The following is a 72,089-nucleotide window of genomic DNA, read 5'->3' as shown; positions in this document are numbered from 1 at the left end:
GGTCGGAGTTATGGGCAGCCCCTGCTGGATTGAAGCCCACTGGAGGAGGAACCCTGCAGATTTTAGTGACCTTGACCCTTCCTCTAGCGCCATGCACCCTTAGACCCTTTGGCCTCTATAGGGGTCAGGGATGACCCTTCCTCTAGCGCCATGCACCCTTAGACCCTTTGGCCTCTATAGGGGTCAGGGATGACCCTTCCTCTAGCGCCATGCACCCTTAGACCCTTTGGCCTCTATAGGGGTCAGGGATGCTAGTGGAGCTTTTAGACACACTTGTGTGTGTGTGCAGAGAGTGTACAAGTCAATCAATCACTTGACTTAACACTAACAACTCAGATTTGAAAAATAAACCAACATCTTTTATTTGTTGAGTAGTGTACAATACATCAGTATACGTTCTAGACAGGTTCATGAATACTTTTTAGCCTCTTTAATCTCTATGTGAATAGTATAAACTGATTATAATGCAAAATGTGTCCATCCTCCTCTTCATATTCATTGATGTCCCATCAGGTTGTGGTTTCCAAAAACCCAACCCAAGCATTCTGATCATCCTTGTTCCTTTGGCCGTTAATGGGGCAGTTGTTCCATTCATAGTCAATGGGACAAATATGCTATATTAAATGTTAAGGGGAGGAAATGAGGAAATTGAAAAGTTAATGGGAAAAGTGTTCCATTCAAAGTTACCGGTGCATGTAAAGTCAATGGGAAAACTGCTATGTTAAGAATTAGTTGCACAAAGATGACCGTACTGCTGGGAGCAATCCCAGCACAACACATGACATCGACACGCTTGAACAGTGTAGTCTGAATAATCTCTGTACCAGAATATTTAGTGTTACGTATCTTATATACAATGTAAACAGGTCGTTTTGCTCAATGATTGAATGTTTGAATCATTGATTGACAGATAGTAACCACATGTGGACATATAGTGCACTGTATTTTCTGGATGTCCTTTGAAGTAATACTGGTTTCTTCTGGAATGTTATGAAGATTATACTTGAGGTATTCACACACTGGCCTTCCTCAGAGAGGCTGTGGAAGAACCGGACCCAGAGAACAAGGGAAGCAAGGAGAGAGAGAGTGAAAATGTTAGAAGGCAGGAAGGAGATACAATAAGTGGTATAGAGAGAGTGACATAAACACATATATGCGTGTGTACGTGTGCGCACGTGCGTGTATACGCTAGCCTACCAGTTTTAGGTTGTTTATGAGATGGTCTACATTGATGTCATCATAACTCTCCTGAAAGGCAATGGGCTCACTCCTGTACTCCTCTGGGTCACTGGCACCAGGCTCTTCTAGGCTGGGGTGGGTAGGGGTGTGGTGGGTCGGTATGGGAATGGTGGGTGGGGAGGGAATAATATAGGTGAAAAGATTGGAGAGATGTGAGTATTGGGTGAAGAAACAGTCGAGCAGAACAGAGTTATTACACAAGTAAGCACTGAAGTGTATATAGATCACACAAATACCCTTTGTTTGCTGCAGGGTGGGTCGTGGGGTAAACAAATTAACCACTTAAACCCACTATACTTTGTAAAACTGATCTGTTTCAACGTTCAAGATTTCTTTATTTGTCACATCAATATATGTCATACATATAGAGGGGTGAAATTCCGTTTCCCTCTCATCCACAGTGCAATAAAATAAATCAAACAAGTAACTGTGTAACAAGTAATCTGAGTTTCAACTGGTCCTCCTCTGTACAAATAGCCGAGCAAGCTTGTAGGTATATATGAGTATGATTATGTCAGTTAGGTAGGCCTAGTGTGCGTGCATTCACACGTACACCCACGTACAGCAATGTGTTGGTCTGTAGGCCTACTGCACAAAATATATATTCATAGAGATACAGACAGACCAATGGGAAATCACGTAGGCGCACATTATGTATCGCACACCTGCCCAAACTTCAACACAGAATTACATGCAACAAAGCACAACTCCTTTACTCTACAAATTGGAGCAATGCACAAACATGAATTAAGATTAAAGAAAGATTGATAAGTGAGACAAAGTGTGCATGAGAGATAGTGAGAGAAAGACAGAGATAGGGAGAGAAATGCACGTCTGTTCAGCAGCTATCTGCAGTACGCAGGTATATATAAGCAAGCATATACAGGCAAAACTGCATGTACAGATAATAGCGATGGACAGAATACAGGCAACAAGCCAACCGAAGGGGAAGAAGGCTCTTCTCTCAACACCCCATCCTCATAGACCTACCTTCTTTTTCCTGTTAGCACTGAGTTGAGATACTTCTTGACTGCCATCTGCTTGCGAAAGCGGCTGTAGTTGTCTGTGAAGATTGCATCTGAGTGGCGCTTCACCGGCTCCCCACTCAGGTCATCACTGCAACAGGATGAAAAAAAGGGTTGTTAAATGTTTCATGTTAAATATGCCATGAACTGATTTCTATTTACAATAATCATGCATTTTAATCTATTTATTGTCACTGCACGCCTTTCCCCTGTCAATAGGTCAATTTCTTTCTTTCTTTCTTGCTTTCTGGAAAAAATAGAATATGTGAACTCCAATTTAATAATATTAATAATAATTCGTTCCATTAACAGATTGCTAAAAAGTTAAAATAAAGATAAATAAAAAAGCTCTATTCAGGACTGTGAACAGAATATGATCTCATGCAGGTGAGATTCAGGGAATACACAGAAAAGCACATTCATTTGTTCAAGGACTGCCATGTTGAATAAGTATATAGGCTACCTAAGTCCTAATCTATTGCAATTTATTCGAAGCCCGCTGTAAAAGAATGCCCACCTGACTCGCTTTCCGATCAAGGATTCCAGATACCTTCGCGCTGACATCTGCCCTAGAAGTTTACTGTATCCGCTAGTAAAGAGTCCATCTGCGTGTCTTGTTGGTCTGCCAGACAGTAAGAACACTTTTTCAATAAACAAACAAGCAATTTGCATGCACTAACAAAACCTATACCACATATAATCAGGCCAACCCAGCTTAAATATTAAACATTTCTGCATAATTGAGTCATGATAAAACATCATTACATAATTACAACACCAATAATAATAATAAGGGATAATCGAACGCCTGCACCATAAAGTGGTCATCGACCATTTGGTGCACAATAGGGTTCGATTGGCCAAAAATGTTTAAATGCACTAATTTACATAAATGCGTTCTGATTTTCCTCTTACATATATAGGCTCCTAACAACTGGCATAAAGTGGCCTGTATGAATTGAAGAGGACATAGCGGTCCATAAGAGTGATGTTGTGATGTCTACCTACCTCATGGATGTATATGGCAGACCGAAGGTCCGGGAATATAAAACACTGCACAGGGCTATTAGAAGAAGAAGTTGGGTGCCGTTCCTCTGTAACATCGCTTTAAATCTGAAAGTATGTACAAGATTGTTATTCTGGACATTTTCGAATACATTTATGGATATGAAATAGAGGGCAATTTATTTATCAGAAGCCCATTGGACACTTATACAAATTACGCACAGGATCCGATATGTCTAAATCACTCAATTATATAGCAATTAAAAGCAAAAATGCAGAGGTAACTAATTAGGCTACGTGTATTGATGTATGACAGTTTGTTAGGGTGTGGGAATTAAACAAGAGAAACAGGACAATATCGGAATTACATGCGTAATTGCGCACAAATATACAAGAAAAACGTGACGTTTCTTTAAAAGATGTAGGCTATATATATGGTGCCAATAATCGACATGTTTTTCCTTCTTTTTATCCTTCTAATAATGCTTTTGTTTGCTGTTATTAAACGTATCGTCCAAATAATTTTGCCGTAATTTAACCCCACGTCCAAGTTTCAAGATGTATCGGTTGCGAGCAAAAACAAAGGACCCCCCCAACACACACACGCTCTCTTTCCCACACACACTCACACACACCCCCAATGAATCGAAAACGAGAAAAGAATAATATCATGGCCATAGTAAAAGCCTTACAAAAAGTGATCCGTTCTAGCTCTCCCTCGCTCTACTTTGCGCTCTCCAAGGTCCTGATATCTCCAAGCACGCTGAAAACTCTGAAGGATGCGCGTCTTCAGCGGGTTAAGGTCTCTTCCTATAACTTCTATCGCTGCTGGTGGTTTTATACATCTGAATTATTTTCGGCGCGAGAGACGTGCGAGACGTGAGACGTCATTCTATCCCATTGGGACAGGCAGGCAGCCTGCATGCCTTTGGGACTGCCCCCGTCATTAGCCTTGCTCAGTTGGACGCACACTCCGATTCTCAGAAGCAAACATCAATCATGCGTATAATAATAATACAATTGTAAGTAACGCCCTTTACATTTGAAAAAAAAACAAAAAACATGGTGCTACACCAATATTTAAAAAGACTAAGTTATAAGAATAAACACAATTATGCATTCCGATCAGTGGTGACCTACACAGCTAAAAGGTTTTAAAAGCACACAATGCCTTGTGATATAGTGGTTAGTGTTTTTATAAGCCATAGATTTTTTTTCAAATCATTTTTGTTGCAAATGTGCCATGAGCGTAGCTTGAACTTGACTCCAGGGGGTGCGATGCATGGCGTTTTTACAATGCCCTAACCCCTAAATAATCATTGACAAAGTGACAAAAATAAAGAAGGGAATACTACTGACTGACTGACTCACTTCCGTCGCAAGTCATTACGAAAATAAAATGTATAATAAAATTAATGTATAGTAAAACAAAACATAATAGAATTCTGATTTGTTTCTCACAATTATTATAATTATTATAAAAATATAAATAATCTTTTTTTTACCAGGGGGTGCAATGCAACCCCTGCGCCCCCCAAACTACGCCCATGAAATGTGCATATACAGGCGTGTTTGTGTGTGTGTATAAATATATATATATATATATGGCAACCTTCATGCTGGGTGTGGTTTCTGAATTGCATATACTTCACAAAATATTGGGTCTCCATCTGTAATTATTAGGCCCTCTGACTTTATCTCATCATCCAAATCCATGTCACTCTCTCACCCCACCTCACTGTCAATTCCTCTGGTCATGCTCCTTCTCTCTCTCTCTCTCTCTCTCTCTCTCTCTCTCTCTCTCTCTCTCTCTCTCTCTCTCTCTCCCTCCCCAGTCATGTTAGGACCAATTAGCCTATATCTTTTCTCATAATATGGGTTACATGGTTGACAAATGGAAGGATGGAGTAAGGCGCTGGATGATGTCACTGTCATTCCCCCATAAAGCATCAAACCACACACAAATCACACAACCGACCACTGAACATACAACACCAGTATCCACTGGTGGATACAAAAACAACAAAATTATTGTGCAGGAAAGTGGAATTTCTTTAGTGGCTTTCCATGTGGGAGACTCAGGTTCAAATCCCGGGTGGTGCATGGTCTGTTAGAAAAGGGCCCTCAAACATATAATGCCTATATAGATTTTATTGTTGTTAATTTAAAAAAATATTAATTTCCCCCTCTTTTTTCACTATTACACACCCGGGTTCATTTGTTTTTGGAGAACAAAAAGTTACTTTTGGTACACTCTCAGAGTTAAATTAATACTCCAGATTGTATGCACTATCATTGTATTGTACACTCAAAACACTGCCCCCGATGCCACCCTTAGATCTCCATATATGGAGTTGACCTGTTCTGACATTCCATATGTTGATCTGACCTCATCAAACCCTTTACACTTAAGACACGCTCCATATATGGCCAGTATACAGAATTCATTCCATATGTTGATCTGATCCCCCCATGCCAAAGCACCAGTGCTTGCCCAGCAGTCTGCTGTCACCCAGGCGGATGTGTGAAGGGCGGGGTCGCTTCTCGCCCTCAGGCGTCTTACTGGTATTGTAGGCTATATATTTTAATAGTATTTTTGTTTTCTTCAATATATCATGCAGGCTATGGTTTAATTCATGTAATCTTTTGCTGGTATCACTTCTCTCAGTGAACATGCCCCTGCAGTCACCCAGTCTTAGTTGTAATGCAATCAACGCAGAGAGAAAGTTGATTAGGGAGCAACAAAATGGCCAAACAAGCTTGTCTAATTGACATTGGTGATTAGAAACAGATTCCGGAAGGAAAACTCACAGGAGGCAACAACAGCAGTGCGCTATTAGTATTATGTTGACCTGAATGTAGAGAACAGTGAGTTCCCATATGAGAAATGGCTCAGTTTTGAACCTATTGACGTATACATTGACGAGAGCAAACAGCTTCGTCATGAAATTAGAAGTTCTTTCACTGGAAGTTTCTTTCGTGTCTGTAATAGTGGAAACTGTTTGAGTCAATTATGGTGGAAACATGGAAAAAGTGTGGAGTTTAGAACATGTTATTATGAGTCACACACTTCAGTAAATATAGACCTATGCAGTATGCACATACATGCACACATGATGCATGCTGCTGCACGCTGCTGCACGCTGCACGCACGCACGCACGCACGCACGCACGCACACACACACACACACACACGCACACACACACACACACACACACACACACACACACACACACACACAATAACATTAAATTATCAGGAAGTTTGCTTGTGATAATAAATGAGGCATTACAAGAATACGACAACTGACTTGACTACTTGATGGAGTTTTTTCCACCAACGCTTGCAGTGAGTGTACAAAATGTTACAACTATAGCTCTTTTCATAAAGAACTGATTGAGTCGATCGGACAGCAAGGTAATATGTCTGGTTTACTGTAATGCAACACAATACTTTCACAAGTCTTTTTAGCCATTAGTAGTTTTTTACCTTTCCAAATTACAATGCAATACCTGTACAAACATGTACAGGTATGCCACAATTTTCTAAGCGAAGGGTTCAAGATCATTATACACAGCAACATATAAACTATAACTATAGGCCAGTGCCGGTTCCCTATACTTGGGATCAATGCAAGTTGGGAATGATGAATGTATGACCCCACCAGATTATTATGCAATGTCCATTGTCAGAGTGCCCCTTGTACCTGTCTCAGTATCTGTCGTTTGTCTGCTGCCTTTGTCCCTTTATTTGGGACGCCAGGATTACTTAAGTGGCATTCAATCCATTTACCTGATGGTGGCTGGCATGATGCAGGGGGATTCCCCCAGCTTGTTAAGTGCTACTCTGGACCACATTATCCAATCATTGACCCACACAGCCGGCTTTGATGGAAGATTACTGCTGGCATGCAGCCTGTGCTGGGGACATTATGTTACAGTCAGGTGGTCTCTGTCATGTGTGTGTGTGTGTGTGTGTGTGTGTGTGTGTGTGTGTGTGTGTGTGTGTTTCTACTTTGGTGATATAGTGACAGTAAGAGAGAAAGATAGACAAAAAGAGAAAGAGAGACAGAGACAGAGGCAAATACCCAACACCTGCGGCTACGCCCCTGTGATGAGTCAGTCCTACATGCCTACAGTATGTTGATGTCGCTTCAAATCGGTGAGAGGTTTTCTTTTGCACTAATGTGTGTGTGTGTGTGTGTGTGTGTGTGTGCGTGCGCACGCGTGTGTGTGTGTGCGTGCGTGCGTGCGTGCGCGCGTGCGTGTGCGCGCGTGCGTGTGTGTGTGTTGATGATATATATAGGATATATAGGATGATATAATTATAATTATAATAATAATTTAAAGAGATCCTTCCCTTGACAAAATCCAGGTATTACGCACGTCCAAAATGTCTTTATAGAAGCTGGGGTAAAATATAAAATCTGTATGGAAGTCCCACATTGAATTCCACCTCCTATGTTTGTGCTTACACATGGCACCGTTTTTGACACAAAATATAGCTGTAACACTACACTTTTCTTTCACCCAAAGCTTGATATTTTCTCAAGTGAGACTTTTGGCAAGTGTCACTGAAAAGAATATCTATGTCTTTTTCAATACACACATGCAACCGTGTCATTTGATTAGTCATGTTCACTGTCTTTGTCTCTCACAAAAGGTCACTCTCTCTCTCACACAGACACACATGTTACACACAGTCACACACACACGCACGCACGCACGCACGCACGCACGCACGCACACACACACACACACACACACACACACACACACACACACACACACACACACACACACACACACACACACACACACACACACACACACACACACACACACACACACACACACACACACACACACACACACAGTGTCCCAAGGGTTTTTCTAATGGAGACCCATGTTTAGACCTGATGCCCCCACCTCAATTAGACAACCGACCAGAGCTCTTCATTGCATCCTTGTTACGGTGTCAAAATGTGTTGAACCCAAAATGCAGAGTCACGACTAACAAACAGCGGAGTAGTGTTCAAACACTAATTTATTAATTAAATGCAGAACAAAGGCAGGCTAACAAAAAGGCAGAGGATAAGCAATCCCAAAAATGCACACACAAAAATAGGTACGAGCAAATTACCAGAGGTATTCAAGGCAGGGTCCAGAGGAACAGAGACACAGGCAAGAGCTCCAGGGTAGACATCATAACAACAATGTATGAACTGACAAAGTCTGAATGCAATGAGTCCAGTTATATATGGGGCAGGCTGATTGTCAAAGTGTTCACAGGTGGGATGACGAGGGGGTTGGAGACAGGTGAGTGAACTGACTGTGTGAGTGGAAGGGAAAGTAGGAGTGGCCAGGGCTGACATGGTCTGTGGAGGGACAGATCCTAACAGTACCCCCCCCTCAAGGGACGGATACCAGACGTCCAACAACCTTGATGAGGGACGAGCAGGGCGGGTGGAGGGGGCCTGGAGGAGGGAAACTGAGGCAGAGCAAAGGGGCTCTTCAGGTGGGCGGCCAGGAAGCTGGGGCGAGGGAGATGAGTAGACATCTGGTGGACGACCCGGGCGCTGAGACGAGGGAGACGCGTCGACATCTGGTGGACGACCCGGGTGCTGAGACGAGGGAGACGTGTCGACATCTGGTGGACGACCCGGGTGCTGAGACGAGGGAGACGTGTCGACATCTGGTGGACGACCCGGGTGCTGAGACGAGGGAGACGTGTCGACATCTGGTGGATGACCCGGGTGCTGAGACGAGGGAGACGTGTCGACATCTGGTGGATGACCCGGGTGTTGAGACGAGGGAGACGTGTCGACATCTGGTGGACGACCCGGGTGCTGAGACGAGGGAGACGTGTCGACATCTGGTGGACGACCCGGGTGCTGAGACGAGGAGACGTCGCCTGCCGGATGGCCAGGAGGCAGAGCGGTGGCGTCGTCAGGAGGGCGGCCTGGAGGCCGAGACAGGCCAGCGGAGGCGCCATCAGGAGGACGGCCTGGAGGCCGAGACGGGGTAGCGGAGGAGTCATCAGGAGGACGGCCTGGAGGCCGAGACGAGGCAGTGGACTGTGTAAGCGGCGCCGGGGATGCTGCAGACATAGCCGAGACCAAGGACGCTGCAGGCTGAGGCGACGCTGCAGGCTGAGGCGAAGCCAGGGATGCTGCAGGCTGAGGCGACACCAGTGACGCTGCAGGCTCGGAAGGTGACGCCGGAGGTACTGCAGGCAGAGTCGAGGCCGGAGGTGCTGCAGTCAGAGGCGAGGCCAGAGCTGCTGCAGGCAGAGGTGACGCCACGGGAGAAGCTGCAGGCTCTGGAGCCGGAGCTGCAGGCGTCAGGGCTGCAGAAGATGCTGCAGGCAGAGGCGAGGCCGGAGGTACTGCAGGTGGGACTGCAGGCGGAGCTGCAGGCGGGACTGCAGGCAAAGCGGCAGGCGGGACTGCAGGCGGAGGAGGCAGAGCTGCAGGTGGAACTGCAGGCGGAGGAGGCAGAGCTGCAGGTGGAACTGCAGGCGGAGGAGGCGGAGCTGCAGGCTGGACTGCACGTGGAGGCGGAGCTGCAGGCAGAGGCGGAGCTGCAGGTGGAACTGCAGGCGGAGCTGCAGGCGGGACTGCAGGCAAAGCGGCAGGCGGGACTGCAGGCGGAGGAGGCAGAGCTGCAGGTGGAACTGCAGGCGGAGGAGGCAGAGCTGCAGGTGGAACTGCAGGCGGAGGAGGCAGAGCTGCAGGCTGGACTGCACGTGGAGGCGGAGCTGCAGGCAGAGGCGGAGCTGCAGGTGGAACTGCAGGCGGAGGCGACGCTGCAGGCTGAGCTGCAGGTACAGGAGGCGAGGCTGCAGGCGGAGCTGCAGGCTCAGGAGGCAGGGCTGCAGGTGGGACTGCAGGCGGAGAACAGGAGGAGGATGCTGCAGACTCTGGAGACGGAACCCCAGGGGACTCTGCACACCCAGGAGACGAGAAGGATGCTGCAGACTCTGGAGACGGAACCCCAGAGGACTCTGCACACCCAGGAGACGAGGAGGATGCTGCAGACTCTGGAGACGGAACCCCAGGGGACTCTGCACACCCAGGAGACGAGAAGGATGCTGCAGACTCTGGAGACGGAACCCCAGAGGACTCTGCACACCCAGGAGACAAGGAGGATGTTGGGACCCCAGAGAACACTGCACACCCAGGGGATGAGGAGGGTGCTGCAGACTCTGGAGATGGAGAGCAGGCAGACAGCAGCTGACGGAAACAGCCGAACAAAAAGCCCAGGGCCAGAGCTCCCACAACCTCGGTCTGAAACCGATCAACATTGGAGATGACCGACAAGGGCTCTGGCAGGTCACTGGCTGATAGGGCTGTCGAGGTTGCAGAGGGCGCAGGCAGGACATCTAGGGAGATGGCTGGCAAGGGCTCTGGCAGGTCGGCAGTAGATATCACCGGTGAGGGTGCAGAGGGCACAGGTGGGTCACCAATGGAGACAGCAGGCTGGACGGGCTGGTGGATGCTGGGCAACACGTTGCTCTGGACGCCGGGCAGCGGGGTGCCGGGCAGGGGAGTGCTGGGCAGGCTGGGCGGCGGAGAGCTGGGCGGCAGAGGTTCCTGGTGGTGTCGGCGGCCACGCCTACTCCTAGCAGGCCCACGGTTCCCCCCCCTGTCAGGGCAGGCGGGCTGGATGGGCTTGGTGGCTGGGAGACCCAGGGAGACACCCCCCCGCCTGTTGACACAACGGGGACCCCCCCGAGCCAGACGGGTGCCATAAAAGGGGCTTTGCGCATGGAGTTGTTCTGAACAGACAGGACTTTCCTCATCGCAGAAAAAATAATCCATATCCTTCTGCCGGTTAGCATCAGGGTTTTGAACATGACGTGGATCAGAAAATGATTCAATTTTTGCCTGTCTGTAAAAATAGGTAGGCAAGTCAACATATTGAACATTCTGCTGATCGGAAACAGGGTTGGTGGGCTGCAGGCTCACCACTCCAAGCCTTACAGACCGGGGTGCTGGCTGGGAAGCAATAGGCAATGAGCTGGTGTCTAAAAAGCCTTTAAGCCTCCTCTGCACTACATCCAGGTGGGGAACAAAATGGCTGACCCAGGGCCTCTCCTTGAACCACTGCTGCTGAATAGATATTTCCACATGGATCTGAGCACGCAGCTTAGGGGCAGAGACCATGAAACGATCAACCAAAATGTCAAAGTCCACCACCCTTTGGTGAAAAAGCCTTAACTCTGCTGGGTTCATTTTGGTCAGTTCATTCTGTTACGGTGTCAAAATGTGTTGAACCCAAAATGCAGAGTCACGACTAACAAACAGCGGAGTAGTGTTCAAACACTAATTTATTAATTAAATGCAGAACAAAGGCAGGCTAACAAAAAGGCAGAGGATAAGCAATCCCAAAAATGCACACACAAAAATAGGTACGAGCAAATTACCAGAGGTATTCAAGGCAGGGTCCAGAGGAACAGAGACACAGGCAAGAGCTCCAGGGTAGACATCATAACAACAATGTATGAACTGACAAAGTCTGAATGCAATGAGTCCAGTTATATATGGGGCAGGCTGATTGTCAAAGTGTTCACAGGTGGGATGACGAGGGGGTTGGAGACAGGTGAGTGAACTGACTGTGTGAGTGGAAGGGAAAGTAGGAGTGGCCAGGGCTGACATGGTCTGTGGAGGGACAGATCCTAACAATCCTAAATTAACTAAACGCATAAATACATTTGGTCTGTATTCTCCTAGCAGACATTACGTACAGTAATGTCATCTCATAAGTTTCATTAGTGGCACACAAGTGGACATGGGCACGCACATGTGCACATAAAACTTACGCACGCACGCACGCACGCACGCACGCACGCACGCACGCACGCACGCACACACGCACACACACACACACACACACACACACACACACACACACACACACACACACACACACAGAGTCTGTACGCAATTTCATCATTAGTGCTTGTTAACCAACGATGCTCTATACCACGGTGCACTTGGGTCCTACTGTCATCATGACCAATCAAATTAGCCTACGGCATTTTTCCTCTCCGGTGATGTCTGCTTTCAGGAGTCATAGCTGACAGATTTCAGCACTAATGACATTAACAGTATACATCACAAGTCTGTTATCTATCTATCTAGGGCCTAGGCTATCTAGGATATCTATCTCTGTCCGTCCGCCTGGTGTTTTTCTTTTAGGTTTTATGACCTCAAATACACCCAAAAAACCTGAACTGTGAACATTCAATGGATTTTCTGTGGTCTCGAGTTTTCTCTGGGGTTTGAAGGCCTTTTGAGCTGCAATGAAAACAGGCAAAACAGTGACATCTGTTGGCAAATCCCATTGACATATATGGGATTAGCAGGCTGTGACATCACAAACAGCAGGAAAATCAGAGCACTTGTTTGAGCCAGAACTTTTTTTATGTCACAATCATGTCTGTTTTTGGTGTATTCTTAATATAACCTATATATATATATATAATGTAATGTGCTCTAAAATCTGTGTTTCAGATCACTTCCATGATCTCCAATTATAATTAAGGCATTTAGCCTATCCCAGGGTCAACTCTAGAGTGACTTTTAAAAGTGCTATGTCAGAGTATAAGCACCATGAACAATTTGGCAAGGAGTGGGATTAGAGAGTGCTATGTGCAATAAGTGTGTGCCAAGTACATTTATACATAAATCCTCCACGTGAATACATCTTGCCAAGTGTCTATATACTAGTAGTCTATGCAAACGCAATTGGCCATATTCGGAGGAGGGAAGCCAGGCAGAAGGGCAATTGTTGTCACTGCATATACTCCTACAGGCATGGGGTGGCACCTGTCAGCAGGGAATGGTGACTTTATTGTCAGATAAGACTTTTTTCAATGTAATAATAATAACACTAATAAACATACTGCTTTTCTCCAGTTATGAACCTTGAAGGTACATCATACAAACTCAATTTGATGCCGAAAGGCCTGGCAGATGGCAGAGCAGAGGAATGAGTCTGAGTCATGGGGAATGTGGTGTTGATATGAAAAATAATAAAGTCCAAATCCCTTTGCACTCACACTGACTCACACACACACACACACACACACACACACACACACACACACACACACACACACACACACACACACACACACACACACACACACACACACACACACACCGTTCCCCCTGGAGAACACACATGATATTGTCTGCTGTATAGGGGTCAGACATTGAGGAAGGGGACACCGTCTCTAACTCACTCAAATCACACCAAATTTCTCTAACTCATCCATCATAGACATCAGCCCACCTCTCTATTGGACTAGGTGGCTTGCAGTAAGCCAGGTTCATTCACTGCTGCCACTTTTCCCTTTTCTCCTTTGTATATATAGTGTTTTGTATTTTTTACATGTATTATTGTGTTAATTTTTATGTTCTGTATAGATTAATTGAATAGTTTACATAGGACCACAATGGAAACAAGTCCCCAGGACTTTTTTGTGTTATCCTTTCAGCACAGTGGATAGAATCGTGAAACCGGGAGAGAGTCAGGGCTCAGGAATGGAACCCGGGACACGCTGTCAGGCATACAGTCCTATATGTGGTACGCCGCCGTCTTCATTGGCCATCCGTGTTGTGACTTAGATTTGAGAAAAGGGGACAATTGCACCAATAATTGCCTCAAGAAGAGATCACTTGTTTAATTCATCAGGGTTTTGTTATTATGTTTTGGTTAATAATAAAGTTTAATAGCAGATGTGAAGAAATGCCAGTGTGACATCCCTTTGCACTCATCACACTCACCCACTCTCTCACGCACGCATGAACTGTGTGCGTGTGTGCGTCCAGTCTATATGGTTACACTTATGGTGAACTCTATGTTGAATCACTGAGGTTCCCTTCTTGGATCCTTGAGGGGGTGAGAGAGGCTTCCACTTCCGAGTCCCCAGCCAAATTGGATATAGCATCAAAATCAGTTTAACTACTTTAAATCTATTTTATACATCAGCTATTTGAAAATAGCCAATCTACAAGCCCACACAACAGTGTTGTGAGCAACATGCTGTGTATGTAGATCTGCTGTTGGGAAAAAGCAAACAAACGCAAAAAAGCAAACATTTTAATTAACAAGACAAGTCCTCTTTCAGAGCCAAATACATTAATTAATTTGGGGCTCCTTGACCCTTGAGAACCACTGACGTAGAAGCATAGAGTTATGTGAGTGAAGCTGGAGTAAAGGCTGTGAACAAGACTATAATATACCGGTAGCCTATATGCTTCTTCTAGCTCAGTGGTTTTCAACACTTTTAAGGCCCATTATTGTCTCCACCAGGCCGAAGGCATGGGGGAGAATGTTTTGCACTCCGTCCGTGTCTGTGTGCTTGTGTTCAATGGTCCATCTGTGAAGTGTGAACCTATGCCCCAAATTTTCCAGAACGGCCTGTTATAGCGCCACCAGGAGACCGACTTTTGAAAAACATTTTCTTTTATATTACTCCTCCAAAATTCCATGCTGTATTGATGGTAGAGATTATTCTACCTACATTCTCTAAGACTTCTTGTAAATTAAGTAATGCAAATGTTTAACAATAATCTAGCCATGGTTCACATGACGCTCGTACTATGACAGTCATGTTTCAGGGCTAACAATAATCCAACTCTTGAGAGCGTAACATATCATTTTACACCCTCAAGAGTTAAAGATCTATACGTGTGCATTTTGTTTGGTTAATACCAACTCTCCATCATTCAGTCATGGGGATTGGGGACCTGGAAGTTACCCTCGTCTCAAGGACCACTGGTGGTCCCCGGACCACTGGTTGAGAGCCACCGTTCTAGCCCTTCGTCGTGCCTCGTGATTGGTTGACACGCACAGGAAGAGACTCTCGGGCCAGAGCAAAGATGTCCGCGCACATTTGAAATCCTGATGCTACTACATTTCACAATTCTGAACTTCACTTGATACGAGTTGTTTTTATGCTGTTGTTGTTGACTACGCGGCGCTCAAGCAAGATTGACACAAAGAGACAACTAGTCCGCGACAAGAGCCTGACTATTCCTTATTATCAGGTTAGGTGTCTCCCAGTCCCTGCATAAAATGCAACACTCGGCTAGCATTAGCTGATATGCTAACACTAGACAGCTAGCCTAGCATGCCATATAAGGGAGCTGTTAGCTAACGCGCTAACATAACTGCATGACAGGTTAGTTAAGTTAACTAGTACTAGCCATGGTTCCCATGACGTTGTCATGAGCATGACAGTCATGTTTTAGGACTAGTTGACTACCGGTAATACTAGCAATACCGACACCCCCTAAAATGTAAATAGACGCTTGGTATCTTACTGAGCAAACGGTGTCTATACAGTCTGAATATCATGTGGATTGTGCAACATTCAGTCACTGTCAAGCGATCGCATAATGTGCACACATGTAAATGAATATAACAAACTAAATTGTACACCGAAATTTGCTTTTATGTTCAACGGTTGTTTATTATCATTGTGTTCTTTGTCATGTGTTTCTATATTAGTTTCTATAGCCATATGGATCACAGGACAGTCAGATAATGATATATCAGGGAGATTTTGGAATGATCTGTCCTCTTTGACAGTGGACAGTAATCTTGCTCTTTACCCAATCCCTCACTTTATAAATCCCCATGGAATAATCGGTTTACTCTTAAAGATGCACCTCTAATTTATTTTTAGATAATTGTTAACTTCTATATGGTAACAGGATATGTGGGCGCCAAGGAAGAGTGGGCAAAACCCCACATTTAGAAAATGTTTTAAAGTAAAGTATACGTGATTAAAACTTGGTTAAACATTTGACAATTAAGGTATAATACAACATTCTACAAAACCTTCATATCCAATTATTTTTGGGGCATAAACAAGTTGAAGGATACAATTAAGTCTGATAATGATGTACCTAGCATGTTCACACCATGTATACTTGACATTACTTTACATTACTTTACTACCAAATATAATGCATAATTAAAAGTTACATTGAGGTGTCCAGTTGTCCCTAATGTCAGTATTTCAATAAAGAACGTCTTTCTTATACCTGTGGTGTGCAGGCTCCATCCAATATCTACAGTTGTCCCTATGCCCACATATTTTGCATCCTTTTATACATTAGCCTATTTCTTGATTTCTCTCTCTCCCTGCCCCTCCTCCAGAAATAATGCTGATATCTGGAACTCATGTCGGACGTCCTGTGTGAAGAGAGAGCCACGATGATCGCCGCAGGGGAATTGCAGTCGTTTGTCCCGTTTGGACGTGAGCACTGCAGGAACCATCCCAACGCCATCAACTTGCAGCTCCGCCAGCTGCAACCCGCCTCTGAGCTCTGGGCCTCGGACGGAGCCGCTGGCCTAGTGGGGTCCCTCCAGGAAGTTACCTTGCAGGAGATAGAGAGGGTAAAAGGCAGGGACCTTTAGAACTCAGTTTAAGTTGTTGGTAAAATTGGAGCTGTATAGTGAGTGAGTGAGTTCATAGTTCACACTGAGGAAAGTGAGTATATGTATACTGTCTGTAGTGTTACTACTGGCTCTGGCTGTATTGTGTTATTCTGGTAAACCAAGTGCTTGGTGGGAATTTAGCAGAAAGAAAAAGTGAAAGATCCAGTCAGCGCTCAGGGCCCTGTGATTGATAGATGCTGATTGGCTCCAACACTTTTTGGTTGGTTTCTTTCTGCTAAACGCACACTCGTGGTTGGAACCAGACCGGTCTGCAGAAGACTGGGATGTAATGGTTTACCAGGCTGGTATTGTGTGTGCACTAGACATGCGCAAAAAATAACCATTTCTCTCTCTTCCTGGAACACTCCTCTCGATTTAAGCCAAAAGCATGCAATTACCGGTAGCTACCATATAAACATATTTAACCTTACTTCAATCAAATAATTACAATGTAATTATTTGATTACAGGATCAATGGTATTTGATCCTTTTTCAAATGTAGTTTTGACACAGTTCCAGCACTGTATGCTTCATCATTTTCTATCACACTTTATGTCTAGTGCATACTGGTAAACCATCCCGGTCTTCTGCAGAGCGGTCTGGCCCCAATCGCTGGGTGGGCGTTTTTCAGAAACCAAAGAGCCACTCGGCGTCTGTGTCAATTTCCAAACATGAACGCTGTAATACGGCGCTGTTCTCTGTCCATTTACAGGAAAGCTGGCAGCTGAGGAAGGGCTGTGTGGGATCTGGACAGGAGAATGCTGGGTTTGAGGAGGAGCTTTACACGGCAGGAAACATGGTGATCTGGAGCCAAGGCAGCCGCTCCCAGGCATCCAGTGTCTATAAGGCATTCACTGTGGACAGCCCAGTGCAACAGGTAGGTAGCAGGGCTGTGCAATTATTCTGTATGTGACGGTTCCCAAACAGTGGGACGGGACCCAATTTTTAAAGATAATACATTTATTAAATTCAGATTCTGATTTTATTTAATTTTATTAAATTAAATCTCCCCCAAAAAACTTAAGAAATTCTGTGAATGTAAAAACGTAACAATTAGTGAAAATAGCAGATCTACAAGAGTGACGTGTTGAGAGCTTGTAGCTAGGCAATTTTCACTAGTTTTGGTGCCGGGAAGACAGCAAGTTTCTCTTTCTCGAGCTAAGAGGTTTGGAAACAAGTGCTGTATATCACCATGTATCCCCATTTTATAATTGACAATCATGGAATAATCATGTCTGCAGTAGTGAGAGATTTGATTGTATTTAGGATGGCTGGTGTAACAGGTTGGCTGCTGCTGCATTGTGCAGTGGTTTGTAGCTGTAGGGGAGTTTAATACTATTATTAGAGCAATGTGATAGTTGTACTGAGTAAAATGGACCATTGACTCATTAAAATGGACGTCTGGGAAGATGGAGTTCTCAGAGATGATGATGGCCCTTTTGGATGATGCTGGCATCTCTGCACCTGCTGCCTAAAATAAAAATGTGAAATATGTTTATTTTAAAGTATAGGGATGGGTAAACATCTTATAAAGTTAAAGAGAATGGCTCCAACATTATCTCTCCACTTCTCTCTGCAGGCTCTTTGGTGTAACTTTGCAGTTCCACAGTCGAAGAAAGATGGTAAGTGGTTTCTTACAGGAGTGTGAAATGAATGAGTACATTGTGGATGAGCGATTTCATCATAAGCAAGCACTGCTCCAATGCTCAAAACGACAAACAAAAATAAAGTTACTAAAAGTAAAAGATGTATTAGTTCTACTATTTCTATTTTCAAAAATGTGTAATGCATACATTTCTTGTACTAGAGTTTGTTACATTAAAACAAATATCTGTAAACTGTCTGAAAAGCATTGATTCCAGAGTTGTATGTGTAGTTGGTTGTTTCCAGTCTCCGACTGATTTGTGATGTGTTGCAGTGGATGAGGACATCGAGCAGACGGTGTGTATTGTTCAAAGCAACTGTGTCAACGTTCACAGTGTCACCGGGAAAGATTTCACCTCACCGCTGCCTTTCCAGGTGAGACACAGTAAATAACCTGCTACACCATAAAATCCATATTGTTAATTTAATTCAGAGAGTGCAAAAATAGAACCAAGTGGACCACTTGACATTTTTCAACAACCCTTAAACCCAAATTCCATCCCATAGTTGCATTCATAGTTTAAGTGAACTGTTGGAACGTTGCTGCATCGGTGAACATTTTGATGATGGTCACAGGATCAGAGCCTCAGCAAATTTTGCTTGATAACTGCTGCACCTTAGATTAGAATAAAATGATCAATTATTATGACTGTGCAGTGTGAGTCAGCCATACTGACGGTATTCCCCATGTTGTCAGGATAACCAATCATGAGTGTGAAATAACGCATGTTTTTGGGTGATTTGTTTTTTGTGGGTTCTGTCAACTGTGCATAACTGTCTTCACATCTGCGTCCACATTTTCAGATGGCCACAAAGTCTGTATCTAATATTGATACTATCTTGGCAATCGATATACTCCTACTGTTTTTGACTTATATATCTTGTATACCTGTCTTTAAAATAATTTAAGATGAACTAAATTAATGAAACAAACATCATCTTATGTCCTCTCTCTATCTCTCTAGGTCTCCAATCTGTGGTCGACCAAATATGGACTGCTGCTCGAACGCAAAATTACTGCGACTGATGCACCACCTAGCCTTCCGGGGTTGATACACACACTCTTTCTCTTACACACATATACTCAAACACACATCTACACAGTAATATGGACATATTGGCATGCATGGCATGCTAAACTCACATAGTGAAGCACTGTAAAAAGTGACCAAATAGACAGACACAAATACTAGTGTATTTACATTACAAAAATATATACTTCACTTCTAACATAAAGTATTATTATGGTGACAATTCTTCTATGGTTTTGTAATCATACCAGAATAAAAAATGGAAATAAAAGAATCTAAAACTATACTGTATCTTTCTGTCTGTAGGGAACCTCTACCTACAGTGTTCAGTATGTTGCATCCTCTGGATGAAATCAAACCAGTGGTGTGTAAGCCAGCAGGTGAGACACCCCAATGTATTATAATCTATGTGTCAGTGGCTTTGTTTGTACATCTTTTAGGCTATATGTGTGGGCACACATTATGTGTTTAATAGTGTTGATGTGTCTGCCTGTGAGGTGTTGATGGCGGAACTTTCTGTGTTTCAGTTGTTAATGAAGGCAGTCGTGTTCAGTACGTGTCAGACAGCACCATGAAGATTATATTCAGCTGCTGTCAACCCTCCTTAGTTGTGTCCTACGACACCATACAGGGAACCCACTCTGTCTGGGCGCTCCGAAAAGTCACGGCTGATGTAAGCTCTATATACACATGCACTCACGCACACATAATGAATCAAGTAGTATCTCAATTCACTACTTGCAGTGTCTCGCCGTGGTCTAACCGTCCCCTTGCCTCCTTTCTCTCCTCCACCAGGAGCAGTCTGCAGTGCTGAGGCGTCCAGTGGAGCAACTCGGCACCCCGATGGGCCTGATGGCCCCGGGTTTCCTGACCTCCCACCTCCGCAACGTCTCCCGATTGGACTCCCCCGGGGGTCCCGCTGCAAGGTGAATAGGATTGTGCAGCCATACTCTTCCAGGCCCATGCCGGGCCTATGCATGGCTGGGATTATTACAGGCTCATTGGGCTTCAGCCTGGGTCACAATCCCTCCCATCAGTGCAAATCAACAACACAGTTTTTTTTCCTTTTATTTTTCAATCCTGTGCCTTGTGTGTAATATGTTGTGACTGCATACAGATGCTTGGTTGTAGCCCAGGGCACTCCAAAGTCTTAATATGGCCCTGCCCATGCCAATCAATCCCAAAACAACAACATCATCGGTTTGGATAGTTTGGTAGTAATTGGGTATTGCCTCTGGCTCGCCTAAGACGAAGATAGAGAAAGACATAGTGTGTGTGTGTGTGTGTGTGATTTACTACAGCATCACGTCTGTTCCATTTCAACGTACCTTCCCTGTTCTCTGACCTTAGTGGACCTTCCTTGCCTTCTGGCATGGCTACCAGTTCTCCTCTCCACTTCAGCGCTCTGCACGGACACCAGAGCAGGATTGTGCCGTCGTCGCCGGGATACCACTCACGGGTGCACTCTCCGAGTATATCCAACATGGCTGCCCTCAGGTGAGTTTTAGTTTGATACTATCAAACTAGGAAACATTTTTTGCAACTATATTGTTCCCGGTAATCGGTTCTCTCACTCTTTTCCCTTCCCTTGCATCCCTTTTAGCCGCTCTCACTCCCCAGGCATGGCGACTCCATCCTTCTCTGGTGCGGCTCGTTTCAACACGTCGTTCCACAGCCCGTCCTCAAGGGGGCAGCACAGTCTGTTGCCCTCTCCCAACAGCACCACCAACGAGTCTGAGATGCCAGAGATGGAGCCCATCATGCCAGACCTCTGCATGGAGCAGCTGTGGAGCGAGACCGCGGCTGCTGCTTCAATCAGGTAAACTAGAGCAGCTGTGTAGCGAGACCGCTGGTTCAAGCAGGTAAACTAGAGCAGTGGTTCCCAAAGTGGGGTAATATACCCCCAGGGGTCCTTGAGGGAGTTCGATGAGCCTATGACCGCTCATCGACATGCACAGTCATAGCTCACTGTCCTAGTGGCTCGCTCTAAAGGCTGCAGTCTGTCTGCATGTCTGCCTTGTTGTCAAGTAATTAGTCAAGTGGCACCCACAGTGGGCATACTTCACTTCCCAGTTCCCACGAGTGTGATTTTTGGTATAGACATTTTAAACAGCGTTTCAACAGTTATTTGACAGTAATGTATCTGTGCTTTGTATGTTTAATAAGGGAGATGAGCAGCCAGGCATCTAAGGTTTTCCTGACCTCTGACCTCTGTGAGAACCACTACCTCTGCTTCCTGGTGGAGTCACACCAACAACTCAGGTCAACACACACACACACACACACACACACACACACACACACACACACACAAGTGAAAATGTTGCATGCCGTCTGCCTCCACCTTATCAGATTTAGAAATATACATTTATCTCACATTCTTTTCCCAGATTGCGTTTTCGGTCAAAACAAGCTTTATTCAACGTCCAATAACTACGGAACAAATGATCGTGGTTACAAAATGGTTGTTGGGTTGTTTTGGTTTTGGTTGATTTGTCTTTCACTGAGAAACACTAGCGATTTTGGAAGAATGAATTAATACCTGGCAGTTAATGTTTTAATAACATGTTTACTTATGGTTTTGGATGTTTCCTCAGATGTGTGAAGTTTATTGAGAGCAACGACACGTCACAGCTCATATTCGTTTATGTGACGTCCATCCCTGCCAAGGACGCAGCACCTCTGCAGGTACATGATGGTTCTTCTGATGCGCCATAATCAGTGGTGGACAAAGTACTCAAGTAAATACTAATATTCTAAAGCATACATGGGCAACTGGCGGCCCCCACCTTCGGTTAATATCAGAATACTCATATATTATTGATTTAATCTAATTACTAGTATTAAAATGTTATTGTCTCTTTTATGTTCAATGTATTTGTATTTATTTCATAAAGTCAACATATCTATAACTAAATGCATTTGAAATTAAATAAAAGGTTACTTTTCAAAATTCCAATTAAAAAATATCAAAACAATATTCAAGATTTCAATTCAAATATAGCAAAAATAGCTGATCTTGTAGATCAGCTATTTTTGCTACGACATTAATATGCAATGTGGCCCTCTGGAGTGAGTGTGAAAATAGTGGCCCTCCATTGTCAAAGTTGCCCACCTCTGAATTTTCTTTTAATATCAACGCATTGCTGCTGTATTTCTAGGAGTCCTTGGAAATGTATTAGAGTCAAAAGTACGATATTTCTATTTCAGCTGTATCACAGTGAAAGAAGAATTTTATTTTATTATAATAAGAGTAATATGACAGTTATTTAAATAATACTGCTAATAGCAGAGTTTACAAAGTGTATTACAAAAATGTAAAAGAGAAAAAAGAAAGCCACAAAGGTAGAATATTTACTTGCACGGACACGAGAGCACGGTTGTGCCATTGTCACTGGGATGCATGTTACATATGTACCAAATAGTGCTATAATCCACTTTAATCCAGCAGCGTATAATTCTATAATTTACAATTACAATGTACTTATTTAGTAGACGCTCTTTATCCAGAGCGAGTTACAATAAGCAGGGTAAGCACAGACACATACATCAAATGCAGACAGACATTGTAGTGCTCAGTACCCCAGGAACAATATAATATCAAAAATAAGAATCTGTACATGAAATTTAGAAACCAGGTTAAAACAATCAGATTTCTTTCAAAATAACAGCTCGGGGTGCCGCACAGATATGGCCGCTTTTACTCTGTAAGCCCCCACCTTCCGTTCCGGACGAAAAACGGGAGAAATATTTTTGCTTGTTGAAGTCAGAAATGAAGAGCTTAGTACCGGTATACCGGTATCCATCTGGTCAAAACAACGGAGAGCTCCTTAGATTAGAAGATACGAGGCATTCTTTCTGAGCCGTATACAGGGAAGTGAACAACAATGCGCATGTGCGAAGAGCAAGGCGTATGTTGCAGAAGGAGAGGCCAACTTCAAAAAAAAGAAAGAAAATCTGATTTTTTTTCTCTCGTTTGATATCAATGAAAATCCGTCGGTTGGATTAGTTATGACGTTTCTACACGTACGGTCTAAATGGGTTAACAATTAACCTAGCATCTGTCAGGGGCACGGTGGCACAGTTGGTAGTGCTGTCGCCTCACAGCTAGAAGGTCCTGGGTTCGATTCCCGCTGGGGACGCTGTGGGCACTGGCGGCGTGTTCCCTCCTCCGCGTCATCAGTGCCCATACCCGAGGCGGGGGTTGGCGATAGGGCCTTTCTGTGTGGAGTTTGCATGTTCTCCCCGTGTCCCCTAGGGTAGATACCCTCACAAAAACATGCCGTAATCCTGGTCTCTAAAACTACCTCCCCCTGGCCAGCCGGGGCGCCTGATGGAGGGGAAAGGAACTGGTCGGAATAACGTGTCCCTTCCACGCGCTACGTCCGGCCGGGGAAATTCCCCTCTGTCAGGTGAAAAGAAGCAGCTTGGACTCCTCATGCATAGAAGGAGGCATGAGGTCAGTCCGCTGCCCCCCCAGGTTGGTAGAGGAAGTGTAGCGCCCAGGATTACATTAGATAATTGGCACTGGGTGATAAAAGAAAACTGGGTTACAAAATCGTGGGATCAAAATTTAGTAAAAAAAATAAATAACCTAGCATCTGTCTAAATAACATCTAAACATCTAAATTACATTTTAACTTTTGAATAAGTCGTTGTCAAGAATAGGTCCACCGGCTACAGATTATGGTGGAAAATTAGGGGTAAATATGCAGTTCTAACTGCAATGGGGAGTTTGTTCCACAGTTTGGAAGCCAAGAGGGAGTAGAGTCTGGGTCGCTGGGATGTGTGGAGCACTGTCCCAGATGTTTTAGGCAATGTTCAGAGAGCTTCCCTGTGTTAGCTGATCTGAGGGAGTGGGATTGGTTATTATAGCTAGGGTTGTATCAGGCTTTGAAGGTACTGTATGCGTGGGCCATGCCATTGTTTGTTTTGTTGGCCAGCATCAGTGTTTTGTACTCTGTACTCTAATTCTGGATCACTTGGAGGGGCAATATCACCTATTGTTATATTCCTTACAATATGAAATGTAATGTTACACTTCACTGCTTGCTAGTATCTTGATTCTTGTATGTGTGACATTAAAACAATGTTTCTGCTCTGCAGGACATAGATGCCATGTTGGTTCTGGAGGCCAATGGAAGTCTGGTTCTTTACACAGGAGTCCACAGGGTAAAGAACAAACTTAATTTTACAGATGTTTAAAGATGGAGTGCCACCATTTTTTTCCACCCTAAAACATGATCATCAGGTATTATTACAATATAAGGGGGAAGAACTTTTTCCAAAAAGTGTACAGTATTTGTTAAAATCATGCTTTTATGTGGACACGCCCACCAGTTCATTAAGTATGCCTGGTTTGCCTGGTGGGTGGTGATGGGTGGTGATCCACCTGAACTGAAGCCGCACCCACAGCTTTAGTTGTATGATAAAGGGGGAAATTTTCTTTTATAGCAAAAGCCAGAAACACAACAGAGACATCCTGGTCAGTAAAGAAAAGTCTTCTTATTTTGAGCGGGAACCCCTTTTGGTGTTTTAAGATGGAGGTTGTTATCCTGACACCACACTGTCACTTCCTCTCTGTAGGCTGCCTTATCATTATCTGTAATTAGGTCTGTGGTGGTGGTGTTGTCCATAAAACCTTATAATGGAATCTGAGTTGTGCGCGGCCACACAGTTGTTAGCTAACATGTTAGTGATGAGAAGGGAGCTGGTGCCAATCCGCGCCACTGTTGAACTTCAACAAAAACTTTCCTTTGTGGTTTGAATGGATTGAGCATTCAATCCATGTCACCTTGGATGTATATGTGCTGCTTTTTTCAGGTTTTATCACGATTTTATGTTAAGATTATGGTTCTCCTGACTTTCCTGCTTCTTTGGATCCAACATTATATTATTATTATTACATAGTGGAATCATTCCCTAGTAGTTCTATGTAACTTTATGAAGAAATTAACCATCTTCACTAATTCAATTATGATTTATATTATAACTACCACAACAAACTAACTAAATAAATAAATAACTACCATAAATAAATGAATTTCCAAGTCCAATGTTTTGTACTTTTGTTCTCCCAGGTGAGTAAGGTGTTTGTCCCAGGCCTCCTGTCCCCTACCTTCAACCTGTCCAACCACCTCCCATACCGTGGCAGTACTCCACTGGACAACATCAGTACACCAGCCAATGCATCCAGCAGACACATCCACAGGCTGGACGAAGTATGTGTTTTTATTGGTCACCATCAGAGCAGGTTCTTAGTCACAAAAATACATAGATCTCACCTTTTTGTTCTCACATCCGTATCTTCCATTTTTGCGTCTCCTTCTATCCTTCCTGTTCTCATGATTCCGTACCTGCTCTCCCTCCCTCTTCACTCTTCTTCCCTGCATTCCAGGCCGCCTTGCCCTCTCCAGTGTCGGGGTTGAGGCATTCGGAGAACAAACATTACGACACTTCCTGGTTGGATACACCACTCCACACCACTCCACTCCAGCAGCCCATGCCGTACATCCACGCCCTCCGAGACCCTGTCTGCAACCGCCTCTCACTGGTGAGTGACCTGATAGCCCCAGTTCGCTGTTATGTTATGTTAAAAATATCCAAATCACTAGTTTAATAAATACATACAAGTGTTGAAATCCACATTTTAAAACTAGTTTTGGTAGTCAAATGTCTCTTCTGGGTCTCGAGCTAAGAATGTAAGGAACCACTACTCTGGCACATGCTTACCAGCCACATAATATCACAAACAACTGATGGGGGTCTCGTCACAAGGACCTGGTCAGCCTCGCATATTCCTTACTTTGCAACCCATGTACAGTACGCCTCCAAAGCCATAAACTGAGCATAGTATGCTGGGTGTTGTCAAGTCCTTACCATCTCGTAATTATGTTGGAAGCCTCTTCATTAGGCAAACGTGAGTCATTTCAAGGTGTTGTAGTTTCAAAGTAAAACACGCAACATTAACAAGAGATGCCGGAGGAGGGTTATTTCAAAGTGTGTGTTCTGTCTGGGTTTAAAATGCGACATGCAACAACACCTGGAAGGCTTTTCCTGTCATTGCTCTCTGTGTGTGTGTGTGTGTGTGTGTGTGTGTGTAGGGTTGGCACTCGAATCTTAATTAATGGGCTTGAACCATTCGTTTTTTTTTCTCTCCTTTTTTATATCTCGGCGATAATGCGATATGCATAATAAGAGTACTATGTCCATGTTGTGTTTACATGTTTATGTTTAGATGTTATTAATCAGGGGGGTACACAACCGGTGCGCCAGTGCGCATACGTCATCAAAATGTTTTCTGCGTGGTAGATGCAAGGCTCATTTGCGCACCAACAGCTGAGATAGTTATGTAGAGAAATCTGACAGGCATTCAAAAGGAACTCAAATGAGATGTTAACGTCCTGTAGTAGACTTAGAAATAAAACTAGTGTTGACTGATCATTACACGTGGCTCTTAGTTATTTTGAAGAGGCAGTTAGTTTGCAAGAAGTCCGTTTCAGTTGTAAACAAGCTACTATGACACTCCCAAAAATCCCAAAGTTGTGCTCCTCTCATAGTGGTAGTCGTCGCTAAACCACGTGACGATAATTATTTACAATATAAAAACCATGCATCTTGAACAACACTGGGATTATTTATGGAACCTGCAGCAGTAGGTGACGTGAGTAATTACTTTTATCTGTGTTGGACGTTTGTTTTGGTTTCAGTGGTTGAGCACTGCTAACAAACGTTAATGGAGTTGAGCTGCTTAACGACTACCCTGATACAAATACACTGTCTGTGATCTTTATCTTTTGCATCTGCCCGTGTGTGTGAGGCATAACATTGTGGCAGATTAGAAACGTCCGTAAACTCCGTATGCACCCCCCAGGTTATTTAAAAAAAATGTATTACAATGAATGTAGCGGTGAAACGTTATGGTTATTTGTGTGTGCTGTGCACGCATGTGTGTGTCTGCCTCTCGGGAGGTTAGCTGTCAGATTGAGTATAGACAATTTTGACAGCATAGGGACCCGCATACACTCGAAAAATGATCTCAAACAGAAACACAGTCAGTCAGGCACACATGTACTGCATACCCCTACATGCTTGTGTACACGTAAACACATATATACATTCTTGCTTACATTTACAATTATAATTTACATTTGAAGCATTTAGTACTAACAGATGTTCTTATCCAGTGTGGGGGGGAAAAGTGCACGAACGCACGCACGCACATATTGACATACAGCATGTGTCAGCTGCTGTCATGACACATGCTACAAGCAATCACTTAACCTTTTGTCTAATTCTGTAAGCTAATGCAGCTAGCTGGAGTTCTGCAGGATCGCCACTGATTGAAGAGCCCTGTATTACTCTGTGACATACACATGTAGACCTTGGCACGTCATATATAATATGACGTGCATTTTAACAAACAAACAAACAAACAACACATATATATATATATATATATATATATATATATATATATATATATATATATATATATATATATATATATGAGAGATAGAGAGATTGAATATACTTTGAATATATATATCATTGTATTGGACCCCAATATTGTTTTTATTTTTATTTTTATTGCAACAAGGCTGCCAAGTGAGTGTTTGTTCCTCTGTGCCTTCCTCTTTCCCTTCTCTCTTCTTGGTATGTAGGAGTTGGGTAACGGGACAATGCTGAGGATTTCTATCCCTGAGGTTGCTACTTCAGAGCTGGGTGAGATTCACACTGGCTGGATTACACGCAGCATGTGCATGGACACACACTCACAATATTAAACATACACAAACACACAACTGTATCTGGCAAGAGATTTTACCACTTATGATTGTATTATAAAAAAAAATGTGCGCATGTGGACTTACAGTCACATTTCACACACGTGCGCACACACACACACACACACACACACACACGCGCGCACACGCACACGGCTGGCTCTGAGTCATACTGCAGTTAGGATGTGGAAATTAGGTTTGAGTGCTGCCGCATGCTGCTAACGATGACGTAAAATGTTGATGGATGGAGGATACTATTTTACACGCGTAAACACACCAATAATATTGACTGATCATGATTAAGTCACCTACATTTGTGAAGAGATTATTCAGTTTTATTCTTTTCTTCAAGGTTTGTGTTTTAAGTATAGATACAAATAAACTAGAAATGTGTGCTCCACAGAGCACAGAATGATGTCCGCCAGGCCGTGTTGCATACACAACGCAATTAACAAATACAATTAGTTGGTAATTGGTGGGACTAATTTAGTATTTTGTCGCTGTTTTACCAGTTTACTAATGCTGCTCGACCAGTCAATGAAAAATGAACAGAGTAAGAAGGCTTGTGTCAGATTAGATGGTTATGGTGTGCCCCGCCAGTTCCAGCTAGCTGTAGACCAATTTGTACACATTGTGTACAATTATCATCTATCCGGTTAAAGCTGAGGTGAACTAATGTATCTCCACTTTCGTTTAAGCAACCACTAATTGGTGCCAGGGTCTGTTCAGACATCAGGTTCCTCTCTGAATGTTAACCTTCCCACATCTAATCTCCCAGTCTTTGTTACATCTAGCCATAGAAATCTTAAATGCCTAATTGCGCGTGTGTCCGAATTGTTCTATGTGTGTTTATACTATGTTGCTCTGGGATGTTCCGTCCATTATTTAATAATTGATTCCACCAATGAGGTATTCTTCCTCTAATGAAATGGCATTTATCTACCTCTTCCTTGACCTTTGTCAGCCCTGCCGTCCAATTTAGATCACAGGATGAAGTGTGATTAGGAATCTGATTGGTTGAATTAGAGAAATATCACTAATCACTGTAGCAATGGAGGTGTTACTTTTATTCATTCTTTATTGTGTAGAGAATTTGAAACTTATAATTAATAATAAATGGTCTCACCTGATGTTTTCTTATGTAGTAATGTTCTACAAACACCAGAGACAGTTTCCAGTTGAGCAAGATGACGGTAGAAAAGTTCTGAGTGTCCAATGTTGACACATCATTTCCATATCAGGGAAATGCCGTTGTTATCGACAACAACTAAATAATTACAATCACAATAATGTTTATTATTTAGCAGTATTGAGGAAATGTTATATTTGGAGAGCTTCCCCACCTGCACAGATCTGTCACAAGGCTGACTGTTTCACTCTTACTCACCTTTCTCTGCTCTCACACCAGTGAGGAAGTGCCTCCAGGCTATCCGCTTCATCCTGCCAAAGGAAGCTGCTATGAAGGTGGGTAAGAATTAAGAAATATAACAGCTACAACAGTTAATACAAAGCTTTGTCAATGTTCTTGACCATCAGTTAATGAGATTTATTCAAGTTCCAGAAGAATCACATTAAGGTATGGAACCTCTTTTGCGAGTGAGACCTGACCAAGATGGGGCCAAAGCAATACATTTAAAAAATAAAATAAAACGTATATATAAAAAAAACAAAATAAAAAAACATCTGCCAATACCACATTAGTAAATTCTGAAACAAGCAGGACATAGACAGCGTATCATGTGTGCAAGCATTTCTAATAGTCTTATTACATTGTATTCACTTGATAAGGCTTCACAATAATGGTGAATACATGAAAATCACCCACTAATGACGCACCACGATGCAAAAAAATGTATTTGAATACAAACATATCGACAAATATAATGCCTTCCTGAAATGACAAAAATGGCCTCCCTCGCCTACAATTAGCCCTTCACTAAATCCCACCCCAAAAAGCGATTGTCCAATGCCAATCCAAATAGTTTAGCAACGGTTGCTATGCAGGTCAAGCTTTCTTCGCCGCTGATGTGCCTATTGGACAAGGATGGGTTGGGGAGGGACTTAGTGAAGGGCTAATTGCTGAAAAATTACGCAAAGGTCCCACTGTAAATTAGCACATGGGTAGGGGCCTGCACTTTTAAGCTTAAATATTAACTACCCATTCATCTCCACAGACATGATCAAATAAATGCTAATATGCTACTTAGGAAGGGCATTGGAATAATATATAATACCTGTGTAACTATGATGTTACGATTGTAATGTAATGTAATGTATTATTTATTTATTTACTTATTTATGTTGAACTTTTATGTCTAGGTTTTAGTGAAGTGGTACAACATCTACAATGCCCCTGGCGGTCCCGGCATTCATACTGAATGGAACCTGTTTGTCACCTGTTTAATGTCACTCATGGGCTACAACACTGAACACCTGAGCTGGGCACGCAGTGTGAGTATTCTCACTATTCTGGCATATAGCCTCCAACATTGATTTAAGTGTGATGTTGCATTTTACACTGTACACAGTATGTGAAATGGTAGTTGTCTCTCTGTTTATTTCTGCGCTGTGAGATATTATGATCATACATAGGCAGCTGTTGCCCTTGTTATTACAGCGCTCTAATCAGGGTTTGGTTCGATCTGGAATACCAGGTGATGGTGATTAACAATGTGGTAGCCAGCACAGCAGTACTTGTGGTCCCTTGAGGACTGGAGTTGAAAACGGTTGTTCTTCTATTGTATACCATGGCGTATGTATGTTGTGTGTGTTATGACTGCTCCAGCTAGCTGTTTATTGAGCTGCTTGCACCTGTTTGTGTGTCTCCAGCTCCACTTTGAAGTGCCTCTCTCTCCAGTCATTGCAGCCAAGAAGGCTCGTCCCTCAGATGGAGGCTCTGATGAGGTTGGTGGTTTGAGTCCCTTTGATTTATGTTCTATTTTTTTTACATCTTAATTTTCACATTTCATTGTCAGGGGTGCAGGTTTAAAAAAACATTACTGCTCCCTATTATTAGCCTCACATGACAAAGGCATCAGCCCATATCATTATGGATAGTTTATTTTTCTTGTTTTTCATAAGTTTCTGTTTTGCATGCTGTGCTGAGTGAATTCAAACATTTTCATTTCCTTCACCCCAAAACGTTTTTCCTATAAATTACTTGCCCCATGAAGCCTTGAATCCATCAAAGTTTTTGTCGAAAAACTATTTTTATCCCATTTTTTGGGTGAAGCATTCCTTAATGGACCTCTTCATGACTTCCCTGTGAAGGACTGGGAGCACCTTATGGGCTCCCACTACCACCGTCAGATGGCCAGCCAGCCTGTGTGTGGACCAATGGTGTCCTACCCTGCCCCTGCTGGCAGTGCCACCGCTCCCTTGGATACGGACCATTCCAGTTCGTGCCTAAGGTTGGACAGTTCAGCTCCTCTGTTCTCCCACATCCCTGCATTGTTCTATGTTCTCCATCTGCTCTACCAAGAACTGCTGCTGGATGAGTTGCAGCGAGCTGGAGCCAAATCTCTGGTCTGTGTGCTGCAACAACTGGCCAGGTACAGTAGCTGGGTTTGCAGGAAGTGTCGTGTGTTTATCGTTGTGTGTGAGTATGCAGATGGAAGTGTGACTGTGTTTGGTTGTTCATAACATTTGACCAGAGGGCTGATTTTCACTCCACACCAACATTCACTGCAAATTCGATTTATCAGCCCTTGTTCTTATATTATAATTCTAATTTAGAATTATACAACGTAAAGTGACAGGAGCATTTAAAGCCATGATAATTATTGGACAGGATCATAAAAGAAATAAGAAATTGTTCTTTATTAGTGATGTTATTGTATTACATTTAAAACATTTTTTATTTATTTCTAATACATTGTAAGGTCTTCATCAGGCAACATATTTTGTCTGAAATATTTGATGAAGACCTTACAATGGAGATGTCAACGGAGCTCTAAACAAGTGTGAGGATGTTTCTTCCTCCTTGTAAACTTGAGTTGATACTGTGAATCCCAGAATGATAAAGTAACAACCAATACAGTAGATGGTAACTAATTACACTCAAGTCTGTTTCTTCGGTAATTACTCTCAAGTCATTCCTAATGAATAGATGTTAATTAGTCTTAAGTCTGTTTTTAATAATGAATTGTCTGTTTCTTAATGAGTAGAAAGGGCAATAGAAATGGTATGCCATTGACGAGAGGAGTGGCATTTTCACATTTGATTTACCACTGGGTGATAACTAATTAGATTAGATTAGAATAACAGTAGTAATCTTGACCTTATTATTTGATAAGAAATATTGATATTGTTTTGTAAAAACGATTTTGTTTTGTTTTTTGTCCTTCAATCCATCACTTCTATGCTGTATATCCAGGGACCTGCAGTTGCAGCACTATGTTGATCAGTACTGGAGAGACTACCCTTCATTCATCAGCAGCTTCACTGAAACATGCCTTATAGACCATGGTAAGACATATTATTAACCAATTCATTAGTGGTGTAACAGATAATTAAAATGATCAATCAGATAAATTATTTTTAAAAAGCATAAATTTGAAATGTTCAAAAATACAGAAATAGCAGATCGGCATTTGAAATTGGCACACATTCCCACAGCATGCAAACATTAAACATGCCTGTAAATTGCAGGCACTTCAAGCGACGGGGAACATGGTAAAACATCTTCTTCAGGGTATTAATGGTGTTGATAGTTGATACCCTGAAGAAAGCTTTTGTCTACATGTTGGTAGCCTTGTAATCAAACAAGTAGAGGGAGAGTGAAGATTTAGATGAGTCGTCAGATTGCGGCAGAAGGGAGCCAGGAAGGGGAAGAGTCTAGGATGAGTGGAGCATTGTCCAGAGTGTCTTCGGAAGGGTTCAGACAGCTGATCTGAGTGAAGTTATGTAGATCAATGTTTTTGAGGGTAAATCCTCACATACTGTTTTATGACACATACACTCCTTTCAGCTCAGATTGGCCAGATGCAGCGTCCGTTATTCCTGAGGGCGGAGCCTCCCAGCATCTTCAGTTGGCTCAGCAGCTGTCTGAGAGGGGAGGAAGTCCCGCCCTTCCCCTTCCTGCCAACCATCTGCCAGAGGACCAGGCTTTTGGTTCTGGTATGGGAAACATTCTAAACACACCCAAACATGCAATCTTCTGAACTATTCTCCACTGATATATCATCTCAAAGTATTACTATATCCGATTTTCATCAGAGTTTAACTGCAACAGTTGCACAACATGAAATGTTCAAAGCCCTTGACAAGAAGCCTAATACAAAAGTGAAAATGGCACAACAGGTCACATTTACATTCAGGGCTGACCAGCACAGTCCAGTAGCCTCAGTGATACTTTTAACTCCCACGGGTGTACAAATATGGGTCCGTTTGGTTACATTCGTACACTCTCAGAGTTATTTTGTATGAGTGAGAAAGAGGGACAATGAAGGTGAAAGTGTTCTAATGTGATTGCAGACCATACGTCAGCAGTGAAAGTACCTACCGGTATTGTGATGAGGCTGTCTTGTCTGTACATACATGTACGTCACTCACTCTGCCAAGACTCGATACAGTGTATCATCGTCAAATCACAAAGGGCCATTCGATGTAATACATTAGATCTGTACCTGTATGGTGCAATGTGGCTACGTGACTCTACGCACACCTACACAGACAATGTACAAATGGACAAATTATGGACAGTAATTAATGGACAGTAATTCATTTACTGAGTAGGTTTCCCTTTGTTTTCTGTTGGTGAACATAAAAGGCAATTTTCTGTAATTAAGTAAATGAGAGTGAGGTGACTGCCATAGCCCTAGGTAGTAGGTAAACATCCCAGCCTGGCGTAGATCTGCTCTCCAGGGAGTATGTGCTCTATTTGCACACGTGGGAGTGTGTAGTGTAGTGCTGAATGTCCTCGTACATCTTCATCCAACCTTCATTTAACCGCACAGGGAACACCAAATTGAGTCCAAACATTTATTCGCAATGATTATCCATCACAACCAGAGTAGCACACAGACAGACAGACGGATAGACAGACACATAGAGACAGACAGGCTGGTGGAGAGACTTGCTGAGAGACAGACAGACAGAAGTCAGACCAGCGGAGAAAAAAACATAATATAATTCAAAACTTTATATGCTAGCCAAGGTGTGGATTTGTGGAATATTGATTCGCCAAAATACAAGACCTTAATGAAGTAAAACTATAAATGCATGCATATACTGTATACACTATACAGACAAACACAAAAACAGATGGTCATGCAGTGTGCAAAATATGTCTATGTCCCTCTCTGTGTAAATGACTAGAAGCTCGTCTAATGCCACATGTTTGTGACGCAGTGCGATCCGAGTGAGACACACACACATTGCCCACTGACGTGTGTTTTCCGTGCTGTGTTGTTGTTGTTTTTGTTTTGTTTTTTTATGGAAATTCTGTCAGGTGAAAAGAAGCACATACAGTAAATCCTGAATTTAGATTTAGTCCCATGTTCGAATGCCCCCGCCCCCCTGTAAAAAATAGCTAAAATTGCTAAAACGAAAGAAAGCAGCAAATGAAAGAAGAAGAAAAAAATACTCATCTTTTACTTTCTCTAATGACAACCTAAAACATGAACCTTGGTTGAAAATGTGCAGACGATGCTGACTTTTTTGTTGGTCTGTTCTCCTGTCCTCCTGCTCTCTCTCCCTCATATTTCTCCCTGTGTCATTCCCCTCTGTTATCTGTCTGTCTGTCTCTCACACTCTTCTCTTTCCCTTGTTTTCGTCTTGATCTTTTCCATCAGAGTTATGCTCTCTATATTGTTGGCGATGAGAATGCCATCTCATCTGACATCTCAAAGTACCTATCCAAGCTTACTGCAGGTGAGTGTATAATTTTGGTATACATCATTTGACCTTATTCAGTGTGTGTGTGTGTGTGTGTGTGTGTGTGTGTGTCCATCCATATGCATGTTTTATATTAGGGGTGTAAATCGCAAGCATTGTAACGGTACAATACCATATAGATTCTACAAACAATTTAATTTCAGGGGCGAGATGATATCTTGTGCCCGATTAACACAGTCATGCTCTACTTCCATCAGCTCTCAAACAAGCAAAGCGAAATACAATTGAACGTGTGGCACTCTGCCCTGTCGTTTTACCTCTCTCCTTTTGATCCTTCATCCTGCATCTAAAAACAACCAGTGTACTGTAGCTTTTGGACAGAAGACAAGCAAGTACTCATATCGAGGACCCCCTCGAAAACGAGATGATGCATCTCAAGGGGCTTATCCTCCAAATAAAGTTCAAATATATCCAAATACTAGTAACTAGGGGACAGAAGGACGAGCCGAGCGTGCTCTACTGTCAATAGATTAAGAGGACTCAAAGTGAACAGTCTATAGAAACAGTCCTCACTCACGGGTTGAATGTTCTTCGAATTCTTTAATTTATTGCAGCAGCAGTCTTGACAAACGGACGTGTTTCGACTACTCTTGCCTTCATCAGCATTTTAATCTCTCTACTTGTCTCTCAGTCATTCTACACTCTGTTTCTGTCTTCTCTCCTTAAAACATGCTGCTTTCCATAAATCTTCTTCCCTTCTTCCACCTCCTCTCTCAGGTCAAAAGTCGTGTGTCTTTGAATCAACCTTTAGAAGGTAAACCAGGTCTTATAATTCAGTATAACAGAATTCTATCTAATGGTATTAAGTGAACCCCAGAAAGCTAAGGCTAAAGTGAAAGTCCTTGTAAGTTTCCATTTTTTTCCTATTCAGCTGCATTCACTAATGCTCTGTGTGTTTATTTCCAGGCAAAGCAGTATGAAGTCTGAGTCGTCCAATGAGAGTCTGGCTGAGAAACTTGTTGTCTGGCTTACCTCAGCAGGTAAGACAAGCAAATGTTTATGAAATAAAAAGTAGCAGGCCATATTAACTGAGTGAGATGGACTCTGATGGGGTTTCCATCACAGACCAGCATGGGCCATGGCTTCCTGCTGACCTCCAATCTCAGGCCTGCAGTGCCCCTATTTGGTCCATACTGCTGGCCTGAGATTGGTTTTCTTCTACCCATCTAATCAGGGACTGCTTAACCTTGTTGGGACAGCTGGTAAATGCTATCTATGCATCCATAGAATATAAAACTAGCAGTAGTATCAGTCAAAAAGACTAGAGCTTTGCAGGACAGCTTCATTGTCTCCTTTTTCCTCTTCCTCTCATTGGTCCAGGCTTCACCCTGAAAGATTTGGAGTCTGTCCCATTTGGTGTGGCGCTGCCAATCAGAGAGGCCATCTACCATTGTCGGGAGCAGCCGTGTTCAGATTGGTCAGAGGAGGTCTGTCTGTTGATTGGGCGACAGGACCTGACCAAGCAAGCTCACAAGATGGCCGTGTCCAAAAAGAAGGCAGTAAGGGTATACGCTCTAAGAAGGGTTATAGTGGAATTTAACTTTAACACATTTCTGGGGTCTTTTTAATGTTACTCAGGCTTTTGTGTGTAGACTGTGCACCCCACTACAGTTTATTTGCTTGCTTTGCTTTGCTCAATATTTAAATATTTGATCAGACACACGCCCCTCCTGCCGAAGCCCATTCTGTACAACTACTGTACAAATTCCATATTAATTCCATGTTAAACACTCGTTGAAAACACACGTCTGGATGTAACATCCCCGACAGCGACAAATATGAACCTAGCTTTCCATGTGCGTCTCTTCACTGTGTGTCTGCGTGTGTGTCCAGTCTGTAGGTTCGGGTCTGACTCTGGAACCTCCCACTACCACAGAGGCCGATGAGGAGGAGGACGGGATGTCTGACATCATCCAGGAGGTGAGAGACGGTCCAGCTCAATCTGCATAAGCACCTGTCTAAAGAAAGACATCCTGCCTTTAACCATCCATCCTCACCTAGGTGACAGGTCTGATCTGGAGTCAGGACCTGAGGGTCCATGAGGTTCGAAGGCTACTGCAGAGCTCCAGGCCTGTGAGGGTTAGTGTGGTCCAGCTACCAGAGGTGTCAGACCATGAGTTCATAGAGGAGAAAGAGAACAAGTGAGTTAAGTGGTGTGGTACATGCATTTTCAAATTTTCATTAATTTTGTTCTTTCTTTCACCTTTGTGTCCCTCAATTTCCCTCACTCATGGCTCTCCTTCTCTTTGTCAAACGCCATTCTTCCTCCGCCCCTTGCCCTCAGACTCCTCCAGTTGTGTCAGAGGACCATGTCGCTCCCAGTGGGTCGAGGTCTGTTCACTCTCTTCTCCTATCACCCTGTACCAACCGAGCCCCTGCCAGTACCCAAACTCAATCTGACAGGTAACAATATTCTTTCCCTATCATGGAAGCATGATTTATTTTGTGGAAACTCTTGACAGATTTAGTTTGTTTGATTGATAGATGGATGGAATTGGTCTGTTTTGATCCTGTCCAGGTCGTGCTCAACCCAGGAACACCATGGTGGACCTGAACAGTGGGAACATTGACGTTCCTCCCAATATGACCAGCTGGTCCAGCTTCCATAATGGAGTGGCAGCTGGACTAAAGATAGCCCCTGCCTCACAGGTATGTGTGTCTGTTTGTATGTATTTTGATTTCTGGGTATCTGTGTATTGTTTGTTTGTGTGTTATCTAAAGTAATTTGAAGCTGAAGATGTTTATATTAATTTAATGTTTATATTAATTTAATTTAATTCCAAAGCGGTGTATCCATATCCAATTAAAAAGTCGCCGGCCTTTGGACTAAATAGTATCCCTTTTGTTTGTATTTAAGGTGGACTCAGCATGGATAGCCTACAACAAGCCAAAGAGTCCTGAGTTGGCCAATGAGTACGCAGGCTTCCTTATGGCTCTGGGCCTCAATGGACACCTCACCAAGCTGGCCACGCTCAATATACATGACTATCTCACCAAGGTAGACGACACAGCTGTTCACTTTGTCATTGACCCAGTTCAGTGGGCATGCTAGAGCCTCAGCCTATACAGGATGCATGGGGTATAATAAGGCAGACCTCTCCTGTTTCTTTTACTGGACTCAGTCCACGGTCTCAATTGAAGAGTCAGCTGCCTGCAACCCACCTTTTCAGAGCAGTGTGCTTATGCACACCTCTCCCCCTGAGGAATGTTTCTGTTGGTCTTCCCCTGCAGTCTCAAAAGTGCACTGTAAAGTGTATAAAACATTTATTTCCAATGGATCGATAGACCACTGGAATAACTAATGATCATATCAGTACTGCATTTTAACGATACATCTCACTAACCTCTGTCAGCGAGTTGCTGCTTTTGCCATCTTGACCAAACCAAAATTGTAGTTTGAATATAAACCCATGATTTAAGACAGGGTTGATGGAAATCCTTTGATCCGATTGTAGATTAGAGTATCTGTTTGATTACAGTGGGTATACTGGAATTTCAGCATATTACTTTGATGGGAAGAAACACAATTTTCACCAGCAAAATAATAACAATAATAATAATAACATTTTAAATCATGACAATGCGCTCAACCCTGTGGTATGCATCGCATAACTGTGGTAATGATTTATATTACAATGTAAACATGACATTCTCTCACCAATTGGTGTGGCAATGTGTTCTCTGTGGGAGAACACCAGGGGCTGCATCTCTCATTAGACCCCTGTGGACACTAGCATTCAAGTCAGTGTGTCTCTGTGGCCATTTTTGGTACGTGTAGTTAGAGACATAAAGAAGAGCCATGATTAATGCCGGCTTTGTGTATACCGGTAGTTTATGTTTTTACACAGAACCAATAAAAGCTGACCCTGTGTCTGCTTTTTCATGTCATGCCAGCATCCCAGAATCAGAGGTGTGTACCACAACAGTGTCAACCTCCTAGTATTCTGACATACTGTAAGAAAAGAGGCCGCACAGCTCATCGTCACGATGCTAGAAACTTTTTAATAAACCAACGTTTCAGCAAGCAAGTTGCCTTCTTCAGGGTATGAAGAAGGCAACTTGCTTGCTCCCATCCATAATTTGGACTTCCATCATGCACAGCTCAGTACAACTCAAGGCTGCATTGCTTTAACACCTGCTGTATGTGAAATAAGAACAAGTGAACTGGCCTAATAACGTTTAGATTCATCATCTGTGTGATGATGTCTACATTCTGCCATCTTCATCTGTCAGGCCCTCTCTATATCTGTTAACCCATTTTGGGGCGGGAACCCCTTTTGGTGTTAGCATTATGTTATGCTTTAGCTATTGAAAAATAGCAGATCTACAAGCTCGCTACGAGCTTGTAGGTCTGCTATTTTTTAAACGAACTGACATAGAAAACGACTGACATAGGAAACGACTGACATAGGAAACTGTCAGGATGTAGAAGACATTTTTAGAATCTGATCTGAGGTCAGATTTGGTTAACTGTGTCTCTCCCTCACACTCTCTGCCAGGGTCATGAGATGACCAGTATTGGTCTGTTACTGGGTGTGTCTTCAGCCAAACTGGGAACTATGGACATGTCAATCACCCGTCTGCTCAGCATCCACATCCCCGCTCTGCTCCCGCCCACTTCCACTGAGCTAGACGTTCCTCACAATGTACAGGTGTGTGTTATATAGACTGTTATAGAACGTATGTATGTTTGATCTGTCTTAACAATGTACAGGTGTTTGAACTCTGTTTGTCATGTTTATTTCGAATATGCCAATAAAACAGAAACAATTACTTGCATTTCACATCACAAGGAAAAACTATTAAAATAAATACCGTATTATAAAATATAGCAAGAAGAAATAAAAGGAAAAAGAAAAAAATAAAGAAATCTAAGCATATCCGAAAAGGAGTGAGAAGAAGTAAAAACGTATAAACTCCCACCCCTCTATAACTGAAATTACTCGCTGGATTCTGTGCCAGTTAAGCTGCTCTTCAAAAGTAAGGGGTATACATATAAACATATACATATGTTATGTACACCCATTTACTATCCCATATACTTACACACATACATCCATATTATACATATCAAAAATTGTCTGTTTTAATTATATAGACAATTCAATACCAATATAACATAACGTTATACATAAATAATTTTTATTTAATAAAATTATACATACATTTTGAGTACTTTGAGTTTTGACTTTTGAGTTTTTGTACAATGCTTTATAGAACTGTTATAGAACGTATATATATATATATATATTTGATCTGTCATAACAATGTACAGGACAGGTGTGTGTGTGTGTGTGTGTGTGTGTGTGTGTGTTTGATATGTCATAACGTACATTACGGAATACGGATGTGGGTACGATCTGTCATTTAATATAACATATCTCTGCTGTCGGGAAGAAACCTAATAACTCCAAAATGAACATTTTTCAGGACATGAAAAATATACATATTTCAGGAAAAAGAAAACCTTATATTTTTAAAACTCAAACTTGGTGTTGTAACTTTATATATTGTCAATTACTTACATGATAGGTGGTGGAGTTAGTTGCTTTAGCAGAGTTAAGAGGTTTTGTCCAAAACACTTTTTACTACTTTCCATTGGTTCAATATTTTCGAAACAACACACAGATGTAAAGGGTGTTCAATAGCACTGATTTATGCCAAAAACTAAGTTATGAGGTTTCCTTCCGACAGCAACGATATAGTGGTTCTCAAACTTGTTCATGTCAAAGACGAATTAATATGCATTTGGCCACAGACCCCCATCTGAAAATATTTTGTGCCCAGAACCACCATGCAATATTTGGGTTGTATATTTCAATGATATTCCATCGGGGTGCGCACGCTTTTCCGACACGGGGGGACATGCGATGCGATGCGAAAAAGCGATGGTCCGACATGCGCTGCTCCCGTGCTTGCGGTTAGGGTTAGTTAGGTTAGGATTGAGGTTTCGGATCAATAGTATGTCGGAACTAAAGCCTGCACCCATTCCATCGCCAACATGTTGTGTTGTTGCTATTTTCAAATAGCCATTGTATATCTCCCGGTATATACAGTTGGGTTAAAGTGGGCAAACAAATGTCAATGTTATATTACTTGATTTAGCTGGGGACCCTGTGTAAAGTAAACCCCCCTCAAGTACCCCTGGGGGTCCCCTGAGTGGACACGACTTTAAGAACCTCTGACATACAGTACATACAGTAAGGTGTGTGTTGGGGTGTTCATGTGTCTGATTCTCCTCTCTCCTTCTGTACAGGTAGCAGCGGTGGTAGGCATTGGATTGGTGTACCAGGGAACAGGACACAGACACAATGCTGAAGTCCTGCTTGCTGAAATCGGTACATTTATTCCCCCCCCCCCTCCCAAATGACGTATGTTTCTCTGTCACAACCTCCCGGTTTGTTTCCGACGTTCTTTTGTTGGTTCACTCACTGTGTTTTGTTATGTCTTTCCTCTAGCTCCAGTTAGCTCATAACATTAGCTTCTGTTGCTGTCCGTCCAACGCATGGATTTATAAATAGGGTCCGACATCACTCGTCACTGGTGTTAACCCCTTACAACAGCAGCAGCCAATAGGGCTTCACGTTGTGGCGTTCAGACTATGGGTTTTATGGTTAAGTCTCCCATTGGCTTAGAGGTAGCCAATCATGAAAAAGTTTCCACTAAGGTCACGTCTTTACAAGTGCTGTCGAATGTAGTCCAGGCTGCTTTTCAAGCATCTGGAAAAACTATTGGAAAGCCTACATTTTAAGAGTGACGGTTATAAGTCCAACAAATCTAAAATCCGTCTTAGAGAGTATCATCTTTTTGTAACCTAACTATACATATCTTCATGATTCCAGTTATTAGAAGAAACCAGATTAATGTTTTTTTATTTTTGTCATGTCATTTTACACACCGTAAACCTATTTATTGACAGTAACCTAGTGTGTGGGTAAATGTACTCAGTGAAGTTGGTATTGTGTGTTTTCTAGGCCGGCTCCCAGGTCCAGAGATGGAGTTCTCTACAGATAGAGAGTCCTACTCGTTGGCTGCTGGATTGGCCCTGGGCATGGTTTGTCTGGGGGTAAGTCTCACAACACACACACACACACACACACACACACACACACACGATGAATGGAATTAATCAGAGATTCCACATAACAAAAGCAAAACCATTAAAAATACAATCCGTACATAAAGTCCTAAATGTAACGCCCGGGATTCGAACTCGGGTCTGAAAGTCCAATATCTTAAGGAATGTTTTACTAAAACCGGATGATACGCACTCACTGGACCCCCTATTAGATTGCCTCACTGTCACCGCCATAAAAACCTGGATGTCAGTTAATGTTCTCCTGCTCAACAACAATATAACATAAATCTTACTCTTTGGCTCCCCACAAACAACAAATAATATCACCACCTCCCTCGGCCCACTGACATGCAAACCACATTGGGTGTGCTCCTAGACTGCCCTTAAATTTGACAAACAAATGAACGCTGTTGTAAAAGGAGCTTTCTTCCAACTATGACAGCTCAGCAAAATAAAATCCTTTTTATCGACTCACGACCAAAAAGTCTCAGGAGTCCCTAGTGCTTCTCTCTCTAGACCGAGGTCAGTTAGTACAGTAAGTGCACATCAGCACGATGACACATTTCATTCCTCGAAGGCATATAAATGGCTTAAATGTACACATGGAAGAAAGGCCCAGTGACACGAATCAGTAGGGAATGACAGACTCTTTGTTTCCAGGAGAAAGGAATGACGTCGAGCTGTCATAATACAAGTAAAGGTCCTTTCTGTATTGGCCCACTGAGAGAGAGGAAGAGGAGATATTCTCACACTGCCTACACCCCACCCCCCTTCCCTACCTCCGCCGAACTGATTGTTCTGTGTTCCTCTCCCACATTTCTCTACTCCTCCCCTAATCATCAATATCATGCATCATATGCTTGTCACCCTACTCCCTTCTCTTCATGCCTTCTCTCTGCTCTCCATTCCTCCTTCCCTTGCTGCAGCATGGCAGTAACCTGATAGGTATGACAGACCTGAATGTTCCTGAGCAGCTTTATCAGTACATGGTTGGGGGCCACCGCAGGACACAAGCCGGGGCCAACCGTGAGAAACACAAGTCCCCAAGCTACCAGATCAAGGTACACCTAAGAGCGTATACAAGGAAAATCCCAACTACCACTATAGAATGAACAGAATACTGTATACAAACACAACCAATTGTAGTTCTCACTATTGGTAACCCATCATACGGCCAACCAGAAGGAAGTCCCCACTCACACAATATACCACCAACAATCAATCAATAATTACGTTTTTCTGTGATATTGTGTTATTCTACCTCGTCCAGGAAGGTGACACCATCAATGTTGACGTCACTTGTCCTGGAGCCACATTGGCCTTCGCTATGATCTACCTGAAGACCAACAATAGGTGAGGACACAACAAGACTGCATATTGATGACATTTGTCAAAATATGGAGATATGGGATTGTGAAGACAAAAAATGATGACTCAAAAAGACACTAAATTGAAATACAGAATCTCAATGGAACAAGATGTATAAAATGACTACGGTACTAAGTGCAATAACGCTAGTTAATTCAACCCTGAGAGATGATGACATCGTGTTGTTACTGTTCATGTGTTGCGATGACATACATCAGTATAGTACAAAGTACATCACTACACAGACCTTTTTTGTGTGTGTGACCGTGTTATGCACAGGTGACATTAACCTGAGCTGTAATGCACAGAGCAAGACAAAGATCCATCTTACCGAGCATCCGAACAGAGCACAGCACACTGTAACCTCGCTATGTTGCGTATGTTCATCTCCAAGCACCAAATCACAGAGCTTTGCTCTGATGTGCATCCCTCCATATCCATCAGAGTCTGCCTTCCTATTGGGCAACCCATTATCTGTTTTATTAACACCTCCTTGTCACTTCCTTTATTCTGTTTTCCAGGTCGATTGCTGATTGGCTAAAAGCGCCAGACACCATGTTCCTGCTGGACTTCATCAAACCTGAGTTTCTGCTACTGAGGGTGTGTACGTGTGTGTGCGCTCGTGTGTGTGTGTGTGTGTGTGTGTGTGTGTGTGTGTGTGTGTGTGTGTGTGTGAAAAAAATGTCATTCATCATGTCTACTCCTCTACCTTTTTCTAATCATCTAGCATTTTTCTCTTTCTTCCTTCTCTCTCTCACATTCACTTCACTCTTTTTCATCCATATTTCTCTTGCCTGCTTTTTGTGTTATCTCACTCTCTGTTCTCTCTCTCTCTCTCTTTAGACTCTAGCTAGGTGTATCATTATGTGGGATGAGATCCTGCCAAATGCCGAGTGGGTCAGCAGTAATGTTCCGCTGGTAATAATGCACACACACACACACACACACACACACACACACACACACACACACACACACACACACACACACACACACACACACACACACACACACAAACACACACAATATCTGTGTTTAGGTATGTATAAAATATTCACATATACATACAGTATCTACTTCATTCCACAGGACAGCCACTGTATCCTCCTTATAAATCATGTGTCCGTCTACTGAAGTTTTAATAATCATTCCGTTTTGTTGACCTCTTTTCTGTCTAGATCATCTTAGAGAACATTGGCAACACCGTGGTTTCAGAGGATCTCAACATGGAGACACTAGCGTGAGTACTGAAGACAAAGGCTGGAATTTATTTAATCCATCATTTACATATCGGAGAACAACCATAGTATCAAATACTCTGATAATACTGTTCTGATAATACTGTAAATTGGTTCAGTTTTGGAGAGCAAGGAAATATCTTAAATTTTCCCCAAAAAGTGTATATGTTTTACTTTTTTAAGCTTTTAAGCTTAATCAAAGCTGTAAATAAAACAGCCATTTAAAAGTTAATGTAAAAAAACAAAAGGAAAGTTCTGCACTAGGTAAAATAATAGTTTTATGTACTCTTGACTAGATCAATCAATCAATAAATCAAGTGCTCTTTGAGGTTGATTAAATATAGACTAATATAAAGCTTTGTTTGTCAAAATGTCCAACCCAGGGTATGGGTTCATACCTGACTTTCACCTTTATTTATTCACCAGGAAGGTCAATTGTGAGCCAGCTTTCTACGTTACAAGATAATAAACATTTCAGAATTTCAAAGAGTGCAAGTGCAGCCAGATCTCAGAGTACCGGTATTCTGTTTTAAAGCGATCAAGAAACATGTTGGTGTCTCTCTGCTTCAATAAAGGATTTTTAACAAGTGCTTCGGATGCCTTGATAGTTGCTAGTCACTGCTTTTTATTACAGTAGTTCATTTCAATTTGAATGTCATTGAAATATCACGGTAAGGGTTTAATGTTTAATCAGTCAGCTGTACAGCTGTGTGGCTCTCCTTTCCCATGTTGGTACTTGGTACTAAGCTTTACCATGTTTTCAATGCTTCTATTTTCAGTGTTCTATTTTCCACATGTTTAAACATAACCAAAAGAAGGCTCCGCAAATGGAGACAAATGCTATCTGACTGACACTTAATCCTGTTCCTGTCATCAGCCAAGCCCATGACTACATCATCGCCGGTGCCTGTATGGCGGTGGGCTTCCGCTTTGCTGGTTCTGCCAACTCGGATGCCTTCGAATGCCTCTACAAGTTCGCCAGAAGCTTTATGAAGTGTCTGACCTCTGCCCCTGCCACTGTGGTCAGTAGCCTTTATGACCTGCATCTGTATGTTTGTTTAGCAGCCGTTTACTTTAGTTTGTCTGTCTTTCTCTCGCTGGCTTTCCACAAATTGGCTGTTGAACATAGATGAACTCCTGTGCCCTTAATACTACCTCATCATCCATACTATAGCAGCAATATTTAATGGTCAAGTTTTTGTCCTTCCAAAGGAGACAAATGCTAGGCTTTGGAAGGAACTAACTGTCACCGTAATGATGACAGTTCAGCACACGTGACACTTTAGCTCGTACTGATTGGTCGGCTGCTTTATCACAAGGTTCCTGCGGGTCCTTGCACCCTCTCTTGTCTCTTTGTCTAGTTGCTTCATTATTTTATGATGGCCTTCTCACTTCATATGTAAGTGTGCATTCATTGTATTGCATTTTAATGCATGAAATGTTCTCTACTGTATGAATAAAGTTTGATTTAATTTGTTAAACGTGTCTCTCTCTCTCTCTCTCTCTCTCAGACTGGTCATTACAACCTGCAGACGTGTCTGTCCATGGTGCTGTTGTCCCTGTCCATGGTGATGTCGGGTTCAGGGAACCTCAAGGTTCTGCAGCTCTGTCGCTTCCTTCACAAACGGACCAGCGGGGAGATGAACTATGGCTTCCACATGGCTCATCACATGGCCCTGGGCCTCCTGTTCCTGGGGGGAGGGAGGTGAGACAAGCAACGACAGACACACACACACACACACACACACACACACACACACACACACACACACACACACACTATAATGGTCTCCATAGGCTTTGGTTCCACAATGCATATGAGTGAAGTGAAAAACAACCACAGTGATACTCACAGGTGTAGTCTACAAGCATAATATACAAAACAGGACATAAAGCAAGCACACGCATGTGACGCATGCACACACACTCCAGGTGAAAGCATGGACCCCTTAATTGAGTTCACCTATTAACCCACTTAAGTCATGGGAGGATGTAGATGTCTAGATGAAAGGGAGGAGATGAGTTAATGAGTGGTTTTTAGGCATGGGTTGTGTGCACTGTGTATATGAAGTACCTACGTACGTACGCCTACTTAAATATAGGTCATACTCTTTTCTAGGAGGGGCAGAGGGGTTAACATGAAAATGAGCTGATGACACAGTAAATGAATGTGATGCACAGGACCTCAAACATAGATGGGTATGATTGAGGTCATACCCACTCACATACTGACTTGAGCAATTAACCCAGGAAGGAGGGAGGTGCAATTTACATTATGATGCACATAACCCCCCCCCCCCCCCCCCCCCACTCAGGCTCTCACACACACACACACACACACACACACACAGCTAATTGTGGCCCGGAACATGGCATTGTGATTTCTGACTGTCACCCTTTGATGGAAGCAGAAAAGAAAGAGACAATTACATACACACAGGCATGCTGATGCTCATGCATGCTCATGAATTACACATTTGCGAGGGGATTTGCAATAGGCTTTTTTTTTCTTTCTTTTTTTCACATGGGGGGCATGCACGAAAATGCATTGTTTTATATTGTATCTACTGTATGAAAGAAAACAGTAGAGGTGTGCACAAACACAAGTCCAACAAGTTCGAACCTTTCCAGAACGTATCTGAGGATAATTTGACCTTGTCTGAAACAGACTTTCATGATGACAGGGACAGCGAGTGCATTTTCCGTCGCCGTACCATCCCCGTTGATAATAACCACAAATGTGTCATTCAATATGCAGGAACAGGGAATATGAATTTTTGACCATAATTTCAATGCATATGTCTAATTTTAAAATGAAGATTACATTTTACAAATAAAGCAGAACTGGTCCTCACAGGTCCTAATCTCTCAAGACAGATTCAGAGCTCCGCAGCAGAATCTGTCGGCAGCTCCTGTTACAATGTGTAGAGTGGTTGTCAGGAATGTAAACAAAGACACAAGCAACCCGGAAGAGGAGGGGCCAAATGGGCCAAACGGGCCAACATCCTGTTACCCCAGAATTCAAAGGAAAATACAGCAGAGGGCACTGTTTTTCCTTTTTTTGCCAATGGGTTCCCAGTTTGCATGGGTAAATCATTCAGATTCACTTGCCAGAGAGCTGCAGCAATTTCAATAGTTCTGACACGTAGCCTACCTGAGAGACAAGTCAATATTCTGAACCCAAACCCAAACACACATACCAGGTTTATATAAACACTGAATTTGGCCACTGGATTTTTATGAAAGACAATGAATGGACAATGGTGTGTTCCTAATCTTTCCCCACCTCAACCCATTTTTCTCTGGTGAGGACTTATTTGTAATGTCAAATGTAAAGGCAGGCAATTTGGCTGTATTGTGAGGTTATTTAGAGAGGGGTTTGTTCTGTTGTGGTTACAGAGCAGGCTCCTCTTTCTTTGGTTCTTTACTTCTTTCATTTCCGTTTTATAGGTCACATGCTCTGGTTTTGAACCCTTTTCAATTTGAACTCTCGGTCTAGCTCGTGCATTTTTCACATTCTATCTTTATCTCTGGAGGTTTTTCAACATCCGGTAAAAAAAAAGACGAAAAAAGTAACGTCTACCTGATTTACGTCACTCTGGTTTTGCTTGACTTTTCTATGTCTTCCTTTTCCGTCTTGCTGTCCCTGTCATCGCTGTATCATTCTCTTTCCACTTGGTTGGAGAGTTTCTGTTCCGATTCAAGGTGCTTTTTTAGCAGAAGTCTGAACTGTTACACAGAAGTACAGAAATAAAGAAGGATGTATCAATGTATAGAGTATAGACTAACTTAATGTGAAATATGTAATTTGGTTTGTGTACTAGTAATTCATTTGAATTTGGACAGCATGGAATTATAAACAAAATGATAATACTTTGAAAGAAGGCTGTGGTATGAGTTGTCGGTTTCTTCATGTACGTAATTTAACAGTAAAATCCATTTGTGTATCTGGATGCCTGATGAAGGTCCGAGCGCACACTCACTCACTGTACTCATTCAAGTACAAGCAGGGAATGTTGGAGTGGCATGCTCTGCAGACTGTGCTAACATAAATATAAAACAAGATAAAAAATACTGAATATAAAAAACAACAAAATAACGTAATAATATCCTAATTACCATAAAAAACCTGGTTATTATCTCCATTGTTCATAATTTCTAGAGAATTAATTTTAAGAGAACACAGTTGACCCCACAAGTGAAGTGACCCTTCCCTCTCCATAAAAACCTTTAATTTATGAGTCATAAATTATGACCCAGCAACCATAATGGCTGTTAGTTGAAGTAGACACTTTAGAGCCAACTGTTATGTTTAAGTGGGTCTTTTGTGAGCTGGCTTGTACACCTGCACTGTAATTATTATGGAAAATGCAACCAAATGGACCCTAAGCGGTCGATGCACACCCTCAAGAGTTAAATGAACACTCAGGATTTTACTGTGTGCTTTTAAAACGGAGTAAGCTATTGTTTAACCCATTAAAACCGGGGAAGTGTCATTTTAGATTTTAGCTAAAAATATATTATTTTACACATACATAGGCCTACAAAAAATAGATTTTCAAGTGCATTGTGACGTGTGAGCTTGTTGATCTGCTATTTTGCAGTTGTTTATAAAACAGTGTTCACAGCGTATACAGTTATTATATATATATTTAACTCAAACCTTTGCATTTGTCTCTGGAAGAACATATTTTGAGATGGCGGTCTGTGACCAAATACATAGAATTTTGGGGGTCCTTGTCATGAAAAGGTTTGAGCACTACTGATATATCATATAGGCCTTATATATGTTTCAATCGTTTAATTTTTTTTTTGTAAAAATAAAAATAGTAGTAGTAGTAGTAGTAAGGTAGTAGTAGAACTTAAGTAATATTGCATTGCATCACAGCCTTCCAATCAGCTTTGTCAATTATTCAGCCTCATCCTGTACGTCCACTTACCTAGTTGGCAGCAGCTAATAATCACTGCAGGTACTGGACCTGTCATGTCACATTGACCTGTGTTGTTTGGTTGTAATTGTTCCCACTTCCCACTGCACTAGCAGCGCTGAGAGTTGCGATTGCATCATTGTATAGCCTATACTGCCTTCCAGTTATACCTTAAAGTAAAAAATGGTTTAATCAAGCTGCTTTTGTGTATTTTTCTACTTGGCTGTGTATGCTGTTCATGCTTTTCATTTATTTTTATTTCGTATTATTAATTATTAAAATGATGACGTCATGAAAGGGGCCTCCCGGTCCTTAAGGCCACCCCTGGATATAGTAACATAAGTTTGGATGATTTATTAAGACATTTGTACTGTAGAACCGGCCCCAGGTCTTTAATGGGTTAAAGCAATGCTTCTTTGTGTGTATGAGTGTTTGTGTATAGATTGCTCAGTTTTGTTATTTCTATTGTCCATTTCTTGGACACTCATTGTATGCATTTGTTTCTCATTCAGAACTGTTTTCGAGTGCTCTTTGATGTTATTAGTGCATGTGGCACTAATAAGTGTTGTGATTTTGTGGTTAGGTGGAGGTTGCTCTTATATTCCTATGATGCCCATAAACTATTTTCGGGCGGTGGAAAATCGAGGTGTGGAGGCCGCAAGGGCAGCCTGAACATCTATAATTCACATCATGTGCTTGTCCATTTCTGTGTACTACTGTTAATGTATCTGTGGGTACATTCCCCAGTGCACATTCCTGTATTGACTATCTTTTTTTCCCTTTTTTTTACTATGTTTTGTGGCAGGTACACTTTGAGCACCTCCAACTCATCCATTGCTGCCCTGCTGTGTGCCCTCTACCCCCACTTTCCTGTTCATAGCACTGACAACCGGTAAGGCAGGCAGGCACGTGCGCGCGCGCACACACACACACACACACACACACACACACACACACACACACACACACACACACACACACACACACCCATCCATCCAGACACAAAATATAAGTATAATTCTTGGACAATTATATACTACTACTACTACTCATGTACATTTGCTGACCTGTAAATTCCTCAAATTGAATTTCCCACACATGCCTCTGCTCTGCTGCAGTGCCCTTCCTTTTACTATTACTGCTAATGATGTAGTAGTATTTCATAGTATTTTTTGGTCTAGGTCAAAGTGTGAATGTCAGTGCACTGTTGTTCCCACAGCTATCACCTCCAGGCCCTGCGTCATCTGGTAGTGTTGGCTGCTGAGCCTCGTCTGCTGGTGCCGGTGGATGTGGATAGCCTCAAACCCTGCTACGCCCTCTTAGATGTCACCTATAAGGTAATGTATAATCCACGTATACGGGTGGAATACAGTTTAAAACCAATTGTTTATAGTTGCAGGCCAGATTTATTTTATATTAGAGGTCTGTTACTGTAGTGTAGGTGCAGTAGTTAGTTGTAGTAAGACATTGGAGATGTGGGGGCGATGAAAGCAGAGTGGTTAAGGCACGTATGTAGCAACACAACCTCACAACCTCAGCCTAAAGGTCTAATATCTCCCCAGAGTCATAGGGATATCCCTTTGGCTTAGTGGTTAAGATGTTGGCTTTTCATGCTCTGCCTGGGCCTTTACACGTATGTGCTCATATTACAGTGTGGTGCGTAAATAGCCAAGTTTGTAGGTCTGCTAGTTCACATTCAAAATAAGGATGCCAGGTGGAAAGTGGCTTTAATTCCAATAATTGATTGGATTCCGCTGGTTTCACAATAGTGAATAAGTGAAGTAGTACTAGTCTGTCATCATGGAATTAATATTATGTAAATTCAGTGCAGTGTCTGGCTTCTGTCCATGTTTGGACAATGATGGATTACGCTGATGAAAACCATACGCGTGTGTGACAAAGCACTGGTCGCTTCCTTTAGATGCTTCCCTGACACATTTGGTTATACCATTTGTTGACCTTCCTGTCTCCTCTGATGTAAATGAGGAATCTTTCAGCCATGACATTTCTGTCTCCGCCATCACTTCTCTCTCTCGCTCTGTGTGCGTGTGTCTCCTAATATGTCTCCTCTCTGGATCCTCTTTCTATAGCCTTCTCTCTCCCTTTGTCACAGATGTTCCTCTGAACCCTAACCCCTAGTTGTCACTTCCTCATGATAAGCTCTTTCAGATACACATACATACAGTACATGTATGCATTGCACACATACGTACACTGAAATGGATGCATGTGTGTATGTACATAACATTTACATTCAATAGATATAAATCAGGATGTACAGTCTTATCAGCCTATAAGCACACTGCACACACATACAGTACATATAGTATGGTGTACAGTGCACAGTATATATGTACGGACACACAATCTCACACACACACACACACACACACACACACACACACACACACACACACACACACACACACACACACACACACACACAGTTTCAGTTCTTTCTTTTTCTTTTTTTCCTCCTCATCGTGTTCAGCATGTTCTAGTGTCGATTCTTTTTTTGGTCGATTTTGCACCAGTCAGGCCTTGGTTTTATATATTATTAAAAGGAAGGCATGCTTCAACCTTATCGCTGTATGCTTGTCAGTGACATCACTAATGTGCATATAAGATGACACCCTTTCTGTGTACCTGCTCTGTGTGCTACGTTTAACTCAAACATTTACCCGTTTATGACTGTCGTCATAAACTAGCTTCTACGTTCTATGGTAATAACTCAGAGTACAGCACTGGGTACTCTGACAACGGTTACAAATTACAATGAGTACTCTTAACAACAACTACACTGGGGTATTGCATAACTGGGTGTGGCATGAATTTCCCCGGTACCTAGAGGGGTGAGCTGTGCCAAGTGGGACTTTAGATTCAATACAAATTGTGTTGTGATGAAAACCATTTTAACCATTTTATGTTTTACATTCACTTGCTGTAATTGTGATAGCTTTCCTTTGTCTACAAAAGCACTCGCTTTTGGGAACGTTGGAGTGATAGCTTATTACATTATTTTCTTTGTATAATTTTTACGTGCCCTCTCCATCCTTTATCTAAACAGCAAACAATACAATACTGTATGTTCCTTATTTGTGCCAAATGTTCTCAGATACTATCAGCCCTGTCTGCCTGGAGCACTTGTTATTTCAAACATTTGATGAGGTATTTTTGCCCTGCTGTCAGTGATTTCTGCCCAGTTTGTTATAAAGCCAGCCATTGTTGTTGTGATATCCGACTCATTGCAGTTATATCTTCATCGTGCACGTGCATTAAATAACCTAGAGGTTTTACAGACTTGACTAATCCGACTTCCAGTACTTCCTTGTTCCTTCACTTACTGTATGTAGAAAGATCTCATTCATTTGGCCCTTTTGGAATGTGTGTGTGTGTGTGTGTGTGTGTGTGTGTGTGTGTGTGTGTGTGTGTGTGCACACATTCCCCATGCTTACCTTGGACATCATTCATCAGATATGTCTGGTATGAGTTGCTTAATGGGGAGTGTACTGTTGTTGTTCAGTGCTGCATACCAAATGTTCCAATGTTAGACAATACACGCTCGCACGCACACGCAAGCCCACACACACACACACACACACACACACACACACACACACACACACACAGTCCCTGACTCCCTACAGTTGAAGGACAGCTGAAGGTTGAAGAAGAACTGAAGGCTGCTTTATGTTCTTGGGACCACCTCAGTTCCAGCTATCATTTCAATTACTGTTCACAGCAGAACACTGAGCCTGGCACTGTGGACATCAATCACTTCGTTTGTGTGGCGCTCACAGTAAACACATAGGCCTCTAAGTCAGAGACACTATGCATTACAGGGATATAAGTTTAATACATGAGCTTAAGGCAGAAGTACATTCAGGATGGTGGTAGAGAGTATTCCTCTCTGAGTAAAGTAGGGATAAAATCAAAGCTATATTACAAAGATAAGAGAGCCCTTTGCCATGGCACCTTTACTCTGATATTCAAATAGCCACAACATAACAAGGCCAAAGTTGAACAAACTGTCATTTTACCATAAATCTTCCAAACACACCCCCACATCAGGAATGACAAATCCGCAATGATTATTTCAGACATACTTTGGAATCTCGGTGTTGCTGGGACATCTGTGTAGTGCCTATGGACTCTGTGTTGCTGGGACATCTGTGTAGTGCCTATGGACTCTGTGTTGCTGGGACATCTGTGTAGTGCCTATGGACTCTGTGTTGCTGGGACATCTGTGTAGTGCCTATGGACTCTGTGTTGCTGGGACATCTGTGTAGTGCCTATGGACTCTGTGTTGCTGGGACATCTGTGTAGTGCCTATGGACTCTGTGTTGCTGGGACATCTGTGTAGTGCCTATGGACTTGGAGGAATTGTTGCTCTGGGTATCAGCCAGTTTACTGCACTCAAACTAAAGGCCAAAGTCTTATATCTTTACCATGTGAACTTATTCACGTTGATTGTTGCAATCTTATACATGGGAGGATTGCTGATTTGATTACCGGCCTCAATTAGAGGATATAGTTTAGCTGTGTGCAACCTGAGGGTACACTCAACTGTGCCAAAATGCCTTTGAGCAAGGCACTTTATCTCAAATCTGCTCGCATGTGCGTTACAGAGGGCAAAGCCTGCACACTGCCATACATGAACACATTTATTTTCTTGTTTCAGGAGACCCAGTGGTACGAGGAGACAACGGTGGAATTGATGGCTCCCACCATGCTGCCTGAACTACAGCTTCTCAAACGGGTAATTGGGAATTGTAGTTTAATAGGATAACGTTAATATATTGTATTGTAGTGCGTTAAATGTATCAATGGCTAATGAGCACTGCCCAACCTTAAACAAGTAATGCCCAAAATGTATGATTTATACAGTATCTAATACTCGTCATTACATGCCTAACTTCAAAACAAAAGCATCCACACTTTTAAACCCTTAGAAAATATGGGATCCCTGTATTTGTAGATGCATCTTACGCAAAGCAAATGTACTGCACGCAGCCACTAAGGAAAGTTTGAGATACTTAACAATAACATTTAGTTTGATTTCTGAATTGAATCAAAATGAAAAGACAAACCCATTTCACAATTACGCCTTCTTCTGTGAGTCGTGAGTTGACAATTCTGCAGATGGATTTCATAGTGTGGCCTATTGTGTAAAAATGTAACTGCATCTATAATGGGTGCACAGCCTTAATCTCGTTTTAAGTGTTTTAATGAGAGACACAAACAATTATTATTTCTCATTTTGAGCCAAAGTTATACAGAGCTTTGGCGTGCAACAGTTTGCATGTGAGTGTGTTGGTGTAGCAGTTGAGAGTGTTGGTTAAGCAAAACAGCAATTTCCCCAATTACTGTAAGTTCTGAAAGGTCAGGGCATGTCTTTATTTAACTTAAACTCGTTTCCTCTGTTTGCTCAAGTCTTGGAGAAAACAGTGGTTGGTCAAATGTGTAGCTTGTCTTGTGACTGTACCTTTTCCCATTTTTAGAATGTGATAGTTATGTTTTAGTTAGTTGCCTTTTTAATGTCCAGGTCATGTTTATGTCCAGGTCACAGTTTGAGATTCTGATGAGAAAAGCACAGTGCAGTGATGTTTTTCTGGCCAATGAATCGTACATTGGCTGGTTTCACAGTATGTGATTGTATGCTGTTGTAGTGCTTGGGTGTAATTTGAGTTTTGGTTCCATGTCTGCTCCCATTTAGGCTCTAGTACACAGAGCAATGCCAACTATATTCCGACAGTAATTTAGTACATTATATTTTATAATAAACATTAATTCTAAGTATTAAGAGAAGATTAGTTCAAATACATCCTCAATGATCCCTGGGATTTTCTATAATACAATGCTTCTTTGTATTTAAACAACAGAACAGTGTAAAATATATGTTTTGTTTGTTGTTGCAGATCAAGGTGAAGGGGCCACGTTACTGGGAATTGTCCATCGACCTTAGCAAAGGAACCCAACATCTGGAGTAAGACCTTTGCTTTAAAGGCAATTTTTGGCACCCAAATTACAATTAGTAAATATGAATGCATTCAGTGTATTTGTCTTTTTGTTTTTAATTTACACTGGTGTTGATAATGTTGTAGTTTCTGATGTCATCGAGTCCAGGAAAAAAACGTTGTGTTGTTTCTCTAACATATTTCTGTCTGCTTTGCTCTCTTTTCATCTACCACTTTAATCTCATTTTCCATCTTCTACTTGTACATCCCATTTCCTCATTCTCTTTCCTCCGTGTCTCTCCATTCTTTTTCCTTCACCCCACTTTGTCCTGTCTCCCTCTATCATCTTCACATCCCTCTCCCCTCCCTCGCAGGTCCATTCTGACCAGGGATGGTGTGTTGTATGTGAAGCTGAGAGCGGGTCAGCTGCCTTACAAAGACGACCCTCATGGCTGGAAGAGCCTATTGGCCTGCAACGTCAACAGCCACAACTCTGAAGTCAGGGCCTTCAAGGTACACCGCAGAGCAAGTGGCCTGCATTTGGCTTCTATGTAAAACTGTCCAGTTGGACAGGCTGTCAAACTGAGTTCAATCAGATTCTCAAGTTCAAATTGTCGGCGTTGAAGCCAAGGAAACCAGGAGTTTGGAAGAGACACAAGCCAATTTCCAAATGCTTGTGGACGGGAGGTGATCTCCGCAGAGCGGTGAGAGGCAGTAACTGCCTCTCACTGGCCGTGCGATCTGGCTGCAGCTCTCACACTAGTTCTCAACTTCTCAACAATAAATCAAATACTAAAATAATTATAAACCTATACTAAGCTACACAAATAAACAACACTTTCACATAAGAAATAAAAACATAAGATATACCTCCGTTCCCCACAACGCATCACGTTCTTAATGAGACGCGTTTTAAATCACGCACCCGCGCGCACACACACACACAAAAGAGCCTGGAGTAGGAGATCGCACCAGCGATGGCCAGTCAGATATGTATCCGCTGTGCACAGCTTGATTCCCAGCCACAAACATTATTGAGCCAAACTAAAGTCTGGTCAGGGACCCATCCCGAACAGACTTTTTGTAAGCACTAAAAAGGATTATGAATCGACCCTTAGACACTTTTACTGTGTGTGTGTGTGTGTGTGTGTGTGTGTGTGTTAGTGGACTCAATGCTGCAACTATCCTTCATCATCCCTTACTGTAAATAACACTTGATTAACCCAAATGCCTTAGTTGCAAATTAACTTTGACACAAAATGTCAGTGTTGTGTCTCAGCTAGCCTGGCCTAGACAGGGTGCTTTCTGGTCTAGAGGGGCTGGCGAGCTTGGTGCAACCGCTGGGTAATATTGATTCACCGATCAGAGCACCTCCGCCCCTCCCCTGCCTGGTAGAAATCAGCGGAGGAAAGCGACGCCCCTCTATTCCCACTCCTACTCTCCTAGACCAGGAAATGTGTCCCATTCCCCCAGGCTTTAATTTTTTGAGGCAAACGGAGATAAAAGCCTGGGTACCGAGGCTATGTCTCAGTTGATTAATTACCAGACATTTACTGTACCTCCCAATAGCTTGAGAATGAGACAACCCTGAATTAGTGCAGGTCCAATTGCGAAGAGATTGGTAATAAACGAGTACTAGATTAGCCGATCTGGGGCACTGGGGGGACGTTAATTGCCTTGCACCAGGGGGCACCAATATGCAAACAGGAATTAAATTGCTCCCTGGTTGGTTGGTACTGTATTGTCTAGTCTTGGCAGGTTGTGGCTGTAGGCGTCCTTTGATCGTGGAGTCTGTGTTCTGCCACCGTGTGCATATTGTGTACTTCTCCATCACTAATTCCTGTGTGTGTGTGTGTGTGTGTGTGTGTGTGTGTGTGTGTGTGTGTGTGTGTGTGTGTGTGTGTGTGTGTGTGTGTGTGTGTGTGTGTGTGTGTGTGTGTGTGTGTGTGTGTGTGTGTGTGTGTGTGTGTGTGTGTGTGTGTGCGCGTGCGCGCGTCTACAGCCTGAGGCTATCTCTACATTCACCTCTGAGCCGGCCCTGGTGTCATTCGCGGAGTTCTTCTGTAAAGCCTCTGAGGCAATGAAACATGTGAGTTTTCCACACAACCCTGACATTTGTAGTGCTGATAACCAAATACAAGTCACAGAGTCTTATCGAACATTAGAACTATCCAGGCCTTCTGTTTTAATGCAAATGGTATAGATGCCCTTCCTGACTAGTTAAGTATATATAGATTGACGTGATTCCACAAATCTGTGTATGTACAGTATGTGAATGCATATAATATATAACTGTAGCCCGGCTCCATGCAGCCCCTGAATCGCTAGCCATGGCCATTAAAAAAATTGGTGAAAATAGGTCTGAAAGTGGTACTCTTTTATACTCCAATAGGTAATTTAAAAATAAATGTAATACTTTTGTAATCCTGTAATCCAGCATGCAGGTACAGACATAGCTGTATTGGCTTTAATGGTAAATGTATAGCGCCTTTATCCAAGGCGCTTTACATAGATTGTGCACACACATTAATACACTGATGGCGGCAGAAACCATGCAAGGCACCAACCAGCACATCAGGAGCAATTGGGGGTTCAGTGTCTTGCTCAAGGACACTTCGACACTAACTCTGAGGGAGCCTGGGTTCGAACTAGCAACCTTGTGGTTGCCATCCAGCCACTCTACCCCTGAGCCACCGCTGCGGCAGAGGCATCAGGGTTGCTTTCGTCAGGCATGACGATAACGTAAATGACGACGTCAACGGCCCTTTTTTCAGGACGAATATCTGACGTTGATGGAATAAACAAAAAATATTCAAGACGAGATTGGCGCTGACGAGCTAAACAGCTCTCTTGGTTGACTAAAATATGACGAAGACGTGTGTGAGTTTTCGTTGATGAGACGAGACTAGACGAACATTTTAGTGGTTTGACTAACAAAGTTTCAGAATGACTGGAAATGTTCCGCCAATTGTGCGTGCAAAAATATCAGAAATGCTGCCGCTACTATGGCTGCATCCTGCCCGTGTGTGTGTGTGTGTGTGTGCGTGCAAACTGTGCATGCACACACGCACAGACCCTCCCTTAATTGTTACTCTCTCGCACGCCGCGCGCGCGTCTCTCACACACACACACGTACTGCAATCGGCTTTGCATGTCCCGTTCACATTGCCTACCTGACGTTGTACTTGTAGTGTGCTCTCCACTCGTAGCTTTTAAAAGTAATTTCCTCAGAAAAGTGACAGGTCTTAAACAAATTCTCCATGACTGTAGATAGGAACTCTAATTAAATCCTTATGCAGAGATTAAATGTTGTATTGTAAACTAAACCTTTTTTCCCCCTGTGTGACACATTCTAAGCCCTGGCCCCTCCCCTCTCTTCCCTGCAAGTGTGATATGTGTGAGTGCATGCCATAGGGTGCATTTTATTCCCTTGAGTATAATAATGAGGAGGCATTTTTCTTTTTTATTGCTAATGAATGATGCATAGGCTAGTTGTATTGTTATTATCCATAATTTGAATCTTCAAACTGGAGATATACTTTATGATAATAGCCTACTGCAGTGGTTCCCAAACCTTTTCATGTCAGACCCCCAAATTGACACTCATCAGCCCGTGGACTTGACATGAATTAGGCTACCGTATTTAATTTAATGGCATTTTATCTCTGAGACCCCAATGTATATTGTAAAATCAAGTTAATTTAATTTAATTTAACTCTGTCCCCGGACCCCACTTTGGGAACCACTGGCCTACTGTTCAGTCATAAAATACAGCCATCATAAATATATAATTTAAGATGATTGTAATTTTTGGTGCAACCACTCCTACATCCAGCAATGTCCGTGTACCTGTTTGTTTGTTTGTTTGTTTGTGATGTAGGTCAATGAGCACGAGTATGTGACTTATTAATAGCAGTAGGGGGCGCCAGAAACAGAGAGAGGGGTAGTGCTGTGTCTCTAATGAGAGAGATAGAGAGAGAGGGGGGGGGGGGGAATTGCACCACTCAGTTCACACGTGTGTGATTTTTGACTAAAACTGGACTAAACCTTTTACGTTTTCGTCGACTAAAATGACTAAAACTGACTAAAACCCTTAGGAGTTTCCGTCGACTAAAAGGATAGAAATGACAAAATGTGACTAAGACTAATTAAGCATTTTGTCCAAATGAGTAAGAGTGACTAAATCTAATAAGCATTTCGTCCAAAAGACTAAAAATGTATAATAGAAACTCCATCTCCAAATACTGCAGGTAATTCTTTTCTTTAAGATGTTGAGGGTAAAATGGCCTCAGACTTTAGATGTTTTGGATACCATGTGATTCTGCATAGGGCATCACCATTGTTGTGTCATATTTTGCTTTGCAGTCGCTACTGTTCATGTGCAACCATCAGCAGAGTGTAAGGGAAGAGAGATGGCTCACTGCTCTATAGCTTAGCTACATTTAACACCGGAACTCCAACAATTAATTGCAAAAACCTCCAGCGATTAGTTGCCGATTTTAGTTGGCAACTAATTGAATAATCTATTTGATTACGATTAATCGGTTAATTAATCGGTTAATCGTTAGTTAATCTTAGAATGATCTGTGTCTGCCGTGAAAATCGGGCGCCGTCCAAGAATGATGCAAAATGATGTGAATTACAGGACTGACATCATACTACCCACTGACAGCTGCAGGTACTTGAGGTTCTCTTGATTATGTGGATCATGCAGTGCCATTCGTTACAGCCCGCACCGTTAAATAGAAGAAAATTCATCATGTTCTACCATAACGTCATGTAATTGAATTCACAGGCGAAAAACAGGAGAATTCCTGTTGCGGTCTATTTTAATTTTTATCTCAAGATTGATCTCTGGACTCTGGCTCTATTTCACATTTCTCTCTCTGTGTCTTATCTCTTTATCTCTGTGCTATAATTATAAACAGGATAATGTAGTGTTTGTTGGTGGTCAAGCACGAGTCCTGTCTGTGTCTGGATTTAAAATGTGCGTGAAAGACTGTCCAACACTTTGCTACTGTGTCTATCTCTCTTCTCCGAAGCCTGGTTTATGTCATGTGCCAAAAATAGCTGATCCAGAATCTCACAATGTGTTGCAATGCGGCACTTTGTGAACTTGTATCAGCTATTTTCGGCACGCATCATCATACTATTATGTATTCATTAAGAATATCTCCGTCGTATTGTCTCGCTCTACCAGGCTGTCTCGTTCAATGTCCGTTAACACACCCGGGCCCTGCTGTCTTTGTCCCATCGTTACGTGAATGAAGAACAGTGTTTACATTTAACATGGTGGTCTTGTGATGTAATGACTGTTGTTTCTCAAGTGGAGGCTCCAGCATGGCCAGCCAGCCAACCAAGTCATTCTGACTTCCTATTGATGTCACTTTGTATTTCTCTCTCTCTCTCTCTCTCTCTCTCTTAATGTTTGTGAACAGAGTGAAGAAAGACTGGCCCTTTTCTCAGCCATGCTGTATGAGTGTGTGACTCAGGAAAACCCTGACATGTTGCCTACATACATTGCCATTGACCAGGTAGGCTAGTAATCATTACTCATTCACTGCCAATGATGAAGGAAAATAATGTGGAAAAAAGTCAAGCATTTACATTTCAAGATTTAAAATCCCAACGTTCTTGTTTTTTTTACCCTCTTATGAACACATTACTTTCTTTCTATGTTTGCCTTCTACTGTTGTGTGTTTTCTGGCTATGGAAAGTACAAACTTGTTTCCTTTGCAAAGTTTTTGTAAATAGATGTAACCGTAAACTTGACCTTGACACATCACTAAACTGATGATTCGGATGACCTAGTATTGCATATAACGGATTAATAATTTCCTCCCTAGTTGTGTAACATAGCGTTTGGTGTTACCGTGATTGTCCAGCGTAACTTTATGGCTCTCTTTGTCTCTACCAGGTGGTCCATTCTCTGCGTGAGGGCGACCTGTCGGAGACATTCCCCCTGTGGCAGATGCGGCTGGTGCTGGAGCTGTGTGAGAGCAGGGTGCTGAGGACCCCGCAGCAGAACGGACACGGGGGCCGAGGCCGAGGTGCTCTGCTCTGCTCCGAGTTCCTACCGGTCATGAAGAACACGGCTGACGTCACCCTGGACACCTGGATCGCTGGTGAGGAAGAGGCAAATGGCGGGAGGTGAAAAGCGATGTATTTTAGGAGGTGGTGGATGGAGTGCTAGTGGGCAGGTAGAACCCTTTGTGAAAGGGGGTTCCCAGGGTGTCCCCAGCTAAATGAGGAAGTGTTTAAACAAGCCCAATTTATTTATTTCTTTGCTATTCAAAAATAGCAAAAATATCTACAATGTGCATTGAGTGTTATAGATCAAGTCCGCAGTCCATCGTCAATTACTCATTTTAAATATTAAATGTTTGAGAAAATGTAGTCAATGTTTGAGAATCACTGGTTGTACAATGCAACCAACATATGAGCAAAGTCTGTATCCTGAAAGACTGCCAAGAAGTGACTTAGTGTGTTGTTTCACAGCTAAGATGTGTCAATACTTGTCCCTGTGTGTCTTCTTACACTGACGTAATGTAACTGTTCACTCACTGTTGGCTCACTCCCTCTGCAAATATCTCTCCGTTTGATCTGTCTCTTTCTCTCTCATCCCTCCCTTCCTCTTATCATTTTGTCTTCCATTCACGCGCATGTCTGCACACATACACTCCCACACTCTGAAGCGTGGGAAACAGGTGCAGTAATTTGGGCGAAGTAACAAAACGTGATAACATTCCATTACTTTCATATTCATATGTCCTCTTGGAAACAGACTCAGAACTCAGAGTTGAATCAAAATGCAGTAGTAGTCTGGTCTGTTAGTAATTATATTTTAATTTGTGATTTTTCTTTCATTTCTTTGTATAATTATTTTTATTTTTATTTTGTTTATCATCTCCACCATGCCGGAACGACTTTTTTCTGTCTGCCCCTGTCTGTCTGTAGTTCTTTCATCTTTGTTTCTGTCTGTCTAGGACAAGGAAGAATCTCAACCCCAAATGTTTATGCCTAATTCCTCATAGTGGTGTTATAACAGGTCGCTTGACATTTTGGCCAAAACGCACACAAATCGGTACACGACTCTCTGGAGTCATGTGATTAAGTCACATTTTTCATATTTTCTAGTTGGCCCGGGAAGGGGCCAGTTTTGCAAAACATACCAAAGATCAGCATCCAATCTGCACCCAATTTGAATCGCACATTGAGGGGCCTCTAAACGTTGCTGAGCCAAAGCAATTTAAATTCCACCCATAGGGGGATGCATACAGATGCTACAAATATCACTGTTTCAGATCTTTTTTTCTCTCTACCAAATTAGGGCCAAATTAGCCGTGGTAACCCAGGCTTTTATTTTCATTCACAAAAGAAATTGAAACCAATTGGAAAATGTGGCAAGTGTGGCCACTTCCTTGTATTACGCTTACCGATAACAGTGCAGAGGCGCATTGTTCTCCGCTGTTTTCTACTGAGGATGGGAGCGGGGGCGAGTCCTCAGATCGGTGAAACAATTTTGGACCGTCACCCACCCCTCTAGACCAGAAACCACACAGGCTGGGCCAGGCTAGGCCCAAATGTGAGTCATGTGAAAATAACCGGTTTTGATACTCCATACTATTTGCCTGTAATTGCCGTCACAATTTTTTGGGTGGGGCCTATTCCGCTTCTCTCCAAAGGTGGCGCCACAAACATAAACCGTTGCGTCCGTCTATCGTACAAATTATATCGCTTCCGCGTGCACCTCACTACTGACACAGCCCTGTGTAGGCAGCCAGGCCCGGCAGGGATCTGCACCCCAAGGAGCACACTTTTCTAGTTGTTCAATCACGTCCTCCAGCTGTATGCATATCTTCTTGTGCTTATCTTGAGGCCTTCAGCTTGGCTACGGGTATCAAGGACCACTGTGACCTTGTGAAACTGTGTGTGTGTGAGTGAGTGTGTGTGAGTGATTGAGTGAAGTGGCAGTGTCTTCCTAGAGGTAGACAGGCCAAGCGTATCCAACAACTTTTTCTGTGATCCCTCTCCGACTCTCTTCCACATGAGCCCTGTGTTTGTCCTGTTTAGTTTTTAACAGTATTTGGTGTGTGTGTGTGCCCTCTAGATAACAGCTCCGTGCTTACGACCTACATGAAGGGTGAGGACTTCACTGAAGACACCCAGTCCACCATGCTGGCCTGCTTCCTAGTTTACCACTCTGTCCCCTACCTCAGGAACACACACACTCAGCTGGCGGGTGAGACAAATGCATGCATGGAAACACACGTGCGCACGCACATGCTCACACAACCACAGCTGGATAACAGGACATATACAGTATAGTCAGCTGTAAAATACACATACCACGTACCTTCACATACTGTACATACATGCGTACAAACATGCATTTTTGTATACCGTGTACAAACAACTTGTATGTGTACAGTACACAACAAAAGTATAATCAGCCAATGCATGGTGTGTTCACACAAATACACACACATTTTTGAGTGGTGCAACCACTCCAAGGAACAGCAATGTACGTGTTCACCTATGTGGCCATGAGCACCAGTATATGACTATGAGTACCAGTAGGGGCGCTGTTGTGCCAGAAACAGAGAGAGAGAGAGAGATAGTATTAGTGCTGCACTGTTGCCTGCAAATGAGAGAGAGAGAGAGGAGAGGAGGGGGGGGAGAGGAGTTGCACCACTCAGTTCACACAGTGTGATTTTTCAGAAGTACGGAACCTACTCACCTACCTATGTGACTACCTATGTGGCCATGAGCACCAGTGGTATGACTATGAGTACCAGTAGGGGCACTGTTGTGCCAGAAACAGAGAGAGAGAGAGAGAGATAGTGCTGCACTGTTGCCTGCTAATGAGAGAGAGAGAGGGGAGTTGCACCACTCAGTTCACACGGGTGTGATTTTAATTGACTTACAGATTTTACTCAAATGCATTATTATTCACGTAGGTTCAGTATTCCCTTCTATTTCTGCTGTGTCGGCGCCGCTCGGCGGTTATGTGCCATTCTCCTGACCTTGCTTCGCCAATTTCTCTCCCTCTATCCTTCACTTCCTTCTCTTTTTCTTTCCATTCTGCCCTCCTACCTCCCCCCCCTCACACCCCTCGCTTTCTCCCTCTTTCCAACCAACCACCCCACCCTTTATCTCCAGGTGGCCATTCCCTGGGCGACCTGCTGTTGAGTTGCAGCCAGCTGGGCATTCCCCTCCGAGGTCTCCTGAGACTGGGTCCAGTGATGCTGGGCACCACATCTGGATCACAGGCGGGCGTAGGTTTCCCTCAGTATGCATACTAAAGCCAACCTCCCTGTACTGCACTGACTTCATTTCTTCGTTCTTTTCAATGGAAGTTGGTCATGCAGGTTCACAGACATTGTGATCCTTTATCAAATGTAAAATGGTCCAAAGAGCGGTGTCTCGTGGACACCGGGATCAATCCTAGTCACTAATACTTTCCAGATGCCGTTTATAGAATATTGGACAGCTGATATAAACTACGATCAGAAAAGGGCCATGGAATTGCTCAGCAGTCATTTTGAGGCAGACCTCACACCATGTTGGCCTAACTGTGGTCACATGCCGGTGGTAAAATGTTGCATCCATGTGGTCCTGACCAGGAATTCTTAAACTGATTTTGCTTTGGTTGCCACAAGATAAAAACAACTTCGTAAAACTGCATTAAACAAGACAACTTTACCTGATTCTCTTCCTGCGGAAAACCGACATCTGCATTTCCCTGATTCTTATAATATCAGCATTTGACACAAGACATGACCACTCTGGTCCTGTGATCAACTCCTGTGGCCTAAATGCCCTGACTCTGTGAGGGCTGTTCACCCCAGGGTTTAGCTGTGGTCTGGTAACGCTCGGCTTGGTTTGTGCCCCCATGACTAAGCCAGCTGTGAGAGAGACCATATCAAAACACAGAGCGATTCAACTGATGTTCTACAGTATGGAAGAGTAAGCTCTTAAGGATCTTGTCACAGTCAGTAGAGGCACTGACTGTGACACAGACAAGCAATGTTTGGAGCTAAACCTAGAGACATGCTGGACTGTCACAGGGGGTTTTAGGCCTCAGGAAAAAGGACAGGATGCTGTCATCATTGGAGCCTGCCATCGGGTGAGTGACGCATGTGGTCAAATTACAGATAACTATGTTAAAACATTAATATCATTCTAAATGCAGTTATATCCTCCCTGGTAGGATTGAAAACCAGCTGTACCAGAGGTCCCTGATGACCAGGGTTGAGAACCATTGTCCTACAAGTAATTCATGTCGTAGGTTATTGTACCACCAGACACCAGTGAAATTAACTTTAAATGCGAGGAAAAGGTTGACGAATGGAAGTTGTTTGGTACCATAAAGCCTATTTAGATCAGTCCTGTAGTAAAGTAACGGACGTTTGCACCCCATGAGACGTTGTAGGAGGAAGACTAAAATAAAGTCACTTCCTGCCCTGCCCTACTGATCATATCCTCAGATAGACCTACAGTAATATCTTCAGAGGCGTGTTGCATTCAGACCCTCGTCAAACCAAGTTATTAAAAACTAAATAAAATACTATTTAGTCGCTGCTGCTCAGTAGACTGGCCAACAGTTCCGTCACCACATAGCAAAGACAGGGTTATAGCATAAGAACTGTTCCTTAGCACCAGAATGTTTCCTTTTTGTTTATGACCTGAAAACACAAGACCAAGAATCAGTCGGAATCATAAAATTGCAGACTTCTATGATGTCACCGACATAGTTTAGCTCCATGTAAGTTAATATGGTGTCTGGTGTCTGCTATCTGCTATCATTGCAGAACCATTGTTCAAATAGACTGTACTGTATATGTAAAATGTTTGTACTTAACTTTGTACTCAAAATGTGTTCTCAAATAAATGGAATTGGAGTTTCAGGTCATTTCAAATGATTGTGTTATCAATCATATTACATTTTTTGGAACTTTACTGTGTTTAGACCATTTACGGTACTTAAATGTCTTACCAACAGTATGTACAGTATGGTCCATATGGCGGAAGAGAAACACAATATAACATACAGTAATGTTTTAATAACAAACATCGCAGCAGCTAATGGCAATCATAAAACAGAGTCTAATAATGCTGTGGCTTCGCAATGCAATTGCAAGGCCTTTCAGACAGCTCGTACCTATGTTCCCTCAGCCCTATGTTCCCTCGGGTCCGCGTCAATATGCCGACGGTCCGATTGACAACCTACCTCAAACCCTCACCCTAACCTCCCCCGGGGCAGACACCTAAACCTAACCACCCACCCTCTCCCGACCCCCAGCGCACCTCGGACCAATGCTCCTTCTGAGGGAACATAGGGCTGAGGGAACATAGGTATGACCCCCAAATGGACTGTCAGTTATCTGGCTAGATGGCTTGAATTCCCCTACATATTATATTCTACATCTTAAAATGTAAATTCTTCACTCATACTTTTAGTGGGAGAATTGCTTTCCTTCTTCCTTTTACATTTCGCTACAGTGATACAACAGTACTTTCACTACACAAACGCTAGTGAGAGCTTTGTGTGCTAATGTTGCTGAGCTATGTTTGGTGTTGCACCACCATCTTAGTACTATATTGCTAAGCTGTAATTGTCTAACCTACAGTCGCTGAGTGATTAAGTTGCTGAGCTGTAGATTGGCGTAGAAGTGTCAGTTGAAAGGTGTTCTTTCCGTGTGGCAGTGTAACCTGCGCTGTGATTGGTCTACTTTTGTCGGGATATACAAATATAAGCACACCCTTGTCTGGCTTCAATGCCATGTCGTAAAAAAATTGTTTCCTTATGGTTTGTGGTGTGTGTCTGTGTTGCCTGTCTATCTGACTTTGTAACATAACAGCACACTGGCGAAGCCTGTGAACCCGTCTGTAGCCAGCTTGGTGTTGACAATTTTCAGGACTTTTAGCACAGGATCGTGTGTGTGTGTGTGTGTGTGTGTGTGTGTGTGTGTGTGTGTGTGTGTGTGTGTGTGTGTGTGTGTGTGTGTGTGTGTGTGTGTGTGTGTGTGTGTGTGTGTGTGTGTGTGTGTGTGTGTGTGTGTGTGTGTGTGTGTGTGTGTGTGTGTGTGTGTGTGTGTGTGTGTGTGTGTGTGTGTGTGTGTGTGTGTGTGGACTACATATTTGAATACCTTTCCACCGTTTTGTCTTGTGTCTATCCAAATCCCTCCCCAGTTATCTGCAAGATTGCATTTCCTAGAATACACAAGGCACACTAAACAAGGCTGTTTGTGTATTTGCAAACTAAAGTCCATATATCCATTCATGGAGCTTTGTGAGTGTGAGAGACAGGACAGTGTGTGTGCACTACATGTGTGGAAGGATGTACAGTGTGGGGGCTGCTAATTGTTAGCCAGTGGAATGCTTGGGGCTTTAGTGGAGTTCTTAGAACGTTGCTAACTAGCAACTCTGTGAACATTCCAGAGCAAATGAAAAACATGCTAACAAATGCTGCATGCTCTGTCTAACACCACACCCTTTTCCTAGAAATGGAACTTGGAAGACATAGAAAGGCTTTCCACTAATGCCCAAACTCCCATTTTCAAGTAGTCTGTTGTTGCCAGCATGGTTAATAGCTGCCACAGGCTAAATTAAAATATTGTTATCACAAAAAGAGCATTTAGACACATATATCACACTGATGACATTATGGGAAAAGACATGTGTGAACATGACTGATGACACATAACGTAAATATTCCACTGTGAGGTAACAGAGGCAATTTGTATCATTTGCAGTGCAAATCCTTTTTTACACATCCAGATCTTGCAGTATACCAGGAATCCTCTATCTGTTCTACCTCTCTATCTATGCTCTTCCTAATTCCCGCCCCAATTCCCCTGGTTAGGGTGGACACACTAAAAGGTTTGTTGAATGTATTAATAACTGGAGTTGCTTTCCTCCCAAAACAACCTTCCTAGCTCCATGGCTCCAGGAGTTTCTGGCCCAGATACTGTATGATCTGTAAAGAATCAACTGCACTTTGAAGTTGCGAAAGATGCTGAGCACACCCACTCTTTTCCCATTCACTTTGAGAAGTCTGTTTTATGTTTATATGGAAAATTAAAAGCACAAGCTTATGGTATTTGGTGTGGATGAGTTTAATTCAGAGTGCTTTAATAAAATAAACTAAACTAAAAATATATATACAGTATATACTGTGTATATTTATATATATATATTGAAAACCTTAGCATGAGAATGCCATGTTGCACTGATTAAGAAACTATGAGTTGTCTCATTTCCACCTTCAATGCCTCAGTATGAACAGCTGACTTAGTGAGAGTGTGTGTGTGTGTGTGTGTGTGTGTGTGTGTGTGTGTGTGTGTTTGCACGCACGCACATTTAGTAGCCTAGTAACTGTCTAGTCTCATGTAGCTGAATGGATAGTAAATATCACTGACAGTAATAGTATTATGTACAGTACTTCCTGTAATTCAATGGGTAGAGCGTGACTATAACATGGCTGGTTTGAGGGGTTTTATTCCCTATATAAAATGGATAGAACACTACACTGACCACAGGGGTTGGGGGTCTTATTCCCATTGGGCTCACACATGCTAAGGATGAACAGTAAGCGTTCAAGTTACTTTGGATGAACTTCCCCAGATATTGGTTATATTTATTCTGATGGGTCCTCTCTCACACTATTTATTTAGTAAGGCATAATGCATTCTGATTCTGCATTGCCTTTAATGCATCCAGGTCCACCGTGTATGCATGTGGGTCATATGACATTTAGTTTGGTAGCACACATCCTTCCCTTCAGTTTGGTACAAACTAAGGCATTCTGTGTGTTGGTGGCATTGGATGGTTTGTACAGCCCAGAATGAAAGCCCCCTGAGTTTGATCCCTGCAATAGCCAGTCTGGTGGGTGAATCATCAGCCATGTGTCCTTGAGCAAGGCACTGAAACCCTATAGCTGCTCATTTTAACCCATTAAAAATAGCATCTGTGTCATTTTAGCACTGCGAACTTTAGCACTGATTTAGAAGGCAGGCTGACTGACTTCAGGTCTTAATGGGTGTAAATCACCCTGGATTAAATCCTGTAAATTTAGCAAGGTGAAGCGCAACAGTATACCTGGTTCCTGTTATGTAACTTAGACAGTGTGTCCAATATCCTGGCTACCCACGCAGGCCGACGTGGCACACCCCACACATTCCAGAGCAAATGTCACGGGACATCGACCAACACACAAGTCATCGTGGGCCAACAGGAACTGGGAGTGTCTGTGTGTGGGGGCTTCAAAGTCCAGTGGGATTAATGGCCTGTCCTTTGAACGCAGCGACTTCCACACAGAAAGAGAAAATAATTGTGTGTCTCCTGTTTATTAGGGTTCAAGAAAAGCATGTTTCCATGAGCCAAAGAATAATGGCTTTTCTCAAAAATAGGAATAACACATTCTTTCACCTAACTGTCCTAACACCTTGTTTATCAGTAGACAAGTAGAGGCTGCTGAAACGTAGAATGTCATACTCAACGGGTCTGGTCTAGACTCTAGATGTCAGAATGGCATTATACTGTACTATGCGGCCCCCACCTATGTCACAGCGCCAATCCGACTTGTCTGACCATATAAGAAGATATCTACCTGTCAAACTTGTCCCTTTTATGCCCATGAACTCCTTATGGCCGAGTCATGGTGACATGAGCATGATGTCAGAGGTCCGCCCGCTGTCCGACCCTCCTTTAAGCCAATTTTAATAGAATATGACAGTATAACCAGACCAGGTTATAATGTTACGGTATTGATTTAGCAGAATTTCGAGCTAAACTTGTCTGAAGATTATTCCTAGCTCATTATTGCTTATCAGATGGGACATTTTCTCAAATAAACTAAATTGTGCTTTCATTCTAACACAAGTAACATTCATCTGGCCCTTTGGGTAGCCACTGTGCCTGTGCAATCGAAACGGCTGGAGATCATAAAGGGAGTTTGGTCAAGGAGTTTAATTACTTGCGCAAGTAATAGTTTCGCCCGGCTCGTATGCACCGTCCCAGCCAACCCGCCACTTTTGATGCGTATGCAAATAAAACCGCAAATTGTGCCTGATTTGCTGGGACCAGATTACATGGTGTGTACGGTATATGTCCATCAAATTGTGCCTGATTTGCTGGGACCAGATTACATGGTGTGCGCAAGTAACTAGCTCTCAATGATGACGTAAGAAATATGTGGATTAAAGGACCCAATGCCAGAGTGTAATTGGTCTTCGATGGTGACGTAATGACGATATGTTTTAGTGTTGGGATGATTAAAGGTAATGCTCCTGTGTATACATGTATGTAATCTGATCCCAGCAAATCAGGCACAATTTGCTGTTTTATTTGCATACGCATAAAAAGTGGCGGGTTGGCTGGGACGGTTCTTGGCGCAAAGTAACCACAGTATACCGCTAATCAACTTACAAATTACATATATATATATAGTATATTTATCAGCTCTCAATGATGACGTAAGAAATATGTGGATTAAAGGACCCAATGCCAGAGTGTAATTGGTCTTCGATGGTGACGTAATGACGATATGTTTTAGTGTTGGGAGGATTAAAGGTAATGCTCTGGTGTATACATGATGTATGTAATCTGCTGTATCAGGCACAATTTGCTGGGCATAAAAAGTGGCGGGTTGGCTGGGACGGACAAATTACATATACATATACATAGTATATGTAATTGGTTGACAGTTTGTAGCGGTCGAAAGTACTTGCACACTCTGCTTGCGCACTAGTTGGCCATTTATGGCCTACTAGTGTGCAACAAGCAAGTATGCACTCGACAGAGTGCAGTTCTAGTTTAACCTGTGTATTAAAGAGGTAGAGAAGGTATATAGTTTTCTTTTAGTGGTGCAACCACTCCCTTACGGAGCTATGTGTGTAGCTAGCTGGCTGGCTGGCTGGGTGCGTCTGAGCACGAAAGCAGCACGGTTGTTTTTTACCACCTGTGCGCAACCTAACACACACAAACACACACGCACATATTAACTGTATACACACACGGCGTTGCACCAATCACATTTTTTAAAGGTAGTTATACTTCAGGATACGCTTATCTATATGTCTACTTAAACATCGGTATCATGACTCTTAAGAGGTCAAATTGGTCTCAGTGAAGAAATGTTCTGTATTCAGACGCTGGTCTTGTAAAGAAAGCCCTGCTGGGCTTGGGGGTGGAGCAGTGGGAAATGGGCCACATCCATTAGAGCAAATAATTTCATCCACCCAATGGATTATTGGATATGGATTAATGTGTGTGTTACAACATCGCTGGGGTTTTCTTCATAGGCCTACTTACCTCAGCAGGAACATTACGCATGCAGAATCCTGAGTGTCCATTGAACTTGAAGGGTGTAAAAATGGACCCATAAGAGTTGATTTAACATTCAGGATTTTGCAGTGCAGTGTCAATT

The 72,089-nt window shown here is 42.7% G+C and overlaps 2 protein-coding genes across 6 annotated transcripts; one reads left to right on the top strand and one right to left on the bottom strand.

Moving 5' to 3' along the window:
• Nucleotides 1-835: 835 nt before the first annotated feature.
• On the bottom strand, nt 836-3,367 carry vip (vasoactive intestinal peptide; the record flags this gene model as incomplete). Its single annotated transcript, XM_080781906.1, has 5 exons — nt 836-1,038; nt 1,198-1,309; nt 2,230-2,355; nt 2,782-2,886; nt 3,273-3,367. The coding sequence occupies 5 exons, from the start codon at nt 3,365-3,367 to the stop codon at nt 1,030-1,032; spliced, it is 447 nt and encodes a 148-aa protein (XP_080638032.1). The 3' UTR covers nt 836-1,029.
• An 11,799-nt stretch (nt 3,368-15,166) lies between these two features.
• Nucleotides 15,167-66,467, top strand: anapc1 (anaphase promoting complex subunit 1). Of its 5 annotated transcripts, XR_013965234.1 has the most exons (53): nt 15,167-15,331; nt 16,449-16,688; nt 17,443-17,607; nt 18,310-18,352; nt 18,649-18,749; nt 19,340-19,422; nt 19,712-19,785; nt 19,933-20,078; nt 20,201-20,331; nt 20,756-20,902; nt 21,009-21,224; nt 21,572-21,667; nt 22,003-22,093; nt 24,512-24,577; nt 25,486-25,626; nt 25,803-25,958; nt 28,069-28,129; nt 29,600-29,655; nt 30,511-30,642; nt 31,021-31,095; nt 31,462-31,742; nt 32,567-32,658; nt 33,161-33,309; nt 34,986-35,064; nt 35,806-35,842; nt 35,995-36,068; nt 36,409-36,593; nt 36,922-37,008; nt 37,090-37,229; nt 37,373-37,491; nt 37,607-37,737; nt 37,946-38,086; nt 39,588-39,740; nt 41,345-41,426; nt 42,063-42,154; nt 43,093-43,227; nt 43,437-43,519; nt 44,056-44,134; nt 44,378-44,452; nt 44,713-44,774; nt 45,650-45,794; nt 46,284-46,477; nt 50,506-50,592; nt 50,920-51,037; nt 54,382-54,459; nt 55,619-55,686; nt 56,032-56,170; nt 57,660-57,746; nt 61,096-61,191; nt 61,575-61,782; nt 63,768-63,899; nt 64,820-65,786; nt 65,871-66,467. XR_013965234.1 is itself a non-coding variant. In XM_080781587.1 (52 exons), the coding sequence occupies exons 2-52, from the start codon at nt 16,473-16,475 to the stop codon at nt 64,960-64,962; spliced, it is 5,889 nt and encodes a 1,962-aa protein (XP_080637713.1). In that variant the 5' UTR covers nt 15,167-15,331; nt 16,449-16,472; the 3' UTR covers nt 64,963-66,467. The 5 variants fall into 5 exon arrangements, 4 of the variants coding, with proteins under 4 accessions (XP_080637713.1, XP_080637712.1, XP_080637710.1 ...); XM_080781587.1 differs by having other exon boundaries at nt 36,409-36,515; nt 64,820-66,467; XM_080781586.1 differs by having other exon boundaries at nt 36,409-36,587; nt 64,820-66,467.
• Nucleotides 66,468-72,089: the final 5,622 nt, after the last annotated feature.

The sequence above is a fragment of the Protomyctophum bolini genome, assembly GCF_963924005.1.
Source record: "Protomyctophum bolini genome assembly, chromosome: 14".
NCBI lineage: Eukaryota > Metazoa > Chordata > Actinopteri > Myctophiformes > Myctophidae > Protomyctophum > Protomyctophum bolini.
This window is presented reverse-complemented; position numbering and strand designations above follow the sequence as displayed.

What these genes read in the sequence shown, in the direction of transcription:
- anapc1 (XM_080781584.1), top strand. Translation starts at nt 16,473, where the DNA reads ATGTCGGACGTCCTGTGTGAAGAGAGAGCCACGATGATCGCCGCAGGG. An exon ending in ACATCCACAGGCTGGACGAA is followed by an intron (nt 25,627 to 25,802) that starts GTATGTGTTTTT and finishes CCTGCATTCCAG; the next exon opens with GCCGCCTTGCCCTCTCCAGT. An exon ending in TCTGCAACCGCCTCTCACTG is followed by an intron (nt 25,959 to 28,068) that starts GTGAGTGACCTG and finishes CTTGGTATGTAG; the next exon opens with GAGTTGGGTAACGGGACAAT.